General features: G+C 42.4%; 7 protein-coding genes across 8 annotated transcripts in view; 2 read left to right on the top strand and 5 right to left on the bottom strand.

The window, feature by feature from the left end:
* The window catches only part of LOC147267966 (zinc finger protein 385A-like), a 24548-nt gene extending 5975 nt beyond the window's left edge, over nt 1–18573 (bottom strand). The window contains exons 1-3 of the mRNA XM_086199184.1: nt 18152–18573; nt 7815–7963; nt 2964–3074 (exon numbers count right to left, since the gene is read on the bottom strand). Of these exons, the coding sequence (XP_086055310.1) occupies nt 2964–3074; nt 7815–7963; nt 18152–18161 (270 nt within the window). The 5' untranslated portion in view covers nt 18162–18573. The remainder of the gene's footprint in view (nt 1–2963; nt 3075–7814; nt 7964–18151) is intronic.
* An 11179-nt stretch (nt 18574–29752) lies between these two features.
* LOC147267965 (neurogenic differentiation factor 4-like) lies at nt 29753–32895 on the bottom strand. Its single transcript, XM_086200727.1, has 2 exons — nt 32775–32895; nt 29753–31444 (listed from the first exon to the last, which is right to left on the bottom strand). The coding sequence occupies exon 2, from the start codon at nt 31436–31438 to the stop codon at nt 30440–30442; it is 999 nt and encodes a 332-aa protein (XP_086056853.1). The 5' UTR covers nt 31439–31444; nt 32775–32895; the 3' UTR covers nt 29753–30439.
* A 3781-nt stretch (nt 32896–36676) lies between these two features.
* On the bottom strand, nt 36677–39405 carry endou (endonuclease, polyU-specific). Its single transcript, XM_086196872.1, has 9 exons — nt 39348–39405; nt 39110–39232; nt 38914–39036; nt 37840–38005; nt 37534–37739; nt 37342–37455; nt 37160–37266; nt 36928–37070; nt 36677–36832 (listed from the first exon to the last, which is right to left on the bottom strand). The coding sequence occupies exons 1-9, from the start codon at nt 39403–39405 to the stop codon at nt 36712–36714; spliced, it is 1161 nt and encodes a 386-aa protein (XP_086052998.1). The 3' UTR covers nt 36677–36711.
* A 1422-nt stretch (nt 39406–40827) lies between these two features.
* Nucleotides 40828–43269, top strand: tsfm (Ts translation elongation factor, mitochondrial). Its single transcript, XM_086199172.1, has 6 exons — nt 40828–40977; nt 41268–41420; nt 41548–41676; nt 41759–41881; nt 42234–42315; nt 42734–43269. The coding sequence occupies exons 1-6, from the start codon at nt 40930–40932 to the stop codon at nt 43126–43128; spliced, it is 930 nt and encodes a 309-aa protein (XP_086055298.1). The 5' UTR covers nt 40828–40929; the 3' UTR covers nt 43129–43269.
* Nucleotides 43270–43982: 713 nt separating this feature from the next.
* On the top strand, nt 43983–47337 carry myl6 (myosin, light chain 6, alkali, smooth muscle and non-muscle). Its single transcript, XM_086199173.1, has 6 exons — nt 43983–44111; nt 44531–44558; nt 45529–45672; nt 45827–46000; nt 46134–46211; nt 46972–47337. The coding sequence occupies exons 1-6, from the start codon at nt 44109–44111 to the stop codon at nt 46998–47000; spliced, it is 456 nt and encodes a 151-aa protein (XP_086055299.1). The 5' UTR covers nt 43983–44108; the 3' UTR covers nt 47001–47337.
* Nucleotides 47338–48021: 684 nt separating this feature from the next.
* Nucleotides 48022–58569, bottom strand: smarcc2 (SWI/SNF related BAF chromatin remodeling complex subunit C2). Of its 2 annotated transcripts, none has more exons than XM_086199170.1 (26): nt 58447–58569; nt 57675–57794; nt 57516–57601; nt 57290–57371; nt 56849–56941; nt 56625–56694; nt 56452–56521; nt 56084–56159; nt 55677–55921; nt 55415–55536; nt 55282–55335; nt 54869–54906; nt 54598–54728; nt 53785–53856; nt 53563–53676; nt 53314–53467; nt 53087–53203; nt 52946–53008; nt 52581–52839; nt 51861–52022; nt 51660–51721; nt 51447–51567; nt 51200–51363; nt 50982–51116; nt 50538–50901; nt 48022–50246 (listed from the first exon to the last, which is right to left on the bottom strand). In XM_086199170.1, exons 1-26 carry the CDS (start codon nt 58555–58557, stop codon nt 50182–50184), a joined length of 3150 nt encoding a protein of 1049 aa, XP_086055296.1. In that variant the 5' UTR covers nt 58558–58569; the 3' UTR covers nt 48022–50181. The 2 variants fall into 2 exon arrangements, with proteins under 2 accessions (XP_086055296.1, XP_086055297.1); XM_086199171.1 differs by having other exon boundaries at nt 57290–57365.
* Nucleotides 58570–63597: 5028 nt separating this feature from the next.
* c1ql4b (complement component 1, q subcomponent-like 4b) overlaps nt 63598–70126 on the bottom strand; it is a 25505-nt gene continuing 18976 nt past the window's right edge. The window contains exon 3 of the mRNA XM_086199169.1: nt 63598–65545. Coding sequence (XP_086055295.1) covers nt 65366–65545 — 180 coding nt within the window. The 3' untranslated portion in view covers nt 63598–65365. The remainder of the gene's footprint in view (nt 65546–70126) is intronic.

The raw sequence follows: 70126 nt of genomic DNA, 5'->3' as shown, positions 1-70126 counted from the left end.
TGCAAAATGGTTTGGCATGAGCCTTTAAAAGACCAAGAAGAGGGGGATTGAAGAGAGACAAAGAGATAGAGAGAGAGAGAGAGAGAGAGAGTGAGGGAGAGAGAGAGGCGTCCAGTGTGCTGCTGCAGTGGTGACGATGGCTAATGCAGCATGGTGTGACGTCAGCCTTGCAGCAGAACTCTGAGCTGAACACTGGCAGGCTAATATGTCCTCTGTGGCCTGAAATGAATTGCAATGTTCTAATTACAACACGTGGGACTAACAGTGTAGCAAGTGAGTGGCCACGATCCGTCACTCAGTCACTGTGAGTAGACTTAACACCATCCTCCCATCAACACGAACAAGAATGTTGGTATATCAAAATGTTTTAATGGCTCATAACCTGAGGAAGACTCGATAATAACGACTGTTTGTTTGCCTTTGAATCCCAAACAGTGTGAGTGAGCTGGGAACTTTTCTGTAAGCAGAGTCGTCCTTCATTATTAAAGAATGCCCACCGTGCTTTAAGCTCCCAGTCTCTCAGGTTACTGTGGGAAAAGCTGCGGAGCTGCAGCACAGCAGATGCACACCACGGCTCACTAGTCAAACAGTAGGCAGGGTGAACAGGTGGCTCGGTATCGGACATCTCACCACATAACACGGGCTTGACACCAGCTAGAGATAGGCATGTTTGTGCACATGCATGATACTTTCCATGTCTGTACATTCAGTGAACAGACATATGTAAATATGAACACGCTGTGGTAAATAAAAGCTCCCCACACCCTTGTAGCTCATGTAGATCATGTGAGAACATGAGGGGGGGATATAATTAAGCGGCCCCTCACAAGAAGGATAGGACAGTGTTACAGAGCAAGTTTCAGATGACTCCTTGCCTGTGTCCTTTACCCGCCACTACATTTAGTACAAGTATTTAGCGCTTCATGACTGGAATGTATTGATATTTTAGTCTAGGCTTTTATATCAGGCTTTTGTTTGAATTCTGTTCGTGCCTGTCCAGTTGTAACACCAAGATTTTCCCATTAGTGAAAGTTACTTTATTGTAAAAAAAATAATAGCAGTACACAACATTGAAAAGGTGCTTTATTTTCTTCGCTACAAGCACAGGTAACTGCAGTCACTGCTCCTCAAGATCTTATCAGTTGTCATGACAAAAAAAACTACCTACTTTTGCTCAGGTACTTTTGAGTTTAAGCACATTCTTTTGACAGCTGCAACAAATGCACAAAAAGAAAGGCAAAAACTTTTAAACGGCGCGGAGAGAAGGCAGGCGATTGCTACAGCGCAGCTTATGCTCCATTTTGCTCTTCTTGGTAAATTTACAAGTTTGGAGAAAGATGCAGACTCATAACAAGGGAAGAGTTATCAAGTTACCAGTATTTCCACACATTCCATTTTTACTTTTTTTTTTTTTCAGGAGCGTCATTGTGCTCACAACCTCTCAAATCCTGTTGTGCACTCAGCTCTACATTTATGTCACTACTGACCACGGCCAATTAGTTCCCCTACACATTTGCACCATCTGGTTTGAGCTCCGAGTTACAGTGTTTGACAATCACCAAAAACACAGATGAAAAATGCCCTCTATATTTAGTTTCCCTTGTAATAGAATTGATCACATAGGTTATTGCAATACTGTGAAGATTAAAGCCATCTCTCACCTACCACTCACTGCGAAAGTCTACACTGATTGATAGTGGCCACTCACTTGCTACACTGTTGGACAATCTCAAACCACAATGTATTAAAACTCTAACCTCTACTTGCAAATCCATATGCATCACACACATCCACGCTCGCACGCATGCTCCAACGCACGCACGGTAAACACATCAGTCGTGTCATCCAGTAGCTGGGTTTTGCTGCATGTCAACATGACTTATTTGTTTTTCACCCAAATATAACTCTTCTGCCTCTTAAACAGGGACACACAAATCATTCCTTTAACATTTCATCACTTCAGTCCCTGTGCTGCATGTTGGCAGAGAAACATCTGTCAAAACTGAAATGCAGAGAATTCTGCCTGAACAGCTTTGAGGTAAAGCTTGTTTTAGCTGAGTTTCAGTTGTCTCACACCTCCTCCATTAAAAACTCATCAGACCTTTGTTGTTGTACAATTTACACAGGAGACTTGCTGTTCAGTTCTAGAGTTCAACCCGGCAAAATGTAATACAGGAGTGTGGAAAGACCCTCTTTATGGTGTACTTAATGTACAGTATAAATTAAGCAAGCAGAGTGGTCACCCCCCCCCCCCCCCGCGCGCGCGCTTTCTGTGAAGCGGCTATAATTGGAGTTGAGTTACTGTGAACAAAGTTATAACTGTAGCTACCAGCTAACTGTTAGTTAATGGCTGGGCGATATGACCTCAAATTTATATCACAGGTAATACTAACTTTTACCTGGATTTTGACCTGTTCCATGTTTTCATTCATTTGGAAAAAGTTTTTGGAACATTCATCATTGCATCTCAGAAAGACAAGAAATTTGGAAATAAGCTTGCTTGAAACTTGTGATGCAGGTTAAATAGCCACAGAGAAAACTAAGGGGAGCCAAGAATGGAGCCTTGTGGAACACTATAAGCCAGTCACCATGGGCTCGCTGGTGGCTACGGAAAATGTCTATCTCACAGTCCAATACATGTCATTAATGCCCTCTCTTTTCTCAGGCGTAGCCAACAAAATTGCCTTTTTTATTGTTTCGAAGGATGATTTCATATCAAGTCTCATTAGCACAACTTACAGCATCAGCTGATAGTAAAAACTACAGAAAACTCTCATATGTATGCCCCATGCTCACTGCTTATGAGTGATACACAGCTTGACAGGCCAGCTGGGCCCAGTTCCGGCTGCTGAACTACGATTGGACAATCTCTGTGTGAGGGATAGCCTCCAGCTAACAGTCATTTCATACAGCATTGTCTATCAGCAGTCTAAACCATGTCATGCATGTGAGAGATTTCATACCTCGGAGTTGAAGCGAATTTGACAGACGTTGCAGGAGATGATTGGCCGCTTTGTCTTCACCACTGGTGGCCCGAAGGTGTGTGTCATCACAGCCTTCTGGACTGGGTCCATCTGAGGAGAGAGGGCCCAAAGGTCACTTCAAAGATTCAGTAACACAGGACGAACTCCGAGGGCAATGTTTCTCTCAGCTGCACTCCATCAAACGGTTCAAAAGAGTGAATGTGGAAAGGTGTTAAAGAAAAAGTGTAGGTGAATGACAGGGGGAGCCACTGAAGTGGAGTGAATTGAAGAGAGAGCAGTGATTGATGTGGACAGGAGGGGGTATGTTTCTCAACAGCAGCTGGTGCTGCTGTCTGTGCCTCCGTTCTTGGGTGCTGTTCAAACACTTTAATTCATACTGGGGTTAGAGGGGCGTAATTACAGACTCCCTCCATCCAAAAAATTGCAGTTTGTGTGCTACAAAACCTCACAGAGCAATATATTACATGAACCATGTTCTTTGTAACACTTGAGTTAACAATGACATGCATTATAGATAAGATGCAGCCTCACTGGTTGATTTGAAGATCCTTGCATCAGGAAAAACAACAAATACCAGCGGCAGGAAATAAATGTCATATAAGTGAGCAACTGATACTTAAGTATTTGACGATCATTCAATCATAAATGCAGCCTAACAGAACGTAGGTAATGAGATGCAGTAGAAACATAAGCTGACCATGAATATGAAAACAAAAGATTTTTGAATTACTGGGAAAACCATGAAGTTCAAATACACTAACAACAAACCCATTCATGTTATATCCCAGCAGTCATCACAAATCACACTCACAAGCAAATTCGAAATCAATCAATCTTTCGCAAAAAAAACAAACAAACAAAAAACAACAGTAAAATACTGATTTAAGTGAAACAAGTTATAGTTATTATTGGAAAAACAGGTGGTCAAATTTCAGATGGAAACGTACTTTCCTTCCATGCACTCTAAAAGTCACCAGGTCAAATTCCTAACCCGGTTGCAAGGTATGAGTGTATGTGATGAAATAAGGGCTTCATTCATGAAATGTTTTTATACACAAATACATTCCTACACACTACAGGACTTGTTTTTTTGTTGTTGCTGTTTTTTTTAAAAGCCCTTATTTAAGTTTTACAGACAGGAAGCCAAGCCTGCTGGTTATTTGTAACTACAGACACCTATTGTTCTTTCTTTATTGGTACAGAATGTTGCTGTAATATTGTATAAGAACATGACATGAATGCAGCCCATCAACCTGAGTGCAGTAGCAGCTCATTCTGTATCGCTGTTGTAGCGTCATGACTGGGTTAGAATACCAGCCCAGACCCAGAACTGTCTGCTGAAGGTGTTTTCCTACTTTACTGGATTATTTTGTGATTAGAAATGTATTGTTTGTACTTGCTAATTGTATAGTTTTTTTCACCATTACAACTTGGAAACATTTTTTTCAACAGATAATGTTCTTTTAGTTTTAATATCAGTAACTTCAAATTAGCTTCTGTATGTAAGCGATAGCTTTAATGTTAAGTCACAAACATGACATATGTACTATTACCAAAGCTGTTGTGTATACTTTTATCTTTGACCTGACAGACAATGAATCCATTTTCTTCCATTTATCCTGGTAAGGGTCGTGGGGGGCTGGAGTCTATCCCAGCAGCCTTTGGGCGAGAGGCAGGTTCACCCTGGACAGGTCACCAGTCCATCACAGGACCAACACATAGAGACAGACAACCATTCACACTCACAGTCACACCTACAGTCAATTTAGATTATCAATCAGCCTCGTCCTCTCTTGATGTCTTTGGACTGTGGGAGGAAGCTGGAGTACCAGAGAGAACCCACACAGGAACAGGGAGAACATGCACACTCCACACCAGAAGGATCCTGTGATGGAGGCGGGGCTTGAACCTGGAACCTTCTTGCTATGAGGCGACAGTGCTGACCACTGCACCACCGTGCTGCCCAGCAGAAAGTAAATAGGGCACTTTTACTGGATCAAAATAATATGATGAGAAAATACAGGACAAAGATTAAATAATTCAGCGTCTCGCTCTTCAATGCGGTAGTACAAGATTTACCCAAATCGGGTCAAAGCTGTCCCAGAAACTTTAAGAGTGTTGTTCTCTGTGTCACCTCTCCTACGTGAGCCTGCTGATCCACTGGCAGAGTTCATCAGCCACAGCGCTGGGTGTTCCCCTCATTAAGCAACCAAAAGTACTCCGTGGTTTTACTCAGCCTCTCATCTCCTGCCTAGACTTTGAACGTTCGCTGCCAAATGAGAGACTGTTTACACTCTCACGCTCCAGGGACCAAGGGGAATGGTATAATTGTTCTGAAAACTTAAACCCTGCTTGAATGCAGTGTTAGACATATTTATAGACTGAAGCCTGGATCTTGTGCAGTTGTACTGAACTTGATTCTGCTCTTTTGTGTTTTGTGTCAGTGGAGACTTCTAAATTCTTTAAATGTGTTTACATTTGCATGTGTGCTTCAGTACTGTGTGTTGCTGTAGCAGCATGAATATGTGTGGATGTCTCCGGTGGTATTATTCCTAGCTAGAAAAAAACCCTCCTTTTACTAGTGTGTTGATGATTTCTGTCTGGTTCTCCTGCTGAGCGTCTTTCATACAGTTATAACCTTTTAGTGACTTTTTTTGTCTCCTCTATCTTCTCCCTCAGTAGACAGTAGCAGAGATGTATCATCTGACTTGTAACATGAGGTCTCTGTAGTCAAAGATCATCTCAAACCTTTGCATTATTTAACATTTTCCAAGTTATAATCCTCAAAGTTTGAGTAGCTGTTGTTACAGCTGGTGGTAAATTTAAACTTCTCAGTTAGATTTGTATAGAACTCTGGGGAATGCAAACAAACCAGAAGTGGGGGATTCTGTTGGATGCTTTGTGTTGGTGGGGGCATTAATTCCCTTACTGTGTGTTTAATGTGTCCACCAACACAAAGCATCCTTATTGAATTTCTATTCTATCATTTCTGCTTTCCTACAACATCTTTTAAACACATCGTTTATCATGTTTTCAGAGGGCATGATCCTATCACATGTTTTGGTGAACAGACGGGAAGTAAAGACAAATTCATCCTAATAATCAAATTAGCAGATGTTCAATATGTCATCTCACAAGGTGGCGAAAAAGGTTTGATTTTATCTTCATGGTCATGTCCAGTGGATGCAGGAATTATTTCCTGTGCATCATCCGTGAATCGAAGCGAAGTAAAATCTGGTCAACTGGACGTAAGTTTATCTTGAAGACGTTTCACCTCTCATCCGAGAGGCTTCTTCAGTTCTAGTGAAGAGTGTGGAAGCTCCAGCTTATAAACCTATGTGGGAGTGGTCAGTGCTATTGTGGTGGAAACGACCCTCCCGAGACTCACCTGGCCTCACCAAACGACAGTCGTTGTGCGGTGTCAGGGAGTTTCAGGGGTGGTCGTTAGGGAGTTTCACCGACCACTCAGATGCTAATGGGCTGTGCTGGCATCAGCCGTTCCACATGGGTCTTTCAGCTGAACTCTTTGGGGAAGCTTTGAAAGGACTCGGTTGTAGATAGGTGAAAGGAAATGTGGAAGGTGGACTGCGACATTTCCTTTCACCTATCTACAACCGAGTCCTTTCAAAGCTTCCCCAAAGAGTTCAGCTGAAAGACCCATGTGGAACGGCTGATGCCAGCACAGCCCATTAGCATCTGAGTGGTCGGTGAAACTCCCTAACGACCACCCCTGAAACTCCCTGACACCGCACAACGACTGTCGTTTGTTGAGGCCAGGTGAGTCTCGGGAGGGCCGTTTCCACCACAATAGCACTGACCACTCCCACATAGGTTTATAAGCTGGAGCTTCCACACTCTTCACTAGAACTGAAGAAGCCTCTCGGATGAGAGGTGAAACGTCTTCAAGATAAACTTACGTCCAGTTGACCAGATTTTACTTCGCTTCGATCTACGATGACCTGGATGAATGAGAACCTACACAGACATCATCCGTGAAGGAATGTGAAGTTGAGTACTAACTTGACACTGAGCCTACATTATGCATTGAAGTCAAGCTTTGTAAAAAAATTAAAATAAAAATCCCCTGGAGCGTCACACATATCAACAAACAGACTGAGCTCCGCCCACACAGTGCTCCTGCAAGTGAGTTATGAGGAGGATTTTACACCTGAGAGTCTAAATTACCTGTAAACCCACTGAAACACAGACACTCCCCAGACAAGTTCCAGCCAACCTGTGCTAAAACATCACTTTTTGCTGTCTGGTGGGAGCCGGAGTGTTGGCGACTTGCTTAAATTGAACTGTGCAGTTGAACAGTGATTTGTGTTGAGGTTGTCTGGCGTCAGTAGCCGTGCACACACAATGTTCTCAGTAAAGCCGAGCCAATCATAAACATGTAGGAGGGTCATTTTGTCTGACCGCATGCAGATGAACCAGATGATATTGTGTGTGTGCGCGTGTGTGTGTGTTTGTGTGTGTTAGTGTGTGTGTTTTGCCCTGCTGACCTTCACATGCAACCCAATCTGGAAATGAGAACTAGCCACAGAAAATGCTGACGTTGGAGAACACAGCTCGTGCTTCTTGTACCATTGATTAGCTGTAAGTCATTTTATTGCAGTAAAACACTCACTTGGCATTTTCTGATTTATGCTAAAACTCTCTCAGCTGAATAAAAAGTAAACAGCTGTCACTTTTTCATTTTGGATCGTAGCACTTGTTGCCACCCCGTGAATACCAATTCTGTCTTCTGTTACAGGAAACAAGACGGTACCATATTCCAGATGCTGTTTGTTCGTGTGTGCGTTCATGCTTGTGTACGGATGCACTCACTGTATTAAAGTTGTGGAAGAGGCCGATGGTGGCAGGGTGAGGTGACTCCAGGGGAAACTGCAGGAAGGGCTTCATGTCCAGGGGGGTTGGTGGGATGACGGGTGGGCTCCTGAGGAAGGCAGGGACCGGCCCAGGTCGGTTTACACTTCCTGTGATGAATGTACAAACAGGGGATACGAGCACACATACGATTCAGTTTATTCCGTAAGGCGAGCAAGTGCCAAAAGAAGAACCACAATATATTAAATATTTTTCAAAGCTTTTTTGCCTGAAGTCATATTACCGTTCTGTGATACCTCAACTGCTGTGACACTTATTATACCCTTTCTTTTTTCTTGTCTCTCTCCCTCTCCTTTTTTTTTTAAATCCAGAGGTCTCATAGGGTATATACTTGTAGCTTTATTGGCTTTTTGAATAGGTGATTCTAACTTTTGCTATTTTGTTTTAACCGTCAGGGCTGAAACCTAATTTCGTTGTGCTCAGATTGATACTCTGTACATCTGTACAGTAAATAGGAATCTACCACCAGGCTCTGTTGAGCTCCATAAACCCACAAAGTGACATTTTATTTCACTCATTATTTATAAGTAATTTCATTAAATATTAAAAAAGAAATATCAACAAAGCATGAGAAACAAGTTGAGTTCAAATTTCTTGGCCGACCCAGTTTATGTCCATTTCGTCCTTGAATGTGTCAGGTATCATTTCACTGAGAAGCTGAACCTTCTCCTCTCCTCTAAAAGAATCTGATAAAACAGATTGTTTATGGATACATTTTTTAATCTATTTTTAACATATGTTCATACTTATTTGATGTATCCTGTTTTTTTATATATGTTTCGTCATAGATTTTAGTTTACAGCCAATGCGCTGCTTCTTATCCATGTAGACTAATAATAGTAATAATAATAATAATAATAATAATAATAATGAGAAGAAGAATATAGAAATATAGAAACTATCTGTGTAAAGCTAAACATTATATACAGACAACCACAACTTTTGGCTGAACAAGACCTCATCTTTTTTCCATTACAAAAACAGATTATGTAAAGTTAATGCTCCTATGTATGGACTTATTTGCATCTGTAGTCCATTTGAAGGGTCAAATGAAAATAAACCCAGCAAGAATAAAGATTTAGAGCACTGCAACAAGAGCATATCACAAATGTATGATTGTCCAAAAAAAGGAGATGACAAGATAAACATCAGTCGATACCCTTCAAACAAGATTTTTTTTATTAAATTTTGGCTATTGAAAGTGCTGATGGAGCTGCAGTACATCATCGGCAGCTCGTTCCACTGATATACAGGGAGAGTGTTGATTGTGCAAGCGCAGTGTGTAGAAATGGCACGTTGCAACTGCACGTAAGAAGTAAGCTGGAGGATCTGAAAGGATAAATCGGTGTAGAGGAGGTTTATAAACAAACCACAAATTTGAAAGCAATCTAAAGTTTGTGTTTTAAAAAAAAATCGAATTCATCATCAGAACCTGCACCTCCTATGTGGTTTCCTGCATAAAGTGCCGCCAACCCACCCACACTTCTCAGTCTCTTGCTGATAGCTCATCATCAGTAGATGCCTGCACTTGAGGAGTCTTCTGTGATGGGCAGGACGGCTAAGCTCCTTAAGCCCCACAGCTGGGATGCTGCAGATATACGCCTTCTCTCTCTCTCTCTCCCTCTCTCTCTGTCTCTCTCTCTCTCTCACACACACACACACACACACACACACACACACACTCTCTCACACACACACACACACACACACACACACACACACACACACACTCTTTATGTCTCTCCCACCAAGTATTATTTCTAGGTTCATATCATGGTCCTTCATTCTGTCTGGCTTCCTCATCTACTTCTCCTCACTCCCACACCAGTTGTTGTTACTTGTTTTGTTCCTCCTTCCCCTCATCATCCCTGTTTTTCTCTTCCTCCATTCCATCTCTGCTTCCTGCAGTTATTCTTCTCTTCAGTGTGAAGCTAGCAGGGTGCTCCAGGCCCAATCTGGCTTTGCAGAGAGAATCTGTATAATCTTTTCTCCTGAGATTATATGCAATCATCACCCTTTATTGCTTCTGCTTTGTGATGACTACTTTACAACTTTGTTACGTAGGAGAATAAAAACTGATCAGGGAAGTTATTTTTGTAACAGCAAAGGAGGCACCCTTCACTGTAAAGAATGTTCTGTCCAGATCAGAAATAGATGGAGGGGAAAGGCTTTCCTCGTGGCATTCCTCTACGGACTGATCCAGTCCTTGGGAGGCCCGGGCAGCTGAGGCTAAGCTGTATTGTCATCTGTGTGCTGTGTCGGGAGGAGTTTAAAAGGAAGGAAGGGAAATAAGATATAGACGTGTAGGTCACAGTTTAAATGTCCTTCAGACATACCACAGCTCACATGCCGCCATTATCACCTTGCCAAAGCCAGCTACAGCAACCACAAAGTGGAAAAAACAGCAGTGATAAACCACTTTAATTCACACCAAAATCCAAACCCATTATGTTGAGCAAGCGCTTAACAGCAGATACGGTGCAAATATATATTCAGGACATCCTAAACAAGCACCTTAAAATGATACTTCACCCATAATATGTATTTAGCATTTTAAGCACTCATAAATATGTGTCCAGTTCACAAAGACATATTTTCAATGCTGTATTACTTTTGTGAATCCAGAATGCAGGAGGAGCCAGCTTCAGCTTTAGCTCAAAACGAACTGGGTCACAAAATACAAACAACAGCTAAAAATTTCAGTTCAAAAACTCCCAAGTGCAATATATATATATATATATATATATATATATATATATATATATATATATATATATATATATATATATATATATATATATATATATGTGTGTGTGTGTGTGTGTGTGTGTGTGTGTGTGTGTGTGTGTGTGTGTGTGTGTGTGTGTATGTATGTATTGGGGCATGGGATCAGGAGAGGACGAGGCTGATTGATACTCTGAATTGACTGTAGGTGTGGCTGTGAGTGTGAATGGTTGTCTGTCTCTATGCGTTGGCCCTGAAATTAAATGCTTAGTTAATAATGCACATAAAGGGACAACAGTATTTCAAGTGGTGTGGGTTGGGTGACAGGGATGTTCCCTTTCCCTTTGATTAGTCAGGCGTATTCTTGGCAGGACAACTGGCAGCTTATTTTCCATCATATTACAGTTTAAAGGTTAAATCTTTTCTGCTGTTAAATCTTCATTGCAGTTGTAGAGAAACTGTCACCAGAGTTATGGTTTCATGTGCTCTCCTCGTCTGCAGCAGTGCCACCCCAGACCTCCTCCTGAGTGATTTACAATGACATCAGATAAGTGAATACCGCACCTCTTCAACAGCAGCCACGCAGGACGGAGAGCATTGATTGGACACATTCTGAGGAGAGTTAACGTGTTAAATTGCTGCCAAACTCTATAAATCCAGCCATCACCATCTATTGCTCAGTATCCCCACTAAAATGAGCCAACCCCCCATCCCCTTACCAACACCCCCCCACCTCCACCCCCTTATCTTACTGCCTTTTTGTCTAATGCAAATGTTTGGGTGAGAAAAGATCAATGCCTGTGTAATAGCTTATTGAATTTTTTTTTTTTGTGTAGATTGTGAGAGAAGCAGTTGGACATAAATGAAGAGATGCAGAAGGGGATAAGGGGGGTGGTGGGGGGTGGGTATGGGGGGTCAATGGAGGTAGAATCCGCCTCTTATTGTCACTCTGGATTTCACAACTGCAGATGCGCACACACACCAATATGCTGTGACTAAGGCTGCTCAAATTGGCAATTCATTTAGCCAATTTAGGTGTAATGATCATAGAGGTAATGTCAATGTCAGCGATGCAGGAGCCTGTCAGTATTCCCTGCCTGGTTGAGTCTCTGTCCTCTGCGATGGAGCCGGGGGGTGAGGTGGAGTGGGGTTGGGTTGGGGGCGGGGGGCATGCTTTCTACCAGGATTAAGTCTCATGAGAGGTGGCAGTTGCTGGGTCCCACAAAAAAATAAAAGAAAAAGAATTCAAAAAATACAAAAAGACAGAAATGCAGCCATCTTTAGTTCCAGGCTTGGCTTGGTGCAAGATGTCAGTCGCCTCACATCTGCATCTAAATGGGCTGCTGTGCACAGCTGACTCTAAAATGAGCTTCCACGGCGGATTACCCTGCCTCTCCTGACATACTCCCTCACTGTCACTGCTGCAGAGAGGAACAACCATGGTGCCAGCATGTCTGATAACCAGAAACCTGCTGGCTCCACTTGCTCTTGTTTGTCTTTCCCCCAGTTTATGTGATGAAGACAACGTGAAAACAAACCACCATTTGGTGGCAAATGACACCATTAATGCACTGATGATCATTTGTTAAGATGATTTATGACTGTGGTTGTGTGGCAGGATTGCTGAGCTGCCAGCAGAGCTGACATCATATTAATCATATCTCTGCAAAATAAATGCCATCAACAGCCTCACTGTTCTTAAAAGAAACACTGCAAACTTCATCTCGGCTGAAGGGGGAAGAGGGTTCTTTCTTAGTGTCGCATACTGCTACTGTGAAGGACTAAGCATGAAATCCAGTTTACTGCAGCTCAGCTTACCCTCAAGTCAAAGGCAGCTATTTCAACCTAAGCAGGGGACAGACGACAAGCACACTCACACACACACACACACACACACACACACACACACACACACACACACACACACACACATGAATGAATGATGCTTTCAAAGGGACTAACTTGTAGGTTCGGCACTGATTAATGTTGCTTTGGTCTGTGTGAGAAAGGACACGGTGAAGAGGAGAGCTGAGTGCACAGCTGATTTGAGTCTGCACTTTGTTTTAATGATAGATGCTCTGTGCCCCAGTGGCCGAGCTTAAATGCCGCCTCCCAGAGAACTCTCACAAGTCCTCTTTCACTGAAAATGTGTGTGTGTGTGTGTGTGTGTATGTGTGTTTTAATGCTCTCCAGATCAGCTGGTTCTTCTGCAGCTCAACTTTTTATGCAGTATTGGTAATTAATGATGACTTTTGTTTTCCCCCTGTGGATTTAGCTCTGCTCTCATTAAAATTAAAATCGTTATTATGGATGGTGTTACATTGCTTTGTTTGGAATTGTTTGTTTGGCAAAGAGGCGCTTGGCAAGGAAAAAATTGGCAGAGGGGCTGAGTGGATGGAGTCGATTGAGCGAGGAGAAAGGGTCTGGACGAGGAGGGGAGATGAGGTGGAAAGGGGGGTGGGTGGGGGAGCCGCATGTTTTGAGGTGAGTCCAAGGTGACTAGAGGAGGTAAAGAGCCACGTTAACCTGCAGGTGAATGTGCAGTATAGGAAAACACCACAGCTGGACACGTCGTTTCAAAATCTCACGTCAGATTGTTGAAAGCGGTCATGTCAGGACATCTAAGGGTTAACCTTTGGCTGTCATATGCAAAACGTCATGCGCATGAACAATTTTGGGTTATTTTTCTGCTCTCCTGGTCCTTATGTTTTAAACATCCTGAGACAAGTTGGCTTGTTGGTCATATTAAGCGCATTTGATGTGCGTTTTTGTCAGCCTGCCTGAACACGTTTCTCCTTTCCCACAAGCACTCATGCAGCAGCGAGAAAATGGATTAATACACACATTATTCCTGCAATTTCTTGGCTCAAGATTTTTATCTGTTTCCCTAACTGACAGAATAACCAAGATTAGATGGGTTTCAAGAAATTTCAGGGGACTAATTTCTTTTTGCTGGCATTTTTTCCTTAGTCCACACTTTCGAAATCTCTGAAACAAGGGACATTGGGAAAGATTGACAAGACTCGTTATAGACAAACATTTTTTTGATATCAACACGCCAGCTAAATATACTCGGCTTCTCGTAGGTTTACGATATTTACCTTCATTCTTATTCACCAAAACACAGAATGTGTCTCCCTGAAATCTGAATACATTCCTCATAATATATTTGCAAAGGCCATTAAGAAGATAATTTACATTGTTCCTTGCATGTATTCATTGATCATAGCTATGTATTGAAATGTTCACGAGCAGAATCACCTGAAACAGGAACAGAGCTGCAACTGGAAATATAAAAATTATGATAAAGAAGCATGTGACCATCAGCCTCTCCCTCTTTAGAATGATGTAGGACCATCTAACACCTGGCTGCAAACTTTCCCTTTCATTAAACTCTGGTCATCGTGTTGCATCATTTGGATTCAAGGCCCAGCACCAGCAGAGGCAAATGAAGGTTATTAATATATCCACCATGTCAACATGAGCGGCCGGCTGCCGGTCCACGTTTTTATTCTTTTGTAAAAGCATTTACACACCTGCTGGAGCTACAACAACACAACATTGCAGACAAACTAAGCATATAACAGAACACAAGCAAACACACAAAAGCACGCATTTAAAAGGGTGAACACACATTCAACAATGGGCTCAAACACACATCAACCAGGAGCATCTGCCAGTGGTTTTACACGACAGGAAGGACAAAGGCAATCATTGCTTGATGCTCAGTACAAAAAACAAAAAAAAAGATTTAAAATAGCATACAATTTTTTACGGAAGCTGAAATTACAGGCTTTATTTTTAGAGTTGATTAGCATGTTGAGGACAGGCAGCGTGTGGTTTTTTGCTGTAGCATGATCTAGAAGCGACACACAAGGATAATGACGGGTGAGAGCCGGGCTCGTGGCTCAGCTGTGGTTAGCATAACTTCATGACAATAAGCAGCACAACAATAAACAACAAAAAGGCTCCGCCTATGTGCCCTCCTGCCTATTTGGCATCCTTGAAACCAAATGACAAGGATCGTGTTTGTGCTCTTGTTGCTTTTTAAATGTTACATTCTGTACAAAACGAATCGTAAGAAATATTTTTGCTTTGCCTGCAGCATACAGTACAATGTAATATTACTACCAGCACCAACGTATGTATTGACTGTAGCTCTCCCACCTTATTATGCGCACTGTGTGTTTTTTTCTTTTATGTGGGTTGTTATTTGGTTCTTTATTTCTCAGTCTTGATTGTATTTTTTTTCATACTGTTCAGTTTAACTATGTGAGCCTGCGTGTTATTGCCATGTCGATCCTATCTGGTCTAATTTGTGATGTTTTGGTGAAGAAGGGCACCTTATCAGGGCTCTTTTGGCTGACGTGTAAAGCAGGAATTGCATTTGTCAAACTGTATCTAAATGGCCTTGCTGGCCCTTAATTATATATTCAAGAGGAAAACTGCATCTTGGAATTATCTTTTTTTTAATGTTAATCCTGGAACAAAGACAACTCACGAGTATTTGTACTGCAGATATTTTAAGCCAGCAGGAACTTCTTCTAATGTTACCAGGCACAGTAGGCTGGGTGAAACTTGAGGTCCTTCATGTCAGTGCATCTTAGTTTGCACCACCTCAAGCTTCTGAGGTATAGGAAAGTATCTTCCTTTGACATTGATGCTCACAGTTAACAACACTTCAGTGTTGCAGTTGGCTGAAGCAAAGTAAAGCCACAAGGTATCTGTAAACACTTCTGTGACCATAAACAGGCAGAAAGTCTTTTAATAAGCTTTTGAAATGGAAAAAACCCATTAGAAATATAAATGCTTGACTCCTCCAAGTCTTTGAGAGGCTGCCGGTATCCACCCAGTGGCTTCTAGGATTTCCACTGTTCTCTTGATGCCAAGGGGATGTTCTTGTTGTGTACGTGGGCAGGCGTCTCAACATGAGAGGAGGGCAGTATGTACGTGGGGTATGCCATACTGGGCTGTGCAGTCATTGCTCTCATTCTGGTAGAGTTTTAGGCCTCGCAGACATATGAAATGTGTGTCAGTTTGTCAAGCATCCGAGGCAACGGAGCGAGTTCTGAGTTTGAAATGTCAATACTTTTCATCCCTCACTGCGTCGCCTCGATTTAAAGGTCATGTTGTAATCAGGCACAACATGCACCTGTGATTCTTGTGGAGGACACTGATGAGTGAGGAGATTTCTGCTCTGTATTCACACACACACACACACACACACACACACACACACACACACACACACACACACACACACACACACACACACACTTCAATAGATTGCATCATACTGGTTAACCAGTGACGCTAGTCATTTTATTTTTACGACGGGGTGTGACGTCTGTGCGTGAGACTAGAAAAAGCCTTGGCTCTTTTTTTATTAAAAAAAAAAACTTTTATAAATAAATGAAGACCTCAAACCTCTGATTCTGAAATATTCATTGTAAAAAGAGATGAAATGAGACAGTGGTGGATGGATCAGCAGAGAAAACATATCCTCTCAGCAACACTCTCACTGCCGTCACAGTTCACTAGCGCTCTTTGCTTATCCGGACCTACATCTCTGTGACGGGGAAACTGAATATAAAAGCTAATAACCTCGCGCCGTTGTGATCATGTGTCAGGAGTTAGAGCTTTTGCTTGGGAGAGGGATTAACTCGAGTGCACACTCAGATCTCAGGCACACACAAGCATGGAGTAAAAGCATGAAAAGAAAACTTCAATAGCCAAATACTTGGAAAGCAAGGAACCAGGTCATCCTAGTTAACCAAATGTAGAACTTGAACAGAGTACAAGAAGTTCTAATGTTGAAATAGAAAAACAAAATGAATCAAAAATATCGCTGTGAAAGAGCCACTTTAAAAAATGAATTCATTTACAGAATCACAGCTCAGTTAATTAATTCCTTTGATTATTATTTCTATTTGATAATAGTGAACACATACAGCAACACAACACAACAGCTGCTTTCATCATCCATCTGGAAAAAAAAGATGAACATCTCGATAATTAAAATGGCTAAATGTTTCGAACAAAATCGAACAAAAAAATGATGTTATTTTAAAGGACTAGCAGTTGTACTTCCCTTGAACTGTCAGGCTAATTTGAAGGAAACAGTGAATATGTCATAAAAGGGAAATAAGGTGTGTTTCGCTCATCTGGTCTGGAGTGATTACAATAATACATAATACTGCTAGAAGAAGGCGGTCCAGGTGATGAAGGAACAGGAGCAAGAGAGGGTGCAAAAATGAGCAGTTCAAATTTTGCTGTTTCCATCATCATTTTCTAATGCAATGCTGCATCATGTGCATCAACATATGCAGGATTTAGTGACAGCATGGAGGGAGGTGGCAGATTGCTACCAAGGAGTTTGCCTCAACGGTTTTTCTAGCAGAAAGAATCTCTGACCAGCAAATCCAACCAGAAAGCATTAAGAATAGGGTGGCTTTGTAAAATACATAAATGTAAACCAATTGTAGCTGAAGGTCTCATGCAGGACTCCTTTCCCAGTCACAGAGAGTCACACTCAATATCATTGCAGAAAGACTTGTCTTTCTCTCTCTCTCTTTTACACACACACACACACACACACACACATACACACACACACACACACACAAACACACACACTGATGGCGGAGATGCCATACCAGGTCATCAGGACCAATTAGGGGTTCACTGTCCTGCTCAAGGACACTTCAACAGGCTCCCTGGGAACCTTACAATTACAGGACAAAGAAGACTTGTTAATACTGGCTGATGACATGCTAATGGGAACACTTTCATGGATACGTCTGTGCCATGAGAGCATCCTAAATCTAACACACAGCTCCTTTAAATCATGTCAGAGTATCTTGTCTGTATTATTTATGTTATGGGATAAAAATTTAACCCATCGCTTTCTATTTTTAAAAATTTTTGTGTCTCCCCCGTGCATCTTTATGGTTTCTTAATATCTTATTTTTAATGCTTTCCTAAATATCGTGTAATCTAATGGATCCGAAGGTGTTATTCCCGAACACTTTAAGAAAGGACAGTGAGTGACAGGCAGAGAACCAACGTCAGCACTCAGCTTGTCTTTGATTTTGTGACGCTGCTTCACTGGGATTTAAATGACGCATAGCAAAGACTTCCTCACTGAAGTTTTACAAACAGGAAGAAAGTGAAAACTGATCATTTCAAAGTTAGGTGTTATTATTAAAATCAACCCTTGTCAAGAGCCATCGAAGGTATTTCATCAAACTTTTAGTTCAAGATTTTTTACATTTCCAAAATTACCTGAACTTGTAATTGTCATTGTTGGATATTGTCAGACGACTTGTCTTTTCTTTCTTTTTCTTTGCGATAAAATCCTTATGAATGAAACTGAAACATACAAAAAAAGTTCTACCACAAACAAGAAGAAACCTTATTCACGGAAGAAGGGAAAGAAAACAGATAAAGACAAATCTAGGTTGGACGGATGAACAAATGCACCAAAAGTTTCGACAGAGATTGTAGTAAAAGACAAATAAAAGACAATAAATCAGACAATAACGCCGTCTTACCCAAGATCATCTTGTATCCTTCCACCTTCAACTTGTCTTTTCCCACAGTCTCGTCTCTTCTCGTCCTCGATCTCTCACTGGTGTATCTCAAACCTTAAGTGTCCACCTTTTTCAAAAGTCGGCGTCAATTTGGAGAAAAGCATCCACCATCACCATCGCTTTGCATCCCTGCATGAGATGCTTCTCTTTCAGATCTCCACTGTCACAGCTGACTCTGGTTCAGCCAGAGGAGAAGCACGGCAGTAACACAGCATGTACTCACTCTCCTGCAAAGAAGAAGCCTGTAATTTATTCACTGTTATGTATTCAGTTGAGTTCAGCAGGAGGAACACCAGAGAATACAGCTGAGATGAAGCTTTGCCTCACTGGAGGAACCTCTGCACTACTGCATGCTCTCTCTCTCTCTCTCTCTCTCTCTCTCTCTCTCTCTGTCTTTCTCTCTCTCTCTCTCCCCCTCTCTCTCATATTTTGGGGTTGGGTATAACCTAAAGGCACCTTGCACTCCTGAGCTATGATTGGCTGACTGCCCAGCCAATGAGAGCAGTCAGTGCTGAGCATTTTCTTGGGGTGTTTGAATTAGGAGGCAGTGGCCATGCTGCTGTTGATTCTGCTCTCTTCCTCTCTCGGTCACCCTTTCACTACTGTGCTCTCTCTCTCACTACTGTGCTCTCTCTCTCGTTCTCTCTCTCTCTCTCTTTCGCTCTCTCACTCACTCTTTCGCATGTCTCTCATGTCCCATTTTATTTTAAGCCCTGTGCCTCACACTGAGAGCATGTTAACCTACACATGTCTCAGGTTCCTCCCCCCCTAAAGCCTTTAGCTCTGGTCCCTCCATACGTTAGTGTTAATAAAAGCAACAGCAGTATATTTTGAAAACGTTGAATGAGTTATCACAGCTGTACCATTGTCGAAAGCGTGCGCACAGGACTGAAAGCAAGCCAGCACTGAGGTGTGACGGAAACTGACAGCTAGAGAGACTTGATGAGGGGGAGGAGAGATTGAGGTTAATGCACAGCGACTCTACAGATGAAACTGGAAGGTGAAGAGATGTGGGAGATTCTGTAGGATGAAAAGGAGGGTGCTGACAGCTGTCTGCCAAGTAGAGGCAGAGAGTGCTGAATGAGCTCAAAACAACATTTACTGCTTGGTGACCAACATTTATCAGAGTGTGTTTAAAAAGAAGAACCCAGGACGTGATCAACGGGGCAGGTGCCAGAGGTCACATGAAAAGATCCACCCACATATTCTAACTGTCACTATAGAAGGAAGGGGCTCATAAAAACACACAGGCAATCAAATCATTCAGCGAGCCAGCCTTTGTGTCGGCGCTCCGGGATGATGTTTGCGTGTGTGAGATAAGGTTTCCTCATTAGTGGAGTCAGGCTGAATAATGCAGGCAGGTGTATTGTTGTGGCCAATGGGCCAGGTGCTAATGTGACTGTCTGAGGGCGGAGGGGCCAGACGCAGCATGACTTTAATGGATGTCACCGTAGGAAACTGAAACCGGGCCTGTGGACTCAGGTGACACATTAGACTGCATGAGTGTGTAATTTGTTCACCCATTGAGACTCATTTCGGGGGAAAAGTCTGTGTTAGTTAAAAGAATGTTGTTAACAATTCCCTTTATTGGCTTTGGAAGAAAGAGCTCATATAATCTCATGTCACCTTCATATGCATACAATGCTGACGTTATTTCACTTTGTCTGATAAACAGTGTTGTGGAAGTAACTCTTGAAAGGTCATCAAATTAATACTGTACTGATTACTTGATTTCAAAAGTAACTTTGTCAAATTAGTAGCAACATTGCTAGTTTTCCTTAAAACCATCGCATAAACCTCCTTAAACCAGTTTTTCATGGTTTAAAATGTTTTGGTGCCGATTAATAGACGCATATTTCTCTCTTCCCCATGTTTGGTTTTATTTTTTGCTGGTTGCAGTCACAACACCATCTGTCTGAAACTTTAAGGTAAAAAAAAAAAGCACCTATTTTTACAGTCACGATGACAAAAAACATTCTTTTCTTTTGTTAATGGTGTAACGCACCAATGCATCATAAATGGTTATTAAGTGTGATTTAATTGCTATTTGGAAATTTTAAAGTGATAAATTACAGAAAAAACAAATGAGATAACAGTATGGTTACACCATTGCCTTGTTACTTAGGTAAAACTGCTAATGAACATAAATGAAGAAAACAGAAATGTTGGACTGGATTCTTCTTCACTGACAGAAAAATAATTGTTTTGCAGAAGTGTCATAACCCTACGTAGCAAAACTTTGATGTCAGTGGTCAAGGTTAGGGATAAATAAGTCTTTGTCAATACTTTTGTAAAGTGAGGACTTTTGTGTGTGTGTGTTTGTGTGTACGTGTGGACGTGTGTGTGTGTGTGTGTGTGCGCGTGCCACTTGCAGGTTCAAGTAGCCAAACTGACAGATGAGAGCGACTCATGAAACACTCACTTGCTGTCATGTACTTGTGCAATCAAAGTGTTTCAACAATCACGGTGAGAGCATCTCTCCAAAACCCTCACGACTGACATCAATGGCATAATTCCCTGTTCTATTTGCAGTGATTAGATGCTACTGAAGATCTACTGATGCAGAATTTCAATGGAAAGCAGTGTGTTGGATGTGAGGCGACTAACCAAGTTGGTGACTGAGTGAGGTTAGTCAGACTGAAAGCTGAGCAGCTGCACCTGGACGTCAGGGTAGGCATCGCTTCAGCTGAGACTGACTCAATCACTGGTGTTACTGTAACAAAGCAGGAGACAGTCAGAGCGGCAGACAAACCATGTAGGGGTGACTCCCCGTTGTTGAGTCACGCACGCGTGTGTTGTGTTGGGCAGGGCTGGCTTGGCAGTTGCCTGGGGCCCCAAAACTAAGAGAACAGCATAAATAAGAGAAAGGACACTGTATCAAGTGGAAAAGACCTTGAAAATGGAGATGACACGAGCTGGACTCTGCTGAAGAGAAAAAACAAATTATGGACTAACCTGTTTGGACACAGGTTGTCGCCGTGTCTCAACAGATCAAGAAAGACACGTGAAAGGACTGTTCAATTCGCTGCCGGTATGAATATAAATCTATCATTCCAACAGTGGACCTATTTTATTCACAGTTTTGGTCGCTCAGTGTTCTGCACTTTTGCCAACGTCAGTATCGATATCCTCATAATCTTGTTTCTCTTTACAATCCACAGTAACAAACGATAAGTGCTAGATCACTCCTGTATTGGTATGCGAAAGGGGAAAAACTGAAATCCTGCATAGTTTCCCCTCCTATTTATTGACATACTTAGTAATCAATAGGTTATACACTCATAAGGTGCATAACAGTTGATACAAATGCAAATGGAACATAGATATCTGTGTATATTATTCACCAACACATTACGGCCCACTAAGACTTCACTATCAAACATCACCAAAGACATTTCTCAACGACAGCTCACACAACTTTATTTTAAAACAGGGCCAGAACATTTTTTTCTGCAAAAACATCCACGTTACATTTCAAGCTGTTGCTGGAGTGGTCGGCGAAACATAAAATGTCACACCTCCCTGTTTGTTTCTTCACTTCGTCAGGAATGGTTCATTATTTCTGCTTCATCTGTCATGCTCTCATATGCTCTTGTTGGAGGAGGAACAATCTGGTCAGGAATGTCAGGACATGTGCTCCTTCTATTTAAGATCACTGTCTTTCTCTCTCCTCCCTTCATCATTCCCTCTCTGCATCACACTCATGATGTATGTCAAAGGTCAGGGGTCAGATAGGTTTAAGTGCAAAGTCTTGTTTGACAGTGAGAGCTGATGTCTGCAGGAGATTGAGAAAGAGAAGCATCAAAGAGAGGCATTCAAAGCCTCACATTAGACAGTCACTTGTTCTTTATTGTGTAACATATTGCAATAATGAAGGGATTCTGGCTTTTCTGCTTTTCAGGTCATTTTAGCGTGATCAAAGGAGGAATGCTCGGCATTGTGGGCGGTTGTGCACTGCTCAGTAGTCAGTTATGGTTCTACCTGAGCCCCACATGGGTCGCCTCTGATCCTAACAGGGCTGGAGGGATCTAATGCAGCATAGAGTGATTCAAAGGTATTTTTTTGAGTGGAGTAAATAAACATACACTGAGGTTATCATGGATAAATGAAGTAACGCAACAATCAGTGTGTTGATGTTCAGCTTGTTCAGCCCCCCTGTGTCCACACAGGTTTATCCCTCTCCTGTTTTTGAGTCACGACGGGCATTTTTCCTTTGTATAAAAATATCATCATGGCTTGAAATGTGTGTAAATTGTAATTTGTGTAGAAAAATAAGAAACATCCGCATTTGGATGGTTTTCCTTTTGATCTGACCGTTCACCATGACATTCTATCTGCCACCAAATCAAAATGGAAGTTCTCGTAGCGATGTATGCCAGGCACAGTAAACAGAAGAGCGCAGCCATATCAACAGAGGTTAGCCGTCGCAGCAGTGAATCGCCTGCGTCTTCAGAAGTTCCAATAGCAGAGGAGAAAAAACGAGCCCCATTAATGGAGGAGGCAAAGGTGGCGAAGAGCAAAAAAATCAAACACGAATTCCATCAATGAGACCGCTGAAGTGAAGAACTTCAAATGGATATTCAGCTGGACACTGACATTTGGGTTTCTGGTTTAAACTGGTTGCCAGGCTGCCTATCGTAGCAGGTTTACCAATGTAGCTAATGTAGCTAACTAGCAAGTGTCTGGAGCAGGAACTACACATTCAACACCAGCCAGGAACAAACCTCTAGATAAGTTGCTGTAACAGCAACCATCTAACGTTATATCAGAAACACTATTCTAGTTTCTGGAACAGAAGAAATCAGAAGTAATATATGTTTGTGTCTGGCCGCTAGTGATGGTAGCATGTTGCTAATGCTAGCTAGCATCCAGAACAGGAGTTACACACCCAGCACCAGCCAGAAACAAACTTCAGTACCAACCACCAAACATTATATTAGAAACATTATCTGAGCTCCTGCAGCACGGTGGTGCAGTGGTCAGCACTGTTGCCTCACAGCAAGAAGGTTCCAGGTTCGAGTCCCGGCTCCATCACAGGATCTTTCTGTGTGAGTCTCCATGTTCTCCCTGTTCCTGTGTGGGTTCTCTCTGGTACTCTAGCTTCCTCCCACAGTCCAAAGACATCAATTCTCAATCAAATCTGATTGATACTCTAAATTGACCGTAGGTGTGGCTGTGAGTGTGAATGGTTGTCTGTCTCTATGTGATGGACTGGTGACCCGTCCAGGGTGAACCCGCCTCTCGCCTGGAGGCTGCTGGGATAGGCTCCCGCCCCCCGCGACCCTTAACAGGATAAGCAGTAGAAAATGGATGGATGGCTGAGTTCCAAGAACAGATGCATTCAGTATTAAGCTATATTTGTTTAGCTGCTGGGAGCACTGGTAGCCTAATTTCTACTCACATTAGTTTTCACAAGCCAACAAAAAAAAAAATCAAGTATGTGTTTGATAATAACAACAAAGAACTTCTTTTTTTTTTTGCAGTGGCTTCTATCAATTTTTGCTGACTCTTGAAGAAGCTGAAAGGGGATTCAGTTTGAGATGCAACACCTGGCAAAAAAAAATAGTACGACTTAAAAACACCAGGGTGGACAGAGAGGAAGGTAAAATACAGTTGGAAACTGTTTGTAGCAACTTTAATGTCAAATGCCAATTCTGCCTCTCAGGATGAGGGAACCTAATATGTGAGGACAAGTGTGGAAGGGACGTAGAAGACAGGAGGGGCAGGACAGACACGGGGAAACCCAGCAACGGATGGCAGATTAGAGGAAACCAGGAGTGTGCATGTGTCACTGAGGAGGAGTAGGGTCGATGAAACTTGAGAGATGTCACAGAGAGGAGAATGTTGAGAGAAATATGAATATGAAATATGAGTGTAAATTCAGATCGGGTATCATACAAGTGCTTACAAGTGTTGTTCAGTAGAGTCAAGGGGATTGAGGTGAGATTGACACACGGCGCAATGTGGAGTAAATGTCAGTCTAATTCTGATGTGCTAAAGGGTCACTAACAGAATATGGTGAATAACACAGGGTTACATCCAGTCTATATTTTAACTGTTAATGACATTTAGCATGGTCATCAGTAAATGAGGTTTTTTTTATAGAAGAAATTTGCCAAAGACGTAAAGGATGTACATTACTCTGATGATCGGGTGTTTGACAAACATCAGTCGGAAAATAGTCTGCACGACAAAAACTAGCTGTTTTTATATGTTGTTGGTGGAAATCAAGGTTTCGTTCACATATATCTTCAGCAGGATAACCATTACAGTCAGTAAATGCATCAGGAGACGGCTTTTGGTGTACTATTACTATTTTAGAAAAGCATTTCATTGTCATTGGACATAGATAATACAAAATTTGTCCTCTGAACTTAATCAATTATCTACCAAGCAGTGAGCTGCTGTGTGTAAAGCTCATGGAGCAACTTCAGATCTTTCATCCAGGGCCTTGGTTTTTTGATGATGAGGGAAACCGGAGCACCCAGAGGAATAAGCTAACTCCACACAAAGGGGACCTGCCAAAGCCAGGATTTTAACTCAGGACACTCTTTTTGTGAGGCTGCCACATCCGGTGTTAACATCATCCCATATCCAGATCTTGTCTTCTTGTCTTGATGTTAGCCTGATTGCATTCATGCCTGGTATTAACATGTGTCTCCAGTTGGCACAGTCAGATCCCAGTGAGAGTTGATAGCCCCGTCTAGCTCATATCTATTTGGACATGTTCAAAAAAAAAGAAAAAATACATGGAAGAAGGAAAATGCGGCATGGTGGTGCAGTGGTTAGCACTGTCGCCTCACAGCAAGAAGGTTCCGGGTTCGAGTCCCAGCTCCATCACAGGATCTTTCTGTGTGAGTCTCCATGTTCTCCCTGTTCCTGCGTGGGTTCTCTCTGGTACTCCAGCTTCCTCCCACCATCCAAAGACATCAAGAGAGGACGAGGCTGATTGATACTCTAAATTGACCGTAGGTGTGACTGTGAGTGTGAATGGTTGTCTGTCTCTATGTGTTGGTCCTGTGATGGACTGGTGACCTGTCCAGGGTGAACTCACCCGTAGCCACTGGGATAGGCTCCAGCCCCCCCACGACCCCTAACAGGAATAAGCGGAAGACAATGGACGGACGGACGGACGGATGGAACAGAAAATGACGGTTATTTGAAGCAAGCTTGATGTGTGTTCAGGTTTGTTCTGTCTAATAGCTGCTAACCTGCTAGTATAGAGGAGTAGCCACACACATTAAGGGTATCGTGTGGTTGTACGCTGACTGCACACCAACATGCTTTTACACTGAGACCTCGATGGGCCTTGGGTGCGTTTACACCTGCAGAGTCATGTGGTCGGGCTTTAACGCCAGGTGAGAATGGGGAGTAGACCGCATGTTTTTACTGCCTCTGAAGAAGGGATGCCCAGGAAGACCCAGCTCGAGTCAAAGATTTCATTTGCATGATATCGACACACACTCAAACACCGTCAGACGTTGACGACATGCCACATGGGGGTCGGGTGAAAGAAAAGTAGGGAAGGACAGCAAATTAGAGCAGGAAGCACATTTCACCAGGTGGATACTGTTACACACAGTTTCCTCCCCCATCTTCCTCTTGAAATCTTTCTCCTCCTCCTCGCTGCAATAAAAGCTGTACAAGAACGCTCACCATTTCTTCTGGAGAAGCACTAGCGCTCGCTGCATTCCCCTCTCGTTCTGATCTATAAATGGCCCGTCAGTGTTTTCATCCATCTCCTTTCTCTCGGTGCAAGGGGCTGTTTGAACTCTCTCTGTTAACTTTTTTCTTTTTCTTTTTTGCCAAAAATTGAATTTGTATACAACAGAAAACAGAAACATTTTACGATTCAGGGTTTTGATGTCTAGAGGAAGTCACACAGTGGTAGATCGTGGATCAGGATAAAACCCTTCTACTTCCATTAGAACTAATGACATTCATGACAAAAAATATGATGAAATTCATGTTTGTCTTTTTGTAAAACTTATATTTACCTCCACCGAGGAAGTAATGTTTTCTGGGACGTTCTCACAGTCCTCGGATTTGCTGTCTGTTTTTACTACCTTACCTTTGCTGAGCCTCACCTCCTTATTTTGAAATTCATGTCAGTCAAATTATTGCATTCTGTGTTGCCCAGCCGTTGGAGAAGCATTCAGATCCTTACACAAACATAGAAATAGCAACATATAAAACAAGAAAAATTAAGAAAAATGTCTTGCATTCAAAACTTGTTTGGTATTATTCGAAAAATGTGGTCAAAATATGATGTATTTTGCTGATGCATCAAAGCGTTCATAAGCATCATTCTGCTGGAGGAAGAGCACATTATTGCCATTTATTCTGTGGAGCAGTGTCATCAATGGCAATGCATCATATGATATGAATAGATTATACCTCAAATGAAAGTTAAAGCATAAAGTGAGATATGGACATAATACAGTACTCAAGCACAAACCTCAAATGTGTGCTTTGATGCAAACACTACAGAATTTAATGAAGATTTGTTGTATTATTTGTCATTTCTTCTTTTTGAGTGGTTGTTTCAGTCTTTCAAATATTCAACCAACCCATGATTTAGTTCCATTTCATTAATGATCGCCTGTGATTGAAATATTCATACAGGTTTAGTTACATGTAGATGAATGAATACTATCTGAGTCTCTAAACTCTACGTGAAGTGAAACATATCAAACAGCAAAATGTAACCCAAACTAAGACTTTGATTTCAGATTTTGCTGGTTGTTGTTTTGGTTTGGGTTTTTTTTTTTTTTGCTCCTCCGATGGCCTGGAAATTGTTGTTTCCTTTTGTTCTTCATTTTCCACCTCAAGGAAAAAAGTGCCGACCACATTCCTCTCCCCTACAAGCTGGAGATCTTCAGTTCTGCCTTTGAAGATTTAATCAGGCTGATTTCCTTGATTAATCCTTTTTCATGTCCTTTCATGGTGAATAATTAGAGAGTTTGATATGAACGGTAGCTGGATGGAGAGGACAGCAAGCAGATTTCTGATTGAGCAGGGTCCCCATGAGGTACCTTCATTAGCCTGATTCTTCTGATCCAAACACTCCGTCAACCAGTTTACATGTAAATAGGTTAATTCTATTCCCACTCTTCACTCACTCACCGCTGGCTCACTGTGTTTACCAGCACATCTCACCAAGTGTAGATCCATCATACTTGTGTGGAACATGTGACTGCAAACACATTTAAAAATTCACTCATAATATTTATGGAAGCAAAGCAGTGAGGGATCATGAGCTATTTATCACCTCAGCATATGCTCCAGGTTCTCTTGTGGGTTGTCTAGTGCTGACACCTAGTGGTGAGACGCTCCTATCCCATCGAGTCAATGATTTTACTCCTGTCACCACTAGGTGGCAGTGCAAATCCATAATTCTCATTTACAGATTCAGCACTGAGCCGTTAAATCCCCCCTAATTTCCTATAATATAACATATTGTGTTGAAAATACAAATGCTTATTTTGGTGCACTGTTCATTGCTGCTTGATGTTTTGATGTTTTTGTGTAAAACTGCTTCATTTAGTTGTGTAGCTGTGAGGATGAGGCGCTGCGGGCCGACTGCCCCTCTTCCCTCAGGATTAGTGACTTAATGCAACCATTCAGACACTGAGCTTTGATCAGCAGCTTAATGCTGTTTTATCCCAAATAACACAGCCCTGCATGCAAGTTGTGCATATACACTCCACATGTATTAACATACTTAAAATGCACAATATATGTATTTTACACTCTATGATCATTTTAACTGATAATATTAAGTGTTTGGAGAGCTGCAAATCCAATGTAATGCCTACATTTTAAAAAGTATTGCTCTCCAAGAGCACCAGGGGCTGTTTCCATTGCAGCATCATACAGATCAGTGTCTCGTCAGAGGGGTCAAGGGTCAAAAAGGGTCAGCTCAATTGTTGTCCTTTGCTTTTCTTGGGTTTAAAAAATAGCTTCTTTTTTTTTCAAATTCAAATGATTTCAATTTCTCTAAAAGGCACATATGGACATAAAAACAGCATGAAAAAAAACACCCTACATGTTTGAAATCATTCCTGCACCGCTGTGATGATGCTCTGTTTCTGTCATTCATCCGGCTCCTTAGAGTTAGTCCATGTTTAGTTGTGCAAATGCACTGCAAACGCACACACACACACACACACACACACACACACACACACACACACACACGCACACACACACACACAGAGGCTTATACTAATCCATGTGAAAACAAGGCGATATATTTCTCCCAGTGCAGGTCGTGCGTGGGATGTTCATCAGGATTATGAGCGTTTCATCCATAATATCACCTCTGACATTATACTTAGCTAACACTCACAGTCAGAGCAGGAAAGGTTCATCCATGCACCGTCGTGCAGAAATTCACAAACACACCATCAGAGTGAGGTTACTACTGGGGACTCCTTCAGACCATTCCCACCAATGAGCTATGACCCAAGGTGACCTTTTGACCCTTTTCTAACTGACCTCTCAGTGGGTGGCCTTTTCGCTGACCAACAAAGTCATGAATCACCAAAAGTGGCTGATCTCATCAGATTATCTCACTTTGCCTTTACGTTTCCAGCCTGATTTGTTTAACTTATTAGTTAGTTCTGCATTCTCTCATTCCTGCTGCTCCATCAGCACAGAAAGAAGAAACAGTCTGATGTTTCTGGATGAAATGTATCAGCGCAGGAATGATATGAGGATTATATACTGGGATTAAGATTCGTTCATATGTGGCATTGATGAGACATGAATACTGGAATTGAGCTTTTTTGACTTCATGGGAAATATCTTTTTTTAATCACTATGTACTATTGAAAAGCTTTTGTATAAACTTTGAGTTCCTTCTGTGGAAGTGAGCTTGTGCTGGCTTGAAAGAGAGAAGGTCCAGTTTTCCTCCATCATGTATCTTGATGGATTTTCTTGTACTTGCAACACAGTGAGGACCCGAATGTAAATTTAACCAAAAGAATAATTTTTTTTTTAAAACGAGGACTTTTATGTGTATGTGTGTGTGTGTGTGTGTGCTTGTGCGTGTGTGTGCCAGGTATTCCTCTTTCTGTCTCATCCAGCCACATTGTGGGGACTCCCCTTCGTGACCCGTAAAGGTTTGTGTTAGCATTTGTGGTTAACTCGTCACGTGTCCTGTGAAGTGATGGAGACACAACTGTGTAGTTCTTCCACATGTGAGTGTTAAACTGTGGTCTGAGAGGGATTATGCCATCCCCATATTAGTGAGGAAGAGGTCTACATGTTAATCATAAATCTTTATCTCACAATCCTGCATTGTACATCAGGCCTTTCATTAGAAGATGGCCGGAGGATTAGTGCGACTTAACCACAAACTAGTGAATGAAAAAAAAACCCAAAACAAAACAAAGAAGCAAGTAAACAAGAGGCTGCTGGTGCCGAAACGCTGGAGGTTCAGTATGAGAGACGAGATGAAGTAAGTGTTGACAATGCGGAGATTGATGGTTTTTTTTTTGACAAAGTTTAAAGCGAATATGCAACAAAAAAAACACCAAAGAATTTATTTGTTGATATGTATTTTAATAACATCAATAATCCAAGTAAAACAAAATCAAAAACATGTAAAAAAAATGAATCCATTACATCCCATGCAAAATCAGTTTATATCCATTGTTAACCTGAGAATCCCATTTTCCCTGTTGCTATTCATTTCCTTCCTTTCTTCATCTACAGTCAACATCCTCCAAAGCTCATCTACCTGCTACTAAGAAGACTACCCCTAAATTTGTTTCCAGTGTAAAACGGGACGAAATAAAGTAAACTGAACACAAAAGAAGGACAACAGACAAACCATCCATGGAAACGGCAAATAAAGACATGCTTTGACCACAGTTATATATGAAAACAAAACCAGAAACACAAACACACCAGAACAAAGTCCTTATATAAATTAGACAATAAATAACAATAGTTTAATTTATGTTGACTATCTGATGTCACCATAGCTAAATTGGAAGTGCTTCTATGACCAGGACATGGAATCACAACTATGCTGTCAACAGAGAAGTTCCTGTTTGGTCCCTTAGTTATTTGGTTTTTTAATATCGAGTATTTTCTAATTTTTATTCATAGTCCGTTGTGCACGTACTTCACCTGACTACTGAGACATCCTGATCAGTCTGTGTTAATGAAGAGTAGGGCAGACATATTGACTTGTTACTGTATCTATGGCAGAAGCAGAATCGACCCCCCTGATCCTTCTTAGTCTCTGTAGACGGGGATTATCTGTCGGGGGGGCATGTGAGGTGGATGGTAGGAGTCGTATGATCCCTCTATGTGTACGTCATAGCCGCTCTGAGTCTGATACAGGTTGTGATCCGCAGGAGAGGGCGAGTAGTGGGGTGGGGGTAAATAGTGGGGTGAAGGCTCCTGCTTGTTGACCAGATTGCTGCTGATGCTGAGAGGTGGAGTCGGGGGGCCTTCATAGGGAGGGGTCCCAACACCGCCAGCGTTATACTCATTTGGTGAATGATTCTCGTACACTCCTCCTTTCACTGCCCTCATGTGAAGCAGGTGAGCAGAGTCAAACCTGCCGTACGGTGGGCTCGGCAGGCCTGCTGAGGAGTAGCTCACCACGCCACCGAGAGGGGTAGGTGGCGCCCGAATACTTTGTCTCTCATCAGGCCTCACTCCGACTCCAGGAGCTGCACTCAGCTGCAGACAGCCTGCCACGAGGTTGGTGGTGGGCTGTGAGAGGCCCTTACACAGCGTCTCCATGAAAGCTCTGCTCTCTGTGGAAAGACCCCCCTCCAGGGCTGCTGACAGAGCACAGATGTAGTTGCGGGCCAGCCGTAAAGTCTCAATCTTAGATAGTTTCTGGGTTTTTGAGTGACAGGGCATGATGCTGCGCAGGTTCTCCAGCGCATCATTCAAACCGTGCATACGAGAGCGCTCCCGGGCATTGGCCTTTACACGTCTGGCACGGAAACGCTCCTGCCTGGCCTTGGTCATCCTCTTTCTCTTAGGCCCACGTCGTTTTGAACCGTTTTCATCTTCTGGTCCTTCTTCATCCTCCTCGTCTTCCTCTGCATCCTCGCTGCCCACTTCCCCTGCCTGCTGTTGGTTCAAGCCACCTGCTCTGTGGCGGCGCGATGAAACCATCGCATCTCCATCAGGTGAGCTCATGTCACCATCCATCCATTGCAGAGGGCTGACGTCCTCCTCGCCCTCCTCGTGTCGCACACATGGCTTAATCATCATAGTCCTCTGGAGACAAGAGCAAAGTGTCGTCAAACACAAGAACTGAGATTTATTCATGATGATCAATGAAGAAACTCGTCTGTACTGATATTTCCATAGATCATGTCATATATCTCACTAGAGGTCAAACTGGTGTCACAGTGTAAAAGAATCCCTCACATATGTGGGAGAAAATGTTTGTTTTTTTATTATTCTGCAACAGGTTTTGTCCTCAATTACCTACAGTTTGTGTGTGTGCTGCTTTATATAAATATTACTGTCAATATCAACTCAGTTAGGTACGAATATGTTCTGTATTCATGTTAATATAATAGCCAATAGCAGTGATCCAATGTTGTGCCTAATCAAAACTCTTGATATACACTTTACTGACAAAATTTTAAACATTTAAAAAAAACAAGCATTTTAATGCAATTTGAGTACAATTTTTCTTTTGCAATTTGGTATTTTTTACTTTGTGTAAAAAATTTTGTCTATACATGTGATATACAGTCATACTCTCACCTTTGTTGTAATGATGCTTCGATGATGAAACAATAAGTGTTTTTTTTACCAAAAGCTCAAATATTGGCTCAGGAAACTGAGAATAAATCACCGAATGATGAGGAGGTAGTTTTCCCTCATCAGTTATGTAAATTAGATGTTAAAATTAGAATTATCAAATGAAGATGCACGTATTGGTGTCAGGTGTGAGGTTTTTGAGGCTTGTCGACAGTCGTAACTACTTTGGCTGTCTTTACGGAGGACCTGATGAGTTCAGCACCGGACAGCTCCCCGCCTCCTCACGCGCCACAGGTGCCGTGAGGTTGAGCGTCCGGGATATTTAGACGTAAAGAAAAGAGGTGCCCCTTTTTTTTTTCGTGAATTCCTCCCCCTTGTCTCCTCCTCTCTTTCCTCCCTCAGGGCTAATCCTGGTCAGTTTCTGAACTGGCGAAAATAAAGTCACTGAAAGGTTGGGACTTCAATCTGGGCCACGACAGGATTTGCTCCGTGGATGAGGCGAGGACCATGGGATTAAATGAAAGATCAACCTCCCCGGATCAGTGACAGAGGACTCTGATTGAATTGAAACAGACATTCCCAAATGCTGAAATGCTACATCTCTCCACACATGGCGTGCATCGCAGATACCGTCAGCTGAGTTTGTTCTTAGACAAGCCTTTAGAACATATTTGTATTTTTTTTTTAAAAGTCTCTATTTACTTCCTGTTGCCTCTGTTCAAGTTAGAGACTTAAACTGTGAACTGCGCGGAATAAAAGTGAAGAGTTAAACTCTTTTAGATTGTATGAATTACTTAATAACGTTTAAATATATTTGTCAGAAGCTTTCAAATACCTCTCTCGAAGTTTGACCGATGATTCCTGTCTTCAGTGCTCACAGTTTGGTGTCCTTGTCCATCAACCAGAGCTGTCTCACTGTGTCCCTGTTCAGAGCTGTCCCTCAGTCTCGGGTCACTCGACAGGGGCTCTGGCTTTAACCTCCCGGGTAGTAAAGCTCCTCCCCCCCTCCGCCATCCATCTCCTGCTGACGCGCAAGGGCTCGCGCGTGGCTGGCCCGTGGCGGTCTCTGGAGCTCCACTCTGTGTGTGTGTGTGTGTGTGTGTGTGTGTGTGTGTGTGTGTGTGTGTGTGTGTGTGTGTGTTTTGTGGAGATGTGCATAAGCTCGCTCGCTCTAACACCCCAGACAGGCAGGAGAGGCCCGGGCCCTTTGTTGCTTTGCATTGAGGAGCGGTGGGGAGACGCGCTGAGGCTGTTGAGCTTAACTGTATGTGACAGCTTGAAGTTGCATGTGAGCAGGTGTTTACTCCATCCTCTTAAAGCCATCCATCCATCCATCCACCCATCCATCCATCCATCCATCCATCCATCCATCCAGCCCCACGGCGGAGATAGTCTGTTGAACAAGTTCATTTCACCCAGAGGTAGCATGGACCAGATGAGGTGCCTCGGTCAAGTCCATGGCCTCTTGGTTCTCCACCTTTAAGCATAACGACCCACATTGCGTGTTTGATTAGGATTCCCTGAATGAAATGTGGCTCTCATGCTGTTTAGGTAAGAATTAAAGTTTCCCTTCAGACATGTCAAATAAACACTGAATATTAAATTGCAGCTCTCAAATATGGAAGAGCCAATACCTGCATTCATATTTTCCCCCTGCTCCTTGATTTATACACTACTGTCTGTTTGTGTGTGTGTGTGTGTGGGGGGGGGGGGGGGGGTGCATTTATCAATGATTATCTTGATTAATCAATTAATCCATATTGGATTGTCATTTAAAGGAAATCTTCAACTTTTTGTGAGCGGGGGAAACAGACACATGGAGACAACCTGACCACAAGTTAGCAAAGAACTCATACTGATTACTAAGTTACTTGTCACAGCTGCAGACAGTTCAGTTCAAACTTATCTCAGGTTGTAAAAAAAAAAACCTTTCATAACTATTTAAAAAAACATCTGACCTGTAAAAGATGATTTTATTTTAACAAATATTACCACCACACGCATTTGAGTGTTAAATGTTAAAATGCAAGTGATACATTTTCCCATCCGTTTGTGAATGTCAGTAATTTAGGTAGGATTTACACGACGTCGTGTTCCTCCGCACTCATCATCACTGATCTGGGAATGAAGTAACAGGGAATACCTTTTATTTAGGATCGGTGCACCACATGCGCCAAAAGAGAGACTCAAGATAGGCTGCAAGGTTGTGTGCACACCCAACGTATGAGCCTCTGTGTCCCATTTCATCCCCACTCCGACCACCGCAACCCACTGCTCCTCCCCCAGGGTTGCTGTTGCTGCCATTCCGCACCTGCAGCCTGGAATGGGAATAGTGGAGCCAGGCCCTCAGCATCCCCAGAGGGGAGGTAGCTGGGGACTGTGTTAGCAGAGGCTTTGTGCCCCTATTGCAATCTCTCCTAACGCTGTTAATGATACGAAAATGCTCATGTACATTATTTAGCTTCTTGCCAATTAAATTTCATTCATTTCTAAGTTGAACCCACATTGTTTCAATTAATATCTCACAAGTAGTGTTCAAGTGTGTCCTGTATGTATGCCATAATGTCCCCCAGCTCCCTCTGCGCCCGCCACACATGATGATAGTGGAACTTAACTTCCTATTTTAACAGTCGGAGGCTCAGATGCTCGGCTATTCTCCCCTGGCTGCTCAGCATTGCTCTGAGGACGTTCACTCACCTTTCCAGGATATGTTTGTTCAATCTAGTTATTACCACACATAAAACTTCACTTGAGTACACACACACGAGCATGACCTTCCTCTGAATCCCTAGTGCTTCTGCGTGTGTGACAGTGAGGGAAAGTGGGTTTTGTCCATCTGTCATACTGGAAGTCCTGGGAGAGATGCCAACAGCATGAGGAGTATGTGTGTATGTGTGTGTGTGTGTGTGTGTGTGTGTGTGTGTGTGTGTGTGTGTGTGTGTGTGTGTGTGTGTGTGTGAAATCAATGTGGTCATGTGTGTTCATGTTAGGGAACACACATTATAGTCTTCACTATCAGCAGGCTCTTAGAGACGTTTTTACACAGTCTCTTCAGTTGTCCAAGATTATCTCTGTCTCTTCATATTTACTTCAAAATGGGTGCTAGTGCTAATAGTAATGACAATATGGTCATCAAATTGTTTGGACAGCCTTCAAAAACTCCAGAGAATGAACGTTACTCTGTGTTTCATGGTCCCCCATCAACTTTAGAAATGACCCCCATCTAAGCCAAACTTGAACCTCCCTCCAGCCCAGGAGCGACCTGGGGGAGACAGGGGTGATGTTGACCATGTGTCCTCCCACCTACCATCTCAATGATTGACCCCACTACTGGATGAAATAGTCCCCCCTACTTTGCCTGAACCGCTAAACCCCCTCAACCCTTCCCTAAACCCTCTGTTGGCCCCCTGTTGTGCGTGCTCATTGGTTGACCGCCTTCAGGCGTCCCTTTTTCACGGGTCTATTGTCTGGCGCCATAAGCAGCTTTGTTTCTGCATGTGCAGCTGGGCTAGCCTGCGCAGCCATTAGCTACAACACGCTAAAGGGAGAGCGGGATAATATAATTACAAAACAAAAGTCAGGTGGCTCACAAGATCTGCCAGAAGAAGCCAATTTGGGGGAGATGCGAGGACACGCTGGCGGGTGGCCAGCTATAATTCGATTATGAAGTTGTGCGGATGACAAAGGAAACAATTGAATCTTTTTTTCTTTTATTTGCCCCACTGAGATTTAATTTGATTCATTTCGAGCTTTTAGAAATATCAGCATGAAAAGAGAGAAGATTTACTCTTCTAATTTTGTAGCTGTCAGTTCAGAAGATGTGCTATGGTCTGACAAAACAGCCAGAGAAGTTCTTCCCTGGCCTAACCGGACCAGATGAGTCACTGAGGGCCATAGTTCTGCTGCAAACGGACGGGTCTTGTGCTCTAATTTTGCATGAATGCACACAGACTAGCGGACAATGGGATCAGTGGCAGATCCATCTCCTGTAATACTTTCTTTAAACGGGGCTGCAAGTGTGTCCCCCTGTTCTGTCGGCAGACCACAATTTATCCTGTTAGTCACCCTGGATGAGTGAAAGAGTAAAATCTACCCCCATCCCAGCTGGACACACACACACACACACACACACACACACACACACACACACACACACACACACACACACACACACACACACACACACACACACTGGGGAGTTATACAAACAGCTTTATGGACAGCTGATAAGAGCAGGTTTAGCTGGTGGCTACTGTTCAGAGTAGGTCAAGCAGAACAGGATCCGTTCATGTCTTTTTGTTTCTATAGTTCATATCGCAAAAAGGCTGCATTTTGTTTGTTGTTTTGTTTTGTAGGACAATAAGCAATTGTGTCAAATGCTCACATGCTCTTACTATTGAAGGGTTGGTGTCACTATTGTGCCCGCTGAGGGTGTGTAAACGCCCATTTTTTGCCCCATTAGGCACAGCTTGATCGTGCCCCCGGGAGAGCGCTACATTCTCATGCTCTGCGAGGCCAGGAAGGTTTCACTGCAGATGAATAGACTGTCTGGTTTATGTACTTTGTTTATGAAAGTAGTGATGAGACACTTGTGTGGCTGGACTACTGCTTTATTGAGACATTTGGAAGAAAAATGGTGCGACACATATACTTCATATGATCATTTTTAAACATGCATCTCTCACCGATACATAATGCCCCTGTTGGGAATATTATCTCAATCCGTTTATATCAGCTGGCACCTCCATAAGTTTTAATCATCTATGGCAGGTTCAGTTCCTGGGAGTTGCAGGAAACGCAGAGCCGATAAACTTCTTCCCATCACCATAGAAAGATTTCTCCCAGGTGTAAGTTTGGATAATCAACTCCTTCCCTCCCAGGCTCAGATGACATCTGAAGACACATAAACAACAGAATCAGAGGAGCTGACAAGCAAGAGAAAAGAAAACACACACACAAACACACACATACACATCATTTGTACTCACTGTTTTCCAGGGCGAGTGATGTAACACAGGCTGTAAACAGCAAAGTCAAACTCAGGGCTGCAGCCGATAACTGCAGAGCCGACCTGTTTGAAGTAGCCGTCCCACATGAACTGCATCCCCATGACGTCGGGGTAGGTTGTCCACTGAGAGCGGGACAATAAGACAGGCAAGAAATGAAGGCAATGCTGTGTAGGTAACAGTACACCAACATGTTTTAAATATCTGTGCTTACAGGCCCGTTGAAGCTGTGGCTGTAGTAGTTCAGCAGTCCTCGTTTCTCAAGAAGATAAAACTGGATCCAGTTGTGGAAGCCGGACACTTTCCCTCCCTTAACCTCACCTGATACAGAATGTGTTTCTCGATAAACCCAGAGAAAATAAAGCCACCTGGAGCATTTCAATCACATGTACACACCTGCAAAGATGTGCTCAAAACCACTGGAGTCCATCTTGTTGTTGTTGCGGGAGTACAGGCCGAACCACATCATCTTCAGATCATGAATGAACTCTCCCTCTGTTGCATAGACACCTAGAGTGCAGAGTAGCATTCATTTTAGCCGCTAACATCAGGTGAAGGGTAAAGATACGTTTCAAGAGCGCGACTGACCCTTGGTGTAGAAGAAAGCAAACAGCTCCCTGCCCAGCTCCGTGTTCAACATGGTTTCCTTCACGAAAGTTTCCTGTTCAGCCAACTGCTGAGAGCTGAAGTCCTCCGCCTGTCCTGTCATCCTGTGGTAGTTGTCCAGCACAGCCAGGAGAGCAGCGTAGGTAGGCCTGGAGAACAGAGCCTCCTCATCCAGGTAGCGGAACAAGCTGGAAGTACAAAAAACCAACAGCAAAATGACAAAAGAACAAATGAGGGTTCAATGAATCCAGGAGAAGAGGAGCTTGATGATGAAAGATGTGGTCTCACGGTTCAGAGGAGAGGTCCATCTGAGAACTGGTCTGAGAGTCTGGAACCAGAGCCTGAGGGTCAATGATTAACTCTGAGGCAGATGCTCTGTTTGAGTCCAGAGCGTAAAGTGTCTCAGAGATGGCTTTGATCTCAGCATCAGAGACCACACTACCGCCACCAGCACCTGCACAGCAACACACACAATTACACAGACATCAGTACTCTTAACACTGAATATATCCTGATTTGAATTAATATGGTAAAAATAGAGAAAAATGCTTGGGATGAGCAAACTGAACTTCTTTTGACTGTTATGCGTTATTAGCACAACAGGGACACCTGCTGGTGACATTGACCAAAAGCAGAATGACAGCCTGAGAGAGAACAATGAGCAAATGGTTGCATTGCAATGACCTCCAGAAAATATGAGTTTAACATGAAATTTTGGAGCTACTTGTTGCTTCCGATTTCAGATTTCTGATTCAGTGTCCATTAGAATTAGAATCACTCCTGTATAACAGCTTACTTTCATGTAACTGGTAAAAATCTATCACACTTTCACATGTACGTACTGATTTTTTATCATGCACATTTTAAAATATTTATATCTCATCTTTTTGTATCCCTTTAGTGACTGCTTTGTTTACCTCTTAATTTTACAATTTTTCACATTTAATATATTGTAAATAAGTTGTATTTCCTATTTAATTTTTTTGGTTCACTAGAGCTGGAAGCTGATTTATTATTGTATACTTTATCTTTATTAGTTGTAGTAATAGTAGTAGAGGTGGTATTTTTACGCTTTTCTATGTTGCAAAAAATTCAAAGTGTACGTAATTTATATATTATTGTCAGCAAACCAAAACACCTCAAAAAGATACAAATTTTGAAAAAATTATACCTTATCATTACCTTATAAATATTCCATTCTTCATTTTATTGTGTTCTATTCATAACTCTATCTGACTTCGCTACTGCACGACAATAATTCCCCTCGTGGGTGGATGTGAAAGTCAGCAGATGTTGGCGCAAGTGTCGGTTGTTCGCTGTGCTAGTGGGGGTCATCCAGGGGTGACATGCAGTTTGTCTTACTGTCACAGACGTCTGCGTAGTCGCTGCAGCAGTTGTTGTATTTGGAGCACTTGGAGTTGCAGTGACACTCGTTTTGAGAGTTGTAGTTCTCATCACATCTGCCTTTGCAGGACGTGGCTCCAGCTAGAAGTGAAACGTGCACGTGATGGGAGGCACACGTTGGTAGATAAACAGTCATTACTAATATCTAACTTACCTTTACATAATTCAGCGTAGTCTGAACAACAGTCTTTGAAGCGCTCACAGGAGGGATTACACTGACAGGAGAAGTTACTGTCTGTTCCATAACCACAGCGGCCCTGACAGGAGTCCAGGGTGTCTGCAAACCAACCGGACGTATAACAAGACATTAATGACCTTTGTAGCGGTTTTTCATGTTAATACATTCATCTGTACAGGTGAGTTGTGGTCATAATAAAGGAGGAAAAACCTACTGCTGTGTCCCAGGCAGAGCAGGCTCACCCAAAGAGCAAAGACCAACACAATCTTCATCTTGGCTAAGCAGGACCGTGAAAACAAGGCGATCTGACTCTTATCACGGTCGTCCTTTTATAGCACGTTTCACCCGACCCATGCATCCCATGAGCCAGCCCATATGGCAGAGTGTCAATACTTTCTTGTTACATGTTGTAATAAGTTCACTGTGGTATTTGGGTTGTATGTTTGAACAAAAATGATAAAGTATGGACCTGAAATATATTTCAAAACGTGTAAATAAACTTCTCTGTCAAACTCCCCACCTGCTTAGCTCAAACACACAGTTTAAATTTATCACCAAAACATCAAAAAGTGAGATGCAGAACCTTTGCTCTGATATGATCATGCATTTCACATCAAAAGTATGAAGTTTAAGATCTGTTGAAGACTATTACACTCTTTAAGGACCTTTCTTTTTGCTCCTGCCAGAGAGACAGATGCTGCGTTTCACAGGGTTTGTATAAAAATAGCCGATCATGTTGAAGTCACGTGTTTTGCCATTAACAAAACAGCAAAAAATTTATTTGATTTGATGATTTAACTCAAATGTCCAGCTACAGAGTGACAGTATCAAAATAATGTCTGTGTGATTCATTAGACAAGAGCAACATTGTGGTTCTTTCCTTGGGAACTGCTGTCTTTGTGTCAAGATTTAAAAAATGAAATTGAAAAAAAAAAACTCTAAAAATGACTACAAAAGAAGATTATGCCAGTCTTTTTTTTTTTTAACTTTGTGCATAATTCCACGTTTAATTTCGTAGGGAGGTAAAAGATCACATACTCTTCTTCTTTTGACAACCTTTTTATTATGAAGTGGCTTTGAGTATTTATAAAAGTCATGCAAAATGTCAATTCATAATAACAATATCAATGATAATGATTAATAATGGTAATTATAATAATAAAAAGCAGGGATTTTTTTTTACATCAGGACATAGCTTTGTTTGTATTTGCAATGGAGGTTAAATTAAAGTTTTTTGAATGGAAAAAATTCACATGCAGTTCGTAGTAGTAGATGATTTACAGATAAAAGCATTTGAAATACATAAAAATGAAGCTGTTTTTTTTCAGCTTATCTCCTCATGATGAGACACACATTAATGATCAGAGCTGCAGATAGAAACCTGGAACCTGAAAATTTATGTATTTATTATATTTTAGAGTCCTGACAGGGTGAAATGCAATCCGCTAATCATCTCTTGGCTCTTCACTATTGTCACCTGAGCCCTCAGACTCTGCAGTGTGAAGATTACATTAGGATTATACAAAGCAACATCCATGCCTTTATTTTTTCATTTATTTAAATAAAAAAGTGACTGGATATACTTTTAATCTTTAAGACGAGCATTATATTTACTATTTTAGTACCTAAAATGGGAGTTTAAAATGTGTGTATTCCTGTACTCCAGAGGGCGCTAAGCAATTGATGACAACTAGACGCACGCACGTATTTTGGCCCTGCTCGGCCTCCGTACACAGCGTGGATTTCAATGACATTCTGACTGATTTTGTAAATGTTCCTTTCCACCAGTCGTAAAGATGACACTTGTGCGTTTATTGTCAACATTTACAAGACATGTAACAAAGGTAAGTAGAGTCAGCCTCCTCATATTTGCGATTTAGCCTCAAATTTTTAATTCGTACCGACATTGGTTGCTCGTTAGCTTCCTTTCTAATTTACTCGCATTTTTGGGGCCAGTTTTACAGATGTAATGCTGAGATGATCCCAGTTTTTCTTATAAAAACATGTGTACGTGTAATATTTTACGTGAAATAACATGTTACTTGGTAGTGTACCTGACTGTCTCAGTCCATCTCAGTCACTGGACATTTTTGGGTTCTGGTACTGGACCACCTGTACAACATGTCCCCTGCAGGTCAGCACCTCCCAGCGGGTACGGGCACTACACACAGGATATCCGCTTCTAGCAGCTGACAAAGCCCTTCTGATGAAACTGAGGAAAAGCACTGGCTATACTTTCATAAACTGCAAGAAAGCACTGGAGAAATTTGATAATGACGTAACGCAGGTAAACCCCACCCCCAACACTGAAAATGACTCGTATCTCAAATGTTCAGTCCCGGCTTCCAGCCTGAGACTGAGCCTCACCCCTGAATCTATTTCTGAATTCTGTGTGTGATGCACCAAACCTTCAGGCTGAGTCGTGGCTTCATGAGAAGGCCAGGGAGGAGGGCTGGAGCAAAGCCAACAAACTGGAGGGTCGAACGACCAAAGAGGGTGTCATCGGACTGTTTGTTGGAGATAGAGTAGCCGTTATGGTGGAGGTAAGGCCAGAGGTGGCTCTGGTTTGCTGCCTGATCGAAGTCATTTACTGATACCTCATCTCTTTGTGTGTGTCCGGTGCAGGTGAACTGTGAAACAGACTTTGTCGCGCGCAATGAGAAGTTCCAGCAGCTGGTGAAGGATGTGGTCTTTTCCACTTTAGCTCACCATCAAAATAAAAGCCAAAGCCAAGCAGGCTATGTGAAGGTACAGCGACATGCTGCCAGCAGAAACAGGCTCTGAAACCGGAAAGTCCCTGAACATTTTACCAAGACTTCCCTAAATAGATGCACATTAAGTGGATCTCTTTCAGCACTGTTAGCTCAATAAAGTAACATGCTAGCAGCATCAGAGGGCTTAATTGTCAGTTTTGACATTTTGGAATGTTCACCTGGTTAATTAAGATATAACTGTGACTTGTTCGTACATGACTTTTACCATCTCACATCAATGAGGCGCAGCATGTGCGCATCTACAGAAAGCAATATCCAGCTGTGCAGAGAGTATGTTAGAGGGAAGCTCTGCTGTGACTCGGCACTCAAGCTGCGTTTGTTTTTAGAGTCTCCTGGTCGCTGATGAGCTGAGTAAAGTGAGTGTGAAGGAGGGAACTTCACTAGCGGATCGGGTGGCTTTCACCATCGGTCAGTAACACTGATGCTTCCTCATTTCAGACTGTAAATTGTTCCTCAGTTTTTGTTGTTGTTGTTTTTACCAGTCTAAGATTTAAACTAAATAGTTCCAGACAAGTTTTCCTTAAAGTTGGATATGTTTGATGTTTTCCACTGAATAAAGTCACATGAAATCACTGCAACATCAATTTAAGCTGAAAGGTGTTTTTGTAATATATGAAAGTATCGGGGGGGAAAATGAGCTGGATCACAAATAAAACAGAAAAACGCTGACGACTTACATCTGAAGTGCCTTCGTTGAAATAATGACAAACATTTATCGTGTTTTTGAACATAAATATTTATCATGCAGACCTCCAAAAGTATTTAAACTATCTGTGGGAGCTCATGTTGACATCAGATGAATGTGCTGTCCTTTCCTTTCCCTCAGGTCAGCTTGGTGAGAACTTGCACGCGAAGCGGGCTGTGATAGTAAGCACCCCTGCCGAGTGGCACATTGGCTCGTACATACATGGCCGTTTCACCAGCCAGACCGAAGTGGCGATGGGACGCTATGGCGCTCTCGTAGTATTCCAGGGTGGAAAAGATGGAGAACAGCAAACTTTGGGACATAAATTGGCACAGCACATCGTGGGAGAGGCTCCCGTGTCCCTGGGTAACATGGATGACCTCCCCTGCGGTGACAGCGAGACACGCCTGCTTCCCCAGAGCCTCCTGACAGACCCCAGCATGACCGTAGCACAGTTCCTCCGGGGCAAGGAGGCTCGAGTACTGGACTTTGTTCGATTTCAGTGTTGTGAGATTGCCAGTGACGAAGCACAGTGATGATGGAGGAATCCTCCCTTTGTCTTTTTGTAATGCTCAGAGCGAATACTGTCACATGTCAACATGACTTCGAATTTGTATAACTGTCAGCCCTGGCTGATGAAATCAACAACCCCACAATTAAATGTTTTATGTCTGGAACGCTCGGTTGATATACAGTGGCAAGTTTGTTCACTCTCTTGTGCTGACGTTTGTCTCATAATCAGGATTTTCGACCTGGCTGCAGAAAACGTGAAAGACCTGCTTTCCCAGCTCTGCAACATCATTTGGTGTCACCACACATACAAAGAAAAAAACGTTATCCAGGAATCACATTGGAAAGCGTTTCTGTGCTCGGTGACGAGATCCTCGTATTGCAAAGGTCAAATAAAACTTTAGAATCGACATCTTTGCTGCTGGAACAAAACTGGGTCAGACACTATACGTTTTCTTCTGTTTCTGCAAGACCTTTCTCTCTGCTGCTTTGGCTATGGGGGGCCTGGTCCAGGCCTTGTAGCTCCTCCACGTCAAACACCCTCTAGCACCTGTGCGGCATCCCTGACGACGCAGACGCACTATTTAACTGCTGCATGCTACTTAAGCAAAACAGGAAAGTCGTGTGACTGTGGCACAGCGTGTATTCCAATGCTGTGTTGTCTCTCCACCATATTAAACCCGAGTGTACCAGGTTCATACTTGGTGGAGGAAAAGCCTCGTCCTGTTTTCCTGAGAGGAATATGAGGTTCAGCCAGTGGCGGCAGCAGAAGGATTGTTGTGCGACTCCATGTTTGGGTTCTTTGGTTCGTACGGTCATTTAATCAGGCAAAATTGCAAATAAGCGGGCGACGCACCCATGGATTCGCAGCGTGCGATTGGCTGGTGCAGTGACGTCATCGGGGATGCTCTTGAGCCGATGATGCTAGCTGGTGTCCTCCTCAGAGCTGAGTGAGTGAAGACTGACTGACCGTCTCCCGTCTGTCGCTATCCAACAACTCATAGACATGGTAAGTAGAGACACTGGTGCAGACTCGTGAATTAACATAGTTACGATAGATAACTACAACGTTATCATTCATGCTCGTAGATAACGGGTTCTTATTGTAGAGGCTGTTAGCTTAACAGAGCGTTAGCTGTAATGGTGGATTAACCGCGTTTGCAAATCCTACTAATACCGGTGTTACGTAGGAATGTGTTTCCCCATCAAATGTTGTTCCCATCATGTTAAACCTCCGCAGTTGGGGTCAGGACATTAAAGGAGTGGTTAGTTGTAGTTCGAGGGACTAGTGGGGGTTTAGGTTGGGTGGTAAGGTGCAGGTTTGGTGAAAGGGGGGAAACATAAGGATGGGGGAAACAGATTGGACACTAACCGGTCTCTGCTTCATCTAACCGCCCCTCCCCTCTGCCTTCACCCTGCCCCAACCAGTCTGACTTCACGGAGGACCAGATCATGGGTGAGTCCTAAGGAGGGTTGAAATTCATGACATTTCAGAGCGTGTCATGATTGTAGAATGTAATACAATCAACATTTATTAAGATGTTTTGATTTATACCGTCTCGAGGTTATGTTTTCCAGTGATGAACAGTATCTTCACCCTCAGCGCCTACAACCTCCATAACAGTCGTGAATCAGAATCCGACTCCTCCACAACTCTCTTAAGTATTTACCAGGAACAGACATTCAGCTCAAACAAGGAAAACAGACAGTCATGAGATTGGAGGGGAAGGGTTCAGAGTGTGCACTTCGGAATAGGTTTTTAATTGGAATGTTCATTCTTCAAACTCGAGCCAGTGGAATAGCAGAGAGGGCAAATTCATTAGAAGAAATGTTTTATTATTAACAATAAAATAAGGTTTACGTCCTCTTTGGTGGTGAAAATGAAAATCTTTGTAAAAGTGGCAAAGCTGTCGAATTGGATTACATCAGAACAGGATGACATCACGTCTAGATTACACCTAAACTTTACAGCACGACGTGACACAACTTGGTTTGGTGAAGCACGCTGCTGTTCGTGTTCTGATGAGGAAACATGGCAGATAGAAATGATATTTTTAGCCAGAGAAGAGTGATGTGTCATCGTTCATACAGTCACTGAATGCAATGTTTCCAATAAAGCTAGTCAGGTCACTTTGGTGGCTGGCAATAGAATTTCAGCGATTTTAATAATTACACACAAAAAAAGACTATTGTATTACATAATGAAGTGATGATAGTGGGCACCACAAAACTTTACAAAATGTTTTTGCACATTCACCATTTTTTGTTTTTAAGTTGAACTATTTTTGAACTTTTACTGTTTAACAACAAATGCATGGACGAAACTGTTTGCCTGACTCTAAAGCCTTCGGCGGGTCTGCATTTGCTTGTCTTGAACTTTTGTTTGGAACGTTGATTAACCGTGTGAACTCTTCTCTTCTCTTTAGAGTTCAAGGAGGCTTTCCTTCTGTTCGACCGGACAGGCGAGGGGAAGATCAGCTACAGCCAGTGTGGTGACGTGATGCGGGCCCTCGGTCAGAACCCCGTCAATTCTGAGGTGCTGAAAATCCTTGGAAACCCCAAGTTAGAAGGCAAGTTCTCTCAGCCATCTACCGACCCGCCGAAGACTGAACCACATCAGACTGATCCGCTATGTTTTCTTGATTAACAGTCAACCATCATGAAAATGGTTAAAATAGAAACATTGTAAGTGACGGTCTTCAATCTCACGTTGTCTACTTGCAGAGATGAATCACAAGATGCTGGACTTTGAGCAGTTCCTGCCAATGCTGCAGGCCATCGCTAAGAACAAGGACCAGGGCTCCTTTGAGGACATCATCGAGGGTCTGCGTGTCTTTGACAAGGAGGGAAACGGGACCGTGATGGGAGCAGAGTTACGCCACGTACTCACCACCCTGGGTAAGAAACGGTTTGTTTTCTTTGGTAAAGAAGCTCCAGAGAGACGACTAAGGCAATCTTCTCAGTGTCTTTATCAGGTTTTATTTCTTCTCTCAATGTGTTCCTTACCAACTACTTAGACTTTGTGTTCCAGGTGAAAAAATGACGGAGGAGGAAGTGGAAACGCTTTTAGCGGGACATGAAGACGCTAATGGCTGCATTAATTATGAAGGTACAGTGCATTGAGTGTGGAAGGATTTATCAAGGAGTCACTGGGCCTCTGGGTCACGTGACCACTGACGGGTGTAACAGTCTCTGTCCCCACATCACGAGGAGAGGGGATGAGCAGCTCCCTTGGATCCATCCCAAATTGACCCCTTCAGTCCGGGTGCTTTTTACACCTACAGTTTGTTTGCTGTGGGCCAAATTGGTTGATGAGTAGGTGATGAGTGCTTTCCTCTTGTATGATTTCACACAGACAACATGTCCGCTCCTAAATACATCAACACAAGTCCCATGAGACTTGTCGCAGCCCCTTGGTCAGAAATCATATCTGACGTTGGTTAAGATGAACCGGCAGCACCAGGTAACTCCTGGGGTCATGTTGCACAGCTGACAGCTGACAGCAGTTGACAGCAGAGATGATCTCAGTTCGAGTGTTTTGATCCGGATCGGAGTTCAGTTGAAACTGGACTAAATGAGAAAAGTGTGAAAATACCCTGAGCGGTACTCTGTATGAAGTCCCACTCGCAACCACCAGATGGCACTCTGCCACTAAGGGGGGGGGGGGGGGGGGTGGTGTAAAGCTTCAGGAGACCCTTGTCGCCCTCCTGTAAACGGAAGGAAGCCACTGGTCACACGAAAGAGGAAATAATTATAAGATCATCATTAACTTTTGGGTGTGTGTAGGATATATTTAACTTCTGTCTGTATCCATCCTGGAGCGTCAGCGCCAACGCGAATGATTCCCCTGTTCTTCTCTCTCTTGGCAGAACTGGTCCGAATGGTGATGAGCGGCTGATGATTTCAGATTACACAATCCCGTCCTTCATTTTATTAATTTATCGATTTATTAATGTTCACTTTCCTGTCCATCCCTCATCATCCTAACAACAAGTCTACGTTTTCTTTCTCAATCCCTTTTGATTTCTAAAGTGCCTTTTCTGTCTGATGTGAAGAACTTCTCATCCCATCTCGTCCCGTCATCACTCAGCCCCGCCCGCTTCACCTGACGCCACTTTATCAATCCACCGTCATCGCTAAATTTGCCAACTGGCTTTGTTTCCTGGATGATGATAATGTGAATAATGAGAAGTTACACTTAATAGTGTTGAATAAAAATGGTTTGTGTCTTTCAACATGCTTGAATGGAATGATGATTGATTTATATTTTCATGTGTGAAAATGGCAAAGAGCTGAAACCAAACATCGGTGACATCAATGGCGAACATAATTATATTTGTTCAAATGGTTTTTCATAAGTATCAGAGTCAAGTTACAGGTATCAGCCCTTCAGATTACACATCAGTACTCGCAATAATAAATGAATCCAGAGCTACAACAATGAACCATTTAGCCAAATGAAAAAAATGTCAAACTTGCTCAATTAAATTCAAATTCAGGTTCAGATCCAAACCTTCACCTGTGACAAATATTTCTCAGAGGCTCAGTGAAGGGAAGTAGAAGAGAAGTATATCCATCCATTTTCTACCGCTTATCCTGTTAGGGGGGGGGGGGGGGGGGGCTGGAGCCTATCCCAGCAGCCTTCAGGTGAGAGGCAGGGTTCACCCTGGACAGGTCACCAGTCCATCACAGGGCCAACACATAGAGACAGACAACCATTCACACTCACAGCCACACCTACAGTCAATTTAGAGTATCAATCAGCCTCGTCCTCTCTTGATGTCTTTGGACTGTGGGAGGAAGCTGGAGTACCAGAGAGAACCCACACAGGAACAGGGAGAACATGCAGACTCACACAGAAAGATCCTGTGCTGGAGCCGGGACTCAAACCTGGAACCTTCTTGCCGTGAGGCAACAGTGCTGACCACTGCACCACCGTGCTGCCCAAGAAGTACATATTTATCAAAAGGAAAACTTCAGGCTTAAAGATGTGTCATATTTGGTGAAGGAGATATTTTCCAAAGTAAATAACTGTTTTAGTGTCGTCTGGATTGACATCTGTTGTATCAGCCTTTTATAACCAGTCAATGTCGGTACTGAGAGAAAAAGAAACCAAACACCAAACCCGTTTTTCACATCTTTATTTTTTTTCCTCAACATTTTGTAATTAAAACCTGAACCTCTTGTTTAACTTTTTTTTTTGTTTTGATACAAACTGCCAGAGTAACTGTCAGCACTAAAGTGATTTACTGAGGAAAAATTGATTTCTACCGTATAATAATGCAATTGCTGCTACCTTCAGCATAGTGAAAAACATACAGAAACTGAACGGACACATATTTCATTTCACAAAATCCACATAATGTTGTAATAACACAGACAAAAGAAGTCCATTTATGCTCGCTACTGTGGCGAGCACTGCAATACTGGCTTGACGAACTTAACCATAAAGTTTCACCTTTTGACAGGATTATACTTCATGACACTGGCGTGAGGTGCCGTGTGCAGAAAGAAGCATGTTTTTTTTCTCCTTTTTTTTTTAGTAATTCTTCAAACATCATGACACACACCGAATGGCACTGGAAATAAAACTGAATTGTAATAAGGTTTTCAGGACCTTAATGGCATGCCGACACCATACACACATTCTTAGGTCAAACAGACCTGCGCGCGCGCGCACACACACACACACACACACACACAACAGTGGAGAGGGTAAATATAGGCTACAAAGGTAATAATATAAAGTTACAATGTTGACGTATAAAAGAAAGAAGATGGAAAAACAGACAGTAAAAAATATAAAAAAATTGATAGGATAAAAAGTGAGGATATTGTTGCAGATATTAAAGAACACGATTCTCCATTCTCAGCTGTTTAAGGTGCGAGCTTCCTTGTTTCTGACAGCGTTAGCATTTCTTCAACACCTAACTTGAAATGCACCGACAAAAAAACAAGCTGCTTAAAATCCTCTTCATTTCCCACACAATAACACTCACGGAATAGAGCAACATGATTAAAAACATTTTGGTTTCGCAATTAACACAAAATGATGAATAAACACTTATCTGTGGTCACCGACAAACTCCCAGACTTCAGTCATTCCTTCAGAACAAAACTACATTCTCCAAAAAAACAAAAACAAAACAAAAAAAACAACCTTTCAGCTCATCCAAGATGAAGCTTATGTTCCTCTTTAAGTGCTGTTGAAAAGGGATTTCATGATCAAGATATTTATAAAGAAGTCTCTCCAAGAGCTCCCTCAAATTGTTCTCCAGGGGTCAGTACTTTCAAGAGTGTTTCTAGAAGTGTTGTAACAGAAAATCCAGTTTACAGTACATCGTCTCAAATTACATCCAAACAGGCCTCTGATTTCAAAGTGTTCTTCACGACATTTCTTATGACCTTAAGGCCAAACCCTGTAGAGTGACCATTGTTCATGTAAGACAAATAAATACCGAGAAAAAAGGTCGTATTTCAAATTAAACCTTCAGTATGAAAAAGTGTTTAAGACAACTAAAGGATAATATAAGTGCTAATGTTCAATTTCATGGATGCTTCAAGTCTTAAAATGAGACCTAGGGAAAAGTGCATTATCTTTTTTTTTCTCTTACATATATTTCGAACAGTACCGACAGTACAACCGGAAGAACTCTGCAGAGATTAAAAAGTGTCAGACATCGTAAGCTGTTGACAAACTGTTGCAGAACAAAAAACAAAAAAGCAACAATTTTGAAAATACTGAAATCACAAGATAAGACATTTCTTCTTCTTTGCTTAGCCCCTCAAAGTTGAGCGTGAAATCATGGATGAGATGCTCCTGTCCTACTGGCCAAGCTGCTTCTCTCAGAAAATCTATCTTCTTCATTGGCATTCACTTGAGTCAATTTAATAGGGGTGTCATAGTAGAGTTGGCTTGATTTAGACTGGACTTTTTTACCGTTTCAGAGAAGAAAACAGGATGCTGGAAATGTAAAACAAGTTCTCTTACGTGGGTTTTTGACCTCTCCATTTTAGATAATACAGGCAGGATTGAAAGTGGTCAGAGTCTGTCAGATTCTCGGGAAATGATTCATTTCTCACTGTGGAGGTGGGACTGGAGCTGAGGGGTGGAGTGTTTCCCCGGGGAGAGGGGCGCTGGGCTCTGTGACAGGTGAAATGGGAAGAGGAGAGAAAGAAGGAGTTAAAAAAATAACGAGAGCACACACATGCGCACACACATGCGCACGCGCACGCGCACACACACACACACACACACACACACACAGAATATCTGTGTATTTAGTTAACGGTAAACTGCACTACTTGCATCTCAAAAATGTACAGTAAGCTGAAAAATGACGGCCTTATGTATGATTATGTATTAGTAGGTGAGAGCAGAGCCATCTTCAGTCCAGCTATGAAGCTGGTGTCTTGCGTTTCATGTTCCACTCACCATGGAGGACAGGAGTAGTGCTGGAGCTGGAGTGGGTGGTCAGTGGCTGACCTGGGGGACAGGGGGGCGAGGTATGGGCACCTAGAGGTGGTTGGGACTCTGAAGCTGGGCCAGACGAGGTTGGAGGTGCAGGGCTGGGGGCCGGCTGCGGCGCTGGTGTGCTGGGAGCTTGTTGACTTGCAGCTGAGCCTTGGGGGGGTGGGCCTGCAGCAGCCTGGGTGGGGTGCGGGGCCCCAGCTTGGCTGTGCTGCTGCTGTTGAATCTGCTGGAAGTGCTGCTGGCGAGCCCTCATCTCAGCGTACTTCAACTGCTCCATGTGGAAAGACTGACGATCAGCCAGCAGCTGCTGCCGCTGGTACTCCAACTACACACACAGAAAGATGTTAAATGCTTAGAACCAGAATAACGCACACTAATACCACATTTCCCAGGAACCCCACTCACAGCCTCCCTCTCTCTGTCCATGATGGTTTCCAGTTCTTCAAAGTGTCGCAGTTTAATCTCTAGTTTCTTCATTTGGGTCTCCACCAGCAGAGCCACTAGAGACTTGATCTTCCTCTCCTCCACTGCAGCAAGATGCTGCAAACAAGAGTGGACGTCAGTTAGAGACACGGTGAATGAAAGGTGACGGCAGGTTGAGTTGCTGTGATGATCGACTTCACCTTCGCTTTGACAGCTGCAGCAGCTAAAGCAGAGGCAGCAGCAGTGGCCAGATTGCCCTCTCCCACATCACGTTCCACCTTAGCCTTCCTCTCTCCCTCACTCTCAGCTTCTCTTTGTGCTTCCTCTGTTCCGTCTTTTCCATCTTTCTCCTTCTCTCCATCACCTGAAAGAAAAAAGATAAGAATATTCTCATCTCTGGCAAGAACTCTCTATTTCCCATCTATCTGACGGAGATGTTCTTCATACCCATCTCTGTCTCGGTTTTGTCCGCCTCTCTCTCGCCTTCAGGTTCTCTTCCTCTCTCTTCTTCTTTCTTTCCATTCTCAGCAAGCTTCTCCTCTTCCTCAGCTGTTCCATCTTTGCTGTCCTGTGCAGAGGGACAGAGCAGGGAGACGTGATGTACCACATGAGCAAAACGATCACTTTAAGAACCTGAATTACAATGAACGCCCACCGTACCTTGGCCTCCCTCTTCTCTTCGTTCGATTGGTTGTCGCTCTTATTTTCATCACTGCTTTCATCTAGATGACGAGGCAGAAAAAAAGGCAGAACTGATTCATCTGTTCTTTCTTGTGCTGTTTTTTATTTGCCCTGTAAAAATTCTACAATCTCTCCTATATTGTTGCGCGTGTTTGCTGCAAACGTGTGTGTCAATCCTACCAGGTCTTTCTCCCTCCTCCAGGCCAGTGCCTGCGATGCCGCTCCCCTCCAGCCCGTACAGAGGGTCCTGTCTTCCACTGACCCTCGCTGCCTCCTCCACACGCCGAACATGAGCCTCCACAAGGGCCGCAGGAACCTCCTCCTTCATACGAGAAAACTCCTCTGAGGAGGGGATAGAGAAGATTTTGGTGAATGATTAACCATTCTTTGAATCCAGAATCATTTAGATTTTCTTTCACCCTGGGTGGTTAATTCTCTCTTTTTCTCATGTAGGTTGAAGCATATTAGTATTATTAATCCTTTCTTTTGTTGAAAGAAGACAGAGAGAATCAGAGCTTGACATGCAACTCTGATGGGATGAGGTTTAGGATTATGGTTTGTTTTATATGTAACATAAAAATTAACTTAAATTTATTTATAATTCAAACATCTCATTCTTTTCCTGGTTTAATTTGTGTGTTTGTTTTTGTTAATGCACCAAAAATCTACTTTGGTTTGTTTTTTGTTTTTTTTAATGAAAAAGGGAAAATATTTTTAGGTTTTAATATTCATAATTAACATGCTTGATCTTATAAATGCCTTTAATTCTGTATTGTGACATTCAATCACACCCTTATCTTAACTGTGGCACCAGCTGTTGGCTCAGACTGTGTCTGTGTGTAGGAAGGAACTTGTGTCTGTACATTTGGGGGAAATGTGTAAAAATAAGCTTCTTCTCACCCAGAGCAGATTTGGCTGCAGCTGAGGCCACACGTGGGTCAACTACAGAGGCAAGGAATGCCACTGTACTCATCACAGGGTTCCCTGCTTGGCTGAAAGGAACCGGCTGGTAGGCCAGCGGTCCCAGTGATGAGCAGCTGTCCTCCAAGTAGGGGTCTTCGATGGGAAGCCGCAGAAAGTGCAGGATGCACTCATCCTGTGTACGGCTGCCAACGTGTTCTGACACCTTGTTCCAGTCGTCCTTGTACATCTCCAAGCCCTGAGGACGATGAGCGCTACATTACGCTTCTTACGTCTAAAAAAGGTATTATTAGCACTCGCACTATTCCTGTTTAAATCATCACAGTACACATGACTGTTGTTACCTCAAGTAGTAATAGAGTTTCCTGTTCTGTCCACTCCCTCATGGAGCTCGCTGCACTCTTGCTCTGTGCACAAAAACCCCCCCCATTAATACGAGAGGTCATGATAGAAGTACTGAATCATCTGAATTACAAGACTTGTACCTTTGCAGAGCCAGTTTTCTTGCTGTACATGTCAGTTCGCAGCCCAAAGTTCTGCAGGTCAGCTGGTTTATCCTTGACTTTGTCTGGGAAGGACATCATCGGCTGGGTGGCGGGGGTCTACAGGCACACGATGACAGAGGTTTTGTAAAACAATGCAGAATGTATGTGTGTGTGTGCGTGTGTGCGTGTGTGTGCGTGTGTGTGTGTGTTTGTGTGTGTGTGTAGACCTGGGCTGTCTTGGGCTGTAGGGGTACGAGACTGGATGGAGTGTCTGCCAGGACATGGAAGTGAGAGGTGGGTGGAGGGCCCATGGGTGTGGGCCGGCTCTCTGAGTCCACTTGGTAGTTGATCAGACCCCACTGCTCCAGGAAGGCATGGACCCTGCAGGAGAGGAAGCAGGTCATTCGAACGACTCCTGACAGTTTCATTGCTCGAATGATTCTAAATATGATGCACGTGTTCAACCATCCACAAACCTCATGATTGCACAAACATCTCCAGCCAGGTTCCTGCGGCAGGCGGTGGAGGTCAGGTACTCCTGAGGGTTCAGTCGGTATGTGTCAATCATAAAGTTCCTGTACGCCAGGTAACTGTTTTAAGGTGGGAGCAGACAGATAAGAGATGAAATGTTTATATTTTCTACAGAGACATATGGCCTAAAATATTCTGACTGTGTTCAGTACTGATCATTTACTTACATCTCAGGGGTTTTGGATTTATTCTTCCCATTAAAGAACTCTGGCAGGGCTCTGCGCTCGATAGCATGAACACTGAGGGAAACAAGCATTACACAGTGATCTGTAGTTCAGTCTCAGTTGATACTGCAGTGTTTCCATGTCCTTGGTCTTTGACATGGAAAAAAAATCTGGTTATTTTAGTGGAATTATATTCAAATTCATCATTGGTCATCAACATTAAGGAGATCTTCAAGCCGAAATCTGCGCGAGGTCTGATACACCTCCAGCGTACACTGTTTCTTTGCAAAACATATTTCCCTCACAAGCGCAAGCGTGGTGTTGCTCTGTAGCGGTGGACATCCCGTCTGAAATCTGATATCTGGAGGCAGTTAAAGCGAGGAAACTAAAGTCTGTGGAGCGGTGGAGACGATGTGAGGCACACACAGCCTTCATGAGCTGTGTCTGAATGACTGCGCTTCTAACTTTGATATGACTAAAATACAAAGATCCAAAATAAGGTGGACAGCTACTATATCACGATACCAATTTGATCAAAGGGTGAACTGATTCTTTGTTGTTTATTTTCACGAGACAACAAGCATTGTTTTCTGAATGGAGCTGAATGGAGAACAGATCTGAAGCCTAACTCCTCTGTTTTGTTGGATTAGGCTGCACAAGTTGTCCCCATCCAAACACAAAGGTGACCACAATGCGAAAACATCTTAAATGATTTCTTACTGAATTTAACTGAATGTTTGTCAGTTGAAATAATCATCACCGGGTGGTGACCCCGCTCTGACCCCCTCAGAGACCCACTGTAGTTTGTTGTTTTACCTGTTGTAGTCAAACCAGGCGGCATAGCTCGGTATGATAATGTGGTGGGTTTGCTCCGTCACATTGTCCTCGTGAAGGTCTGAACCTTTCACTGGTTCACCCTTCACACTCGGAGAGCCTTCTTCCTCTTCCTGTTTATACACACACATTCACACACAGGTTCTTTGTCCCCACAGTTGAACTGTACTTTTTTTTTAATCACAATTTCAATTTCAATTTTTTTTTATCACAATTTCAATTTTTTTTATCACAATTTCAAAACCTGTCATACCTTTCCTGTTATTTCCATGGACTCGTCTTCTTGCTCATCTGTTCAAAACACAAAAGATGGATAATGAATAAAAATCAAGAGGAAAAAAACTAAATATGAGATCAAAATACAGGAAATGCAGCCAAACCCTTGATCACTTTACACATTCAGCCACAGCCCTAGCAAACAAACAAGACACTGCTGATGGAGTGACTCTAACGTGGGCGCCGTCAACTCATTAATCACCAGTAATTTAACATTTGGAACGCGTAATAAAAGACATCAGACAATCAATGTTTAACAATGAGGAGTTGACATGACTTTTATTTCTAATCGCCCCAGTGTTGATAAGATCCGTATTTAATAAACCGAGGCTTGATCTCCCCTCCTGGAGGGAAGTACTGCACATGCTCACAATGCTTTCAGAGGCTCACCCATATCTGTTCCTCCCTTCACCGGGGTTGAATCAGAGTCCTTCTTTGTGTTATCTGCAAAAATAAAAATACAGAATGAAGTCAAGTATACGTATAAATATTTTGCACATATTTGGGTCTGTGTCCTGCGCACTTGTCTTAGCTGGATTTCCCTCTTCAGACGCTGGAACAGGTGAGGCTTCATCTATGTCCTTACTATCCTCTTGTTCCTCCTCCCTCTGGCCCCGTTTAGATTTGGTGTACGGAGTTGTTGGCCTGTCCCCACACACACACATACACACACACAGAGGGAAGACTTGATTATTCACGTGTTGTGTTTTGCTGATACTACTTCTGAAGCCAAACACTCTTCAACAGCTGTTACATGTGTCATCACAACATGAAGGGTCACACACCCTTTTTTGGTGTTCTTCTTCTTGCTCTCCTGTGGTGGAGGGGTGGGGGATGGCGATGGAGAGCGCTTCCGCTTCTTGGCACTGGCAGGCTTCTTGTCTCTCCGCTCATCAGGTGTGGTCACCTCATCTGTCAGGGTCTTGGCTGATATCCTCTTCCTCTTGGGGCAGCCCTCTCCCACTTCATAGTCCTCCTCATTCATCCACTCATTATACTGGTCCAAGTCTAGAATCCACTTTGCGTGGACCTGCGGACAAACACCACATAAAGGATACCAGGGAAGACGGGATGGACCTTATTCATTCAACATGAGCAAGAGAAAGAATCCCACAGTTCATCCAAGCAGAGCTTTGCTCACAAGCCACAAAAGCAAAATACTTGATGAAGACTGCATGACAACAAACTGTACCTTCCTGGGCTTCTCTGTACTGGGAGGATCCTCCACAGCAGCTTCAACCTCACTGGCTGGAATCCAGGTGTCATAGCTATGTGTTGAGAGCAGGTTAAAGGTCAGGTGAGGAGAAAGATAATGATGTGGGTTGTGTATTATTGTTTATGCGTCAGAGCATACGATGGATTTCTTTGTTTTTATGAATATAATTGATAATAAAATAATCTGAATCGGAATTTAAGCTGGTAAGAAAGAATTAAGAACGACGCAAATATGTTTTCCTTTCACAAAAAATATCAGGCAATGCTTTGCGATCCAATTGTAAAATACTGTTCAGTTTTCCCATTTTTGTGCCGTGTAACTGTCTCGAAGCTAATAAAACCAACCTGTCGGGAAAATATCCCCAGTGGAGCAGCACTTGTTTTTCTCTTTTCATCACGGGTCGCACCCACTCCTCTGCATCAAACAGACAAATGATGTAAATACAAAGCCAAACATCGCAGCAGAAATCACAGTTCAAACAATAAACTTCACTTAAGTATAACATCTGAAGACTCACCTTCCTCTAAACTGGTGGGAATAGGAACAACAACATGGGAGCTGGAGGTCTTGTCCTCAGTCACTGAACCCTGCAGCGGATACAACCCACACAATAAAACACAACCATCGTTTTGCTTTATTGTGGACAAAACAAAGATGAGCCACATTCATTTACATTTAATGCCCAATTAAAGATCTAAAATGTAAAAAAAAAAACAACCCCACAATGTGTCAGTAACACACCTGATGTCGTTTAATGATGTCTTTCAGTTTCCCAAGCAGTTTCGGCTCTATGTCTTGGCTCAAGTAGATGACCGGTCTGGTTAGGCAGTTGTTCTAAAAAAACAGAATTCAACAATTGTGTAAGAATAACGTTCAACTGCGTAAATACGCATGGAAATACAATGTACAATAATAATTAAAGCACTTAATCTTAAAATAAAACAGGGTTCATACAACTTTCCATATCATACAATTTCCGCACCTGTGAGGAACATTTTTATTTCTGTGCTTTCTCTGATTCATACGTTTCTAAATAAAAAAAAGCACAAGTCCGAATCGAAGAAGATAAATAAGTCTGCCATCACATCTCCCAAAATAACATTGAATATTTTACAATTGTGTTTGACTGTCCACGTTTATGAGTAATTACCTTACATAGAGAAAATATTAAAGCCAACTCACCTGCACTAAGGACTTCTCAATGGTCATGAACATTTCCACGTTTCGGTCCATCCTTGATGGATTCTGGAAGTCAAACCTGCGCCTACCAGGAAATTAGACTGGAGTTACACAAGAAACAGTAACATAGGCAAAATACAACCTTGTGCACTTCATTTCAAGATCATTACATTTATCATCCGACACTCTAAAATCTTGACAACCAGGTCAGCTAGAAAGAAAGTCTTACCATCCTTGGTCACTCTTGAACTTGTAGGCAGCCGCCAGGATGTGGCAGAGAGCCCCACCTGCCTTGAAGTCCAGGAAACACTTCATCTGTAGAGACACAGGGAACAGTTAGAGACAGCCGTGGACAGGTCTGGCGATTTGTATGAGGGGACAGACATACTGGCAGCTTGGTGAGAGGAGGGTTGCTGACATGTCGCCCAAATACTTCCTCCTGGAACTGGAGCAGCTGGACCACAAGACTGGACAGGGACTTGTTGGTGGGGGGCTCAGCCTGGATGTACTGAGACGACAAGGCAGAAAAGGAGTCAAAAGTGAGCCACAGAGGGGATTTCATTCGTTTTTTAATCAAGTGGGCTGAAAGGGGCGTTGTGTATTTTCAGGTAGACTTGAAGGTTGTACTGTTATCCCCCTTATTACAGAGGAGTAAGTTCTACCATATCTGTTGATGGGATGAAATAAATAACTCACTTCGTTATTATTTTGGGCATTATTAAAACTCAATGAGTCTGAACACCAGTGCAAGGCTCCGTCTTCTATCAGCCGGGGATTCGTTTCGCGCGGCGCGCCACAAAAAGCCAACATCTGGATCTGAGCTGCATTGCCGTTAGCCTATTAGCTACCTAGCTAGCTAGCGTCCTGGCTGGCTAAAGTCACCCCGTGGCATAAACCTGGCCTCATACGTCTGGATGTGTACTGCTTTTGAAGCGGCTGAGCCACGCTACCGTGCGAGAATAGCGCCATTCGCTGGCACATCTGGCGCAGCTGGGAGCTCAGCATCCTTTTGTATCCCGGCTCGAGTGAGTCAAACAGCTGGACGCTCAGCAACACCCTCCCTCCTCTTTGTCACTGCCTCTACCCAATAGGTTAGTGTCCACATTTCAGGGTGAAAATGGAAGCTGAGTGAGTATGGCTACAAAACATGCGGTCAGTACCTTTTTGTAATTCTTTCCCAGCCAGACGCGCACATTATCAAACTGAGAAACGGTATCAGACGCTTCGAAATATTTTACATTCGGGCCGCCGTCTTTCTTCCGCACCGCCATCTTTGCCTGCAGAAAACTAGTCGGCGTCGCGTGCCCCCCAGCGGCGGTATTGTGGTACTGCAATGAAGACGCTGTAATAAGTGTGCAGTTCCAGCAGGTGTCGCAGTTGTGTAGGAAATGTTTTGGGTTTTTTGCAACCACTTAAAGTTAAGAGCAGCAGAGGTACTTAAGTACAAATTGAGAGCAAAAGTATCACCATCTAATTGCTAAGATAATTCGCTTCTAATCGACGTTCAGAGGCAGAAACATTTCATAAGTAAACGTAGGCTACTCATCATGCTCATGGTTCCTGGTAGCTGTGCTATGGTAATGTAGTGCCTAGAGTGTGTCTAATTTCCCCCACAAGTATAATTAAAAAAAAATACTTTTCATCGTTAAGAGTAGTGTTCATATTGCACAGAATTTTTCTTTTATTTCAGAACTAATTTTGTTGTGAGTCATGGGTGAAGGAATATTTGTTCACTGTCACTGCCTCGTGTGAAGTTATAGGCTTTGTATGACATATGTGCCACTTTGAGTACCATTTATTATTTAAACCACGGTGACACTTAGCAACACCAATTAAAAAAATAAAACCCATGTAATATTTTGGAAAGGGATGTGCAGCAGGTTAAAGTCTGTTTTACTGAGACTTCAGAATGATCACTGTGATAATACTTTGAATATAAAGTGATTTTATTTGCCTTTATCACCTAAAAATAAAACCATGGGGGAAAAAAAACCTAGGATCCTGTGAATGACCCATTGGTTTAACAAATATTAATAATAGGCTGCCTTCAGAATGAACAGGTAGTTTGCCTCACCAATCGTTGCCAGTCTGATGTTGCCGTCTCAATGCATTTCACTGTTTAAGCTTCCCCAGAGAGTGCTTTAGAGGGTTATTCACTAACCATGCCTTGAATAGAGGAACACACAAGGTGGCCACATTTTCAATTAAGCTTAAGGGGAAAGGTAAAAGGGAACGTACAGTTTAACTTTTTAAGTGGCTGTGCGTGATCTCCTGCTCCAGCACCTGAACACACATGCTGATTAAACACTTGAGACAAAAAGAAAGTAAACCATAGGTAATCTTTTGATGGAACAAGTAAATAAAATAGGACATAACATCATCTAAAATCAGTCACACAGGACTGGGCTCTGGATCTCTGGCAGTGCACACACACACACACATGCACACATGCACGCATGCACACACACACACAAAGATGGTTTCTTAATGAATGTGATGAAAATTATTCATGTGAGTAAGACATCAGCTGAGACCTTGGTTGCATCAAACAGAAATATTCCTTAGATGCTCGTTAAAACATGAACTCAATTTAGAAATTGGCACAGAACGGAGGTTTTATAATTTAGTTTACCAGGTATTACTTGCTATTTTAAATCTGATACAACCAGGAGAGTCCATGTTTAATTGTCCGCAACGCTGGTCAGGTGAGTGATCAGCAAATGAACACAAGGATCTTCTTATGTGTATGTGTGACAGTTTTACAGGCTTCGTTTGATTGCGTAGATAAATTAAGCTCTTTTTATGTAAACGTCAATACAATGCATTCTACTTGATTAATGTTTAATATTTTATTTTAATTAATTTATGATTGCCGCCAGAGACCCACACTAAGCTAATGATGCATGTTCTATCAGAGGCTTATGATAAGGAAATATCATATTTTTATATAATTGATCCAATTATTATACAAATAGATGTAAATATACACTGAAATGAATATCCTAAAGTCCTCTGGCTGCAGGAATCGTACACATGAGAATTCTCACATGTAATTGGTGCAAAAAACATTTCCAAAAGTGTAAAAAAAAAAAAAAAAAAGCATTACAGAGAGTCACTGGATACCAAAACAATGAAATACATGAGAATAAATAGATATGATTAAAACTGAATAAATATAACAGATACACTAGCAGACATGAAAGTACAGAAATAAACGAGAAAAATACCTCAGACTGTTTTCATCTCTCTGACCTTTTTACTGGTTCTCATTTAGACAGGGGCTTAAATTAACCTTCATTAACAGAGAATTGTGTGTATTTGTGTGTGTGTTTGTGTGTGTGTGTGTGTGTGTGTGTGAGAGAGAGAGAGAGAGAGAGAGAGAGAGAGAGAGAGAGAGAGCTAACATGACCCAGGCTAATTTGTGAAAGTCCAGAGACAACATTGAAGAGAGTAGTACTCCTTGAACTACTGTTTCTCAGACTGTCTGCATGCTAGTATTTGCCCAACGTATATGTGCATGTGTGTGTGTGCATGTGCATGTGTGAGAGAGAAAGTGTGTATATGGGGAATATCTTCCTAACTGTGTGTGTGTGTGTGTGTGCGTGTGCGCGCGCGCGCGTGTGTGTGTGTGTGTGTGTGTTGCAGCTGTCTGTGCTGAAGGAGCGAGAGTGAAGCCTATTGATTATTTTAATCCTCCTATTTGTGAGTCTGTGATCCTCTCGGCTCAGGCTGCCATAGGGGGATTGCTAATGGGGCTGAACGCTTCCCTCCTCAGCCCTCACTCCCTGTCCAATTAACTTAACCCTGGAATCTGCCAGGAGGGAGCGCAGGGACTCAGAGGGAGAGAGACACTGCTGAGATACAACCACTATCAACACCTCCCAAGTCCAACATCCTCCAAACCTCTCATTTGCACCGCGTTCAGAACCTCCTCATCCAGAATGGTATTACTGCTCACCTTTAATTAAAGAGCCATCTCCTTGTTTTTATTCTGCCGAGGTGAGAACTCCCCTTCAGCCGAATCTTCCTTTTCACATTTTGATTATTTTTTTTTCGCGGAAGGTAGAAGGAGCAGAAGCTTGTAATGGCGAAGGTACCTAGGAACACGTCGCTGTAATTCCTCCTGACGTCCCTCGCCTGATTACAGCTCAGATAAGTGAATCACTGGACTAGAAGTTCGTTCACAAGTATTATTTGATCAATTTAAAATGCGAAAAACAACAATTTATTTCCACTGGGGCCCATGAGGGGACGCAAGTTGGGAGAGAAGGTAATACGCAGCTGCAGCTGATAACTCATATGTTACACTGATACACACATAAAACATTACTGTTATGTAATCACGGTGTTGTTAAAAAAAAAAAGATGTTTCACCATGTTAACTTACTCAGCATCCTTTAATTGCTTTTTGAAAGCAGTCCCCAGTGGAAGCAGACGTAAGAGAATTAGAGAGATGGAGAGAATTCACTCCAGTCTCACATCTCCCTTCATGTTAAGATTATTTCAAGTCAAATAGTCGTTGTCAAACCATGGAGGACTGAAATTTTCTAAAATACTGACTCAATTTGGTCATCAGCCTGTAAAATGTAAAAAAAATAAAATAAAATAAATTTTAAAAATCAATGAAACTAAAATGAAAAATATCACTTTAACACTTTTAGATCAGATCCTTGGACAAATCGTTATGACAAATGCACACAGACTCATGGTCCAGATCAGCCAATCTTCGTTTTTAGGATCGTACGTGTGTATATGAGCGAAGATAGAAATGGCATTTTCACACCCTGTGTTCTTCCCGTGGTTACGGGCCGGCTGGGTCATATGTGCTCATGTTGGAGAGAGAGGCATGTAGCGATGACAGCTTCAGCGTCACGGAGCCCACGAGGGGATATGTTCCTGGTGGATACCGCCATCCATCGGCGTGTGCTGTCTCGGCCTCAGCTGATGTCATATTGTGCTCTCGAAACATCCTCTTATCAGCATTCACAGTCAAACTCCTCTCAATTAATAGAGCTTTTTGAAGTTTATTGTTGTTACTATAGACTATTAGGTTGTGCGGGGTCGGAGTTGAGCCCATTATATCTGCCGCTCTAATGATTTTAGATATTCTTTTGAGATGCTTTCATCTCTGAGTGACCTTTCTAAATAAGATTCTTGTGAGTCACACACTGGCTCAGCTTGTACCCAAGATGGGTGCAGGATGTTTCTTTATCTTTACTCCTTTAAACTGGCTTGGTCTTTCGCTTCGTGCCAGATTTAGTTTAACGGTCACATAACCACCTCCTCACATAATGGAATTTCATTATCTATTAGTATTGTGTTCCAAGCTGATAATAAGCCTGAAACAGAGACGTCAGTTCCCACACAGTGACAATATATTGTTTGATGCTTTTATCGGCCTCCATGTCTCTGAAGCTTCATCTGACTGCCCCCCCCCCCCCCCCCCCCCCCCGGGTGCTGAGCTTCTCATCCAAGGGATTTGCCATCAGTTCTTAGAGTTTACAAACATTAATGAAATCCTTATTGTTCAACATTCATTTGACTTTTTAATTGGGCGTCTAACCAAATAGCAGATGGACATTCCCATCGGACTCAACAATACTTCCTACTATGTGAAGCGTTTATGTGTTTCTTGTTATACTGGCACTCTGGATTAGATGGATGACTATCGTGACTCTATTTCAATGCTGCCTGTCTGTCTTGAACCAATATTAATGAAATAATTCTAATATTTACAACACAGATAATATACCAAGTTATGGCAGGTTACTTTGAGTCTTGTTTAAAGCACTGAGATACAGATATTTCATCTTTGTTGGGATTTCTAACCGTAGTTCAATGACAACGCTGCAAAAATCTTAAATTACGTGTACCAAAGAAGACCCAGAGTAACGGAAACATACACCATTTAATGTTAAAATTGTGAATCGCAATATTGAATCAGAATTCTCTGGTTCTTCCTGCATTCAGTGATGGCATAAATAATCCTGAATTTCTTTCTTTCTTTATTGTGTTTGTCTTCCATTGCAGAGAAATGATTATGATGATTTCATACATAACAAATACACACAACTCATCTTGTCAAGTACAGTGACAACAATGAATCCACACTTTTCGTAAAACAGAGGTAACAGTACCAGAAAACACACAGGATGCAGCACTCAGGACAGGAATGATGAGTTTTATCAGAGCAGCTTCACATCACCATCAAGCTTCAATCAAGTCTTTATCTCTCGTTGGGATAAAAGTTTGCTAATAGTGGGCCAATATGAAGCTCGACAATAATGATATAATATTACATCAAACCCCCCCCCCCCCGAAATAAATTCCAACACAATAATTAAGTTATATATCTAGAATTTCTCTGGATGCAAATTTAGAAAATGACATGCTTCTTTTGTTTACTACGGCACAGTTTTGAACCTCCATCTTTATTTCAGGGCTTTTATTTACATCACTGAGTTACATCTGCTCACACACAAGGTTTCACAGTCCCCCAGCAGGTATATTTTCATTTCATAAAATGAGTCAGTTTTACATGAATCACCTTGGATTTGAAAGCTGAATCAGTCTCATGCATGAAAAATAAAAAATGAAACTGATCGTGTAAGGCACAGAAAATCTATATGTAGAGAATATGGCAGTAAAACATCAACAATGGTCACCTGCATTTTAAAAACAGCTTCACATCCATGATAAAATTAGTGAACTAGGTAGGTTTCTTCCCTTTCTCGTGTTAGGGAGTAGTTCCTTCTGTTGTATGATGAACTTTAAGCTGCAGATAAATTGCTCAGCAAAAATGAGAAACAACAGCTGAATTTAATTTGTTCAAAGACGATTTACCAACCGGGGCTATTGACCACAAATATACATTTTCCGCCTCCTTTTTTTGAGAGGATCAAAAATGTGTCATCCCAATTTAGAGGCTCTATCAGCACATGGACAGTAATGTCGACATGTAAGAGTACTCAGACCCCTGTAGCTTCTGACTTGGTCTGAAACCTGCCTAATGACTGCAGTATCCAAGATGAGGCACAGCATGTGTTTCTAGTCTTTGTGCTAAGCTAGCTAGCAGCTGTTCATAGAATTATGTCAAAGAAACAAATACATCAGTCATATAGATTCATGTTTCTAGCACTTGGCATTTTGAAGAAAAAAAAAAGGCAAACCATATCTTATTCACCGTACAGCACATGATGGATGGCGAGCTCGAGTAGAGGAAGCCTCACCTCATTAGCGAGACATGATTAGCCTCTGTCACAAGCTCTGGCTCAGGGAAAATCTCAAAGCTAAACCTCACTGTCGATGTACTGTGTGTGTTAAGGGACTGCTACCAAAAACTTGACACCATTTCCTTAATGTATCCGAGAATGTGCAGGTCAAAATAACAGCAACATAATGCTTTCATCCCTTGACACAAGCTGAAGGATAAACACACAATATGAACACAAACATACAGCACACTGGATTATTCTCATTGACTACATTATCATCTGCAATCAATATATCATCATTTCATCTTCTTCTTTTGTTTTTTTTTTTTGTTCGATGTCTACAGTCATACAGAAAATCCTTCTCACTGTGAAGACAGCAGCCAGAAGCACACACTTCACTTTACAGTCTACATTCAGAGATCATTTCAGTTGATTTCAGACCAGCAGCTGAAGTGGTCGTCTTGTCTCAACGTCACAGCTGATGGAAGAGATTCAATTCGTGTTCACGCACTTGGGTCTGTGTGTGTGTGTGTGTGTGTGTGTGTGTGTGTGTGTGTGCGTGTGCGCGTGTGTCTACAAGCAAACGTGCATTCGAAACAGATGAATGATGTGTTTATCCATGCTTACATACACTGTAATACACTGTACACGGCACAGTCGCTTGTACCAGAGGTAAAATGTTAACTGGTAATATGTACAATATAGTATTTATTTTTACACAAATTCTCTTTAAACTATTGGAGATCATGTCATTATGTATTGTGTACTGAGCAGCATCAGAATGGCCAATTACATCGTGGAGGCTGTTAGATGTAGAGAGGAGAGGAAACGGGATTACAGGGAAACTGAGTATAAGAGTACAATGTCAGTCAGGGTAGATGAGAAAGCCAGAGAAGGTGCTGTATTTGTTGGTATTTCCGCCATGGACTTTGCCCCCGTCCAGCTGTACACACACTTCGTCCCCGACGTCCAGGTGCAGGATGACACTATTGGAGGCGTAGTCGTAGTTCTGATCTGCATCTTGAGCGATTGCACTAGCTCTCACCTGAGGAAATGACACAGAAGTTGTTCACTGACTATAAAATCAAGTCAAAATATTTAAGAAGAAAATGAAACAATGCAGATGACTATAAGCAACAAAGGCCCCTGGCCAGGGTTGAGCTGGCAATGCTGTGACTCCTGGCCCTTATCTTATGCAATGGAGAGAAAAGTTGAAACAAGCTTTCCCTTATGTTTCACTTCAATAATGTTAGCTAAGGTAGTCTGGGTATCCGGCATTGGAAGTATTCTGGGCACATCAACGAACGAAAGGCCTTGTGGTAGACACAGAACATGCTGCATGGATTATACTGGAAATCTCATCCGGCCTGGGAGCTCCTCAGGGCCCCAAGGAGGGGAGAGGATGTCTGGGTTACCTTACTCTGTCTGCTTCCACCGTGACATGGTAACGGATAAGTTGCAGAAATAGATGGATGGGTTGATTTTTTTTTTTTTAATTCTCATGTACCCCCTGCAGTGCTGTGTGCATGTGACTTGTGCACGAGTCATCAAGGGCCTATGTTCATTACTGTAGGGTGCAGCTGACTGATTTCACTGGCAAGTTTCCAGTATTTCATTAACTCCAACCCTAATCACAATCTTCTCTGTTCTTATTTGAATACTTGGTCTTCACTTGTATCCCCACAACACTTAACACTTCTCACTACCTGGAGTTTAGCTGTGTTGAACATAGCAATCTAAATGTTAATTTAACAGGTTGAAACTTCAAATGGATTCATATTCCACATGAAGCAAGCAATACCGCTCAAAGTTTTGACAAATCCCAATTGTTTAAACAAGCATAGTTTTTTTTTCTCATCACTTGCACTTTTCCAGTGGCCATTTCTATCACCCTGCTCTCTTAACTTCAGTGGTCTTGGTGTATCATCAGTAGTACAGATGCCTTTCTGTCCACCAGGTAGCTGCATGAGAACTGTCGTGAACTTTGGCCTCAAACATCCATCAGAGAGCACAGTCCCTTTACTTGCTTTCTATTTCCCAGTTGTTGGCTCCCACATCAGAGCCACCCATTGCATGGGTGCTGTCAGGAAATTCATTTGTCAAGCATTTGCGGCACGATGATCATGAACACACGGGGACACTTTGTGAAAATGGTGGTCATTATTTCACAGGTATTATGCTAAAGAAAAACGAAAGATGGGTCAGAAATAATGGTCAACTGAGGTTTAATGGAAAAATGATACAGACACACCCCGGTTTTCAGTTTGGAGTGGAGACAGTTTGAAAGTTGCAGGGGGAGTCGGCTTTACATTTCCGATTGACAATTGTGTGTCAAAAGTAACTTAACTTCAAAGTGTGTATCTGAACCCAAACTGTGCTCTTAACCAACTTTACCAGAGTTGACGCATCATTAAAAATCATCATGTTTTTTCAGAGTAATTGTGTTCAGTAATGTGGTGTGAAGTAAGCATGCTAATGGCTTGTGGGAGACAAAGCTATGTGTTGTGTCTGAAGTCAGAAGAACAAACCACTTACTTGGTCAGTCACTCTTGGCATAAGTAGTCCATGTCAAACTGGTACATATGCATCCAAGTGATAGAGACTTTGTTTGAGGTCACAAATAAGGGCTGCCTGTATATAGTAACATTAGCTTTTACTTTGAGATGTGTCTATGTGATGAATGAATGCGGGCCAAGAAGTCTATTTAGTCTCTTTTTTTGTACTCAGTCAAAAAAAAAAAATTGAGTTCTTCTGGAGTTCACCAGCTTGTCCCTCCTGTCATTTTTTAATGGGTAAGTTGTGTGTTTTATATATGTATATATATATATATATATATATATATATATATATATATATATATATATATATATATATTAGATTTGCCTGATGTGCCTAGACAGAACCTATGACTCAAAAAATAAGTTGTACACCTGAAAAACCAATACAATGAGCTTTAAGTGCAGCAGAGCTGAACGTGTGAGAACTTGTGTGACCCCCTTCACAAAGACAGAAATAAAATTAGAATGCAGCTTTAAAACAAATTTAAGAAAATTCCTCATTATTTGAGTGTCCCAAGGCACATTAAGAAACTATACTTTGCTCCTTTTGGATCGGTCAACAGCTTTTGACATGGCGGGTCATTTTGATGGAGTGTCTCAAAAACTGGGTGGGAGGTTATGTGTTGAAACTGGTAATTTTGAATCTTCAGTCCAGCACCTCTGAAACAAGGAGTTCAACAGGGATGTGTTTTTGGCCCATTGCTGTTTTCTATTACATATATTCGCATTAATTTTAATGACTTTTTTAAGGGTTAGCTTAGAATAATATAACAACTTTCGTTACAAATGTGAATGAAACCTTTGATAGCCCCTCATCATTTCCTTTTAAAATTAAAGGTCACCTGGCTGTTCTGATTGGGCCCCAGTGGTTGAATGACCTCCAGAGGAGACAAGGAAAGCATACAGGTCCCTTTTAAAAAGTCACTGTTCTGGACTTGCTTTTTCATTATTTGGCAATTGCTGTTAAATGGTTTTGTTACATTTTATCTTTTTTTTTAAGTTTGCAGATTTTTTTAATTGCGTGTAAAGCCGTTTTAAAACTTTTTTCACCACTGAAATCTATTACAGTATTATAATAATAATTATCGTTACTAAAATGTGAACTAAATAACAATGACTAATTCCTACTATGCTGAAGCTTACAGACGAGACCAAATCATGTAGTTGAGCCAGTATTACTGTAAGAACAAGAGCCTCATCAAACAAGCATTAACAGCTTCTCCACCAATTCCAGGTATTCATGTCAGCACACAATGACGCATAATCTGGCGTGAAGACCGCAGAACACGGAGAATTTTAAAAAGCAATCTGGTCTGATGTGTCGTTCTTCACCTGTTTATCAACACATGGACAGTTTTATGTTAAGAGGAACATGCTGATTAAACGTAATGCAGAGTCTGTAATGGCGTGACCAGCCAGCTTTTAAAGGAAGTCGTTACATGTGATGATTACTGTACATGTTTACACAACAGATAACAAATGTAATGTAATGATGACAAGATGATAATGCTCCCACACATGCAGGAGCGGTTTCATTAGGACCTGGATGGAGGCACCTAAAGCCGCCTACACAGCTGCTTAATGGAATGTCATGTCCCTTCCTTGGAGAATGTTCCCCCAGGATTTATTTGAACACATTTCAAGGTGGGAAAACAGCTGTTTTGATGGCAAATAGGGCAGCCGTATTCGTTACGCTGTTTTGTCAGCTCCTGTTCTTTCCCAAGTTACGGTCTCACCCAGTAAGCAAATCTGCTTATAATGAATTGCACTATCATTGGGTAAGTAACCAACTATTCAAGCTGCTGATTAATAGTGGAAAATAAAATACACAAGCTCATGCATATTAATAAGTGCAAATAAGATACTCCATCCTTGTCTCCTTAGTCTGACTAAGGATATGGTCATCATCTCCTCCCATCATCAAGCTTCCCAGACGGTGCATTCCTGTGATCACCACAGCGCATCAATCAATGAGTTTATTTTATCCATTTTATCACTTTAACTCATTGCATGATACAAATCTCAGAGGAAGCACTTCTTCCATGTAGAGACCTTTTTTTTTTACTCTCCTCCATAAGACAGAAATGAATCAATGCATTCCCACTGTTTTAATTCAACTCACACCGCACCATTAATTGTTGTCTCCCCCTCCACACCTCACGCCCCTTCCATCATCCCTCTCACATTCGCAACCCCATCGCTATCTCTTCATTCTGAGCCCATCTATCCATCTTTTTGTGTTCTTACCCTCCAGCGAAATGCAGGTCACGCACACATTTTCTCCCCTCGCCATGGCAGTGTTGGCGGCAGCAGCGACTAAGCATGTCCCTGTCCGATCTAAATCTGATTGATTAACAGCGTGCTGCTGTGGCAGGTCTCCTGAGGACCAACCACCTCCTACCACCTCCTTCATCCCCCTTCCTCCCACATTATCCCCCACCCCTCCCTGCATCCAGATGCATCGGGGCAGGCCATACACAGCTGCAGGCTACGGTAATTGGTAGTCGGACAGCCATGGCAGCTCCCCACCTAATAGGTCCAACCGTTCAATAACTCCATACAATCACAATAAATGTGGGCACTGGATAGGCTACATTGGTCAAATGGGCCCATGAAATACTAGCAGGAGGTCACAATAACATCCTACAAAACACACACACGCACGCACACACGCACACACACGCACGCACACACACACACACACACACACACACACACACACACACACACACACACACACACACTCTATCCCACTGTTTCTGTATACCCCAATACGAGCAGCTCTTATTCGTCTTGTTTTATGAACCTCAAGTGAGCACCTGAGAAATCCATGTAGCATATGAGACATTTTGTTATTTTATACTGCAGACTGCTTTGCTCTGAAGGGACAGAACAACTCCCTTGAGGAACCTAATAGGTTTTTTGAGAAATAACTGTAAAAGGATTCTGACATCTTGTACATCCAACATCTGTCTACATGGCTGAACAGAAGGATTCCCCTGACATTATTTTCAGTTGAGTTGGAGGCTGACGGGCTGTTGTAACTCACTGCAAATACACAGTGTAAG

Source organism: Aulostomus chinensis, chromosome 3 (genome assembly GCF_037954235.1).
Source record: "Aulostomus chinensis isolate RoL2024-O1b breed Wild chromosome 3, RoL_Achi_v1.0, whole genome shotgun sequence".
In the NCBI taxonomy this organism is placed as follows: domain Eukaryota; kingdom Metazoa; phylum Chordata; class Actinopteri; order Syngnathiformes; family Aulostomidae; genus Aulostomus; species Aulostomus chinensis.
This window is presented reverse-complemented; position numbering and strand designations above follow the sequence as displayed.

Bases quoted from the DNA above. Each gene is read 5' to 3' on its own strand.
- smarcc2 (XM_086199170.1), bottom strand. From the start codon at position 58,557: ATGGCGGTGCGGAAGAAAGACGGCGGCCCGAATGTAAAATATTTCGAA. The intron at 53,857-54,597 runs GTAAAACAACAA...TGTTTCCCTCAG, and splicing joins GCCTGGTTTGACTACAACAG to TGTTCATGCTATCGAGCGCA. The intron at 53,009-53,086 runs GTACAAGTCTTG...TTTTGTGCACAG, and splicing joins AGAAAACTGGCTCTGCAAAG to AGCAAGAGTGCAGCGAGCTC.
- myl6 (XM_086199173.1), top strand. The intron at 44,559-45,528 runs GTGAGTCCTAAG...TCTTCTCTTTAG, and splicing joins CACGGAGGACCAGATCATGG to AGTTCAAGGAGGCTTTCCTT. The intron at 45,673-45,826 runs GCAAGTTCTCTC...GTCTACTTGCAG, and splicing joins TGGAAACCCCAAGTTAGAAG to AGATGAATCACAAGATGCTG.
- endou (XM_086196872.1), bottom strand. From the start codon at position 39,405: ATGAAGATTGTGTTGGTCTTTGCTCTTTGGGTGAGCCTGCTCTGCCTG. The intron at 39,037-39,109 runs GTAAGTTAGATA...TTTCACTTCTAG, and splicing joins CTACGCTGAATTATGTAAAG to CTGGAGCCACGTCCTGCAAA. The intron at 37,071-37,159 runs GTAAGCACAGAT...TCCCGCTCTCAG, and splicing joins GCCACAGCTTCAACGGGCCT to TGGACAACCTACCCCGACGT.
- LOC147267965 (XM_086200727.1), bottom strand. From the start codon at position 31,438: ATGATGATTAAGCCATGTGTGCGACACGAGGAGGGCGAGGAGGACGTC.
- tsfm (XM_086199172.1), top strand. From the start codon at position 40,930: ATGACACTTGTGCGTTTATTGTCAACATTTACAAGACATGTAACAAAG. The intron at 40,978-41,267 runs GTAAGTAGAGTC...TGTCCCCTGCAG, and splicing joins TTACAAGACATGTAACAAAG to GTCAGCACCTCCCAGCGGGT. The intron at 41,421-41,547 runs GTAAACCCCACC...CCAAACCTTCAG, and splicing joins TTGATAATGACGTAACGCAG to GCTGAGTCGTGGCTTCATGA.